The following is a 60,948-nucleotide window of genomic DNA, read 5'->3' as shown; positions in this document are numbered from 1 at the left end:
TGGAGGGGGCTCAGAAACGATCACTTAAAGGCAAGGGGAGCTATATGGAAATTGTAAAAATGCTCCCATTCTGGAGAGAGGTGTTATTCCCATTTTATAGACAGGGTATCTGAGGCAGAAAGTCCCTCTTGGCAACGTTAAGCTTTGCTCCCGGCACTCAGTCGCGGAGCCATTCGGGCTGCTCTGCATTCAGTGAGTCAGTAATCCCAATGGGAGGTTTAATCTATCAACATGGAGAAGTATTTCTACAGCCAGGCAAGGGACCAGCGTTTACTAACAGCCAAAGGTTTCTGCAAGGAATTTGTTACCAAATCTCTGGTACGCTAAATTTCTCTGAATATCTGCAGCTGGCCTTCCATCACGATGGCTCCTCCTTGGCCTGACACAGGATGGGGCAATGCATTAAATCTGTATAAATGCACCAGAATTCAGGCAAAGATCATCAAAAGTGTTTTAATGATTAAACAATGTCAAACATTAACAATGTAGGTATATTCAGATGAGCCAAGGGTTTATTTCTAGCACATTTAGACAGCCTATTTTGAACATTATAGCTGCTGTATTGAGCTATGTAAAGACTCTGCAAACCAGTACCCAGAAATGAAGACACACGCGCAAGTTTTGATAATGTAAACATAATAGACACTGTCTCCTTCAAAACAAGGAATGAAAACCCACAAGGCTAGTAGGAGAACTGACTAATTCCCTAAGAGATGTGCAAAAATTTTTAAAAAGATTTAATTTTTTAAAAAAATTAAACATGTTAAACCTGGCATTTATATAAATATCAAAAAACAAATAGTTAAATTTGAGCAATGACCAGCAGAATGTCTTGCACAATTCAATTTTTCATAGTTTAATGAATAAAATATTCATAAGCCAAACTCCACTATGGCAGATACCAGAATACCAGCAATAGATATTGGCTTTGCAACTGACTCCTCATATGTGCAAGGCAAGATTTTACAAGAAGGAGTAACTTTAACAAGCACTCAAACCAAATCCTCAGATAACAAGCCAAAATATTACTGGTGATATACACAACTCACGTTACAGAAACAGACTCTCCAGCACATTTCAGTAACATTTAAAAAACATTAGGTATGACTTAGACTGTTTAATCTTGCTTGTTTGGGAAAAACACCTTTGTGTTAGGCACATTTTAAAAATGAACATATGCTACATGGCGAAGATACCAACTTAAATACAGACAATTCCATCAGAAAAGCATCCTTCTGTCTTCATTTTTAAATAGGCTTTCAGATATGCCAAAGACTTAAACAGTAGCTCCTAAGATGTGGATATGGCTATGGTAACAACACTTGAAATTCTGCCAGTTTCCATATTAAAAACCACTCTTCATTTAGCATTTAAGAATTCTCAGAAATAAGAAAAAAAAAGAAAAAAAAGAGAAAAGAAAAGATGGGTCCACCCTGTATATACTCTAAACCTTAGAGACAATATTTAAGTCTTACTGGACTGTGTAAGCGCCAATTAATTTTACATTAGTGACATACTTCAAATAAAAAAATAATATCTATTAAAAAGGTAAAATAACTTTTCCATCTGGTTTGTGACTGTTTAGTCAGTTAAAGCCAAATATACAAAACTAAATGTGCCATTTCCAATTTCACTGTATCGCGTAAGAGATACGTAACATCATATATCACATACAGAACAGTAAAATGATCAATGGATTCTTCTAATTGACTTTTTAATAAAAAGTCAATCAACTGAAAAGTTGAAACATACCCTATTTTTTAAACCAGTAATAAGCTTTGGGCCCTGCTTTTTAATTTAAGGCATGTGTGTTTATCTACTGAAACCAGCATCATACAAATTACCTCTACAATCACATGCATGATCTACAGTAAAAAAAATGGAGGTTTAGATTACAGTGTTTTCAAATTGTGAATCGTAATTCAGCACCTATATTGACTAGTAAGGCAACAGCAGTGTCGGATACTACGATAATACTCCCTTCCACAGTCTATAGCAGGGTCAGTGACAGCCCAGAATTATTTTTAAACTTTAACCTACTTTTATGTTCTGTATACGGTTTCTAGGGTGTTTGCACTGGTTAAGTCCTACATAAATCACACTATTCTAGGCAGGAATAGTTACAGTAGCCATTAGAGTATTAGTGCACAACTCTTATTGTGCTTACAATCAGATGATTTTGTTGTTGGGGTTATCAAAATGGTTTTTCAGTTTGGTCTTCAATCCTTCCTTTGTTTCCTTTGTTTCACATTGTTCTCAAGGGAAGAAAAGCTGTTTGTGTACCCGTTCACAGTGGCCGTAGAGCCATTCTGATACTCTTTCCTTCTCGAGGATGCCTTCTTGTTGTAAGTCTAGAATATATGGAAGGACACATGGTTTTGCTTAAATAGATGTAAAGAACTGCTTCCTCACAGTAACTAAAGAAACACAAAAGTAAACTTGCATCCATCATTTCTAAAGACTTTGTGCCGGTGGCAGAGTCTAACAAGCTCTACCATTTTTACTGTATTAGGCTATACTATGCCTTCCATTCATGACAGCAAGAGAATTAGTTCACTGGAAAAGAAAAAGGCTTGGTAGTATGATGGTAGCATTGGTAGTGTTATGTTAACAGTAAATTAGAAACAAGGGAAGAGATTTTACGAGCAGACTATGGCAGAAGAATATACTCAAAATGACAAGTGAGGAAGGAAGTCTGATGCACTGCAGGTGACTACCTCAAACAAAGCCTGAAGAAATGGGTAAACAAGAACAACGAGGAAAGTTCCGAGACAGAAATGTGAAAGGAATTTGCACTGGCCAACATGGGAAGCAAAAGCTAGTAGGATCAGAGAGGCTCAAGACACCAAAAAAAAATTATAGACAGTGAAAAAGTATACATGAATTAGTCTTTGTCAAAGGGGCTCAGTTGCCTTACAAGAGCGTGTTTCCCAAAATATGTGTGTGTGAAAGAAAGTTAAATGGTTAAATTGATGAGGAAAGTCAAGTAGTATCTGTGATATAATATCACGTTTAATTAACATGTTCATAGGTGTCAAGTGATATGAACCAGGGGATTGATTTTAAGAAGTACTGGAAGCTCAGATAGGGAAGCCTGCTATGTTTCCCCCCATGAATCACTCTCACCAGACCCAAAATGCTCAAATCTTTCAAGAGACGTTTAAATTCTGGAACAGAGTTTGTTGTTTGGGGGCAGTAGGCTGTGTTGGTTTGATTTTCTGAAGATGGGTAAATCTTTGCACAGAGCCCGATTAGGAACTACTCGGAACAACACATACCAAGTCGGGATGTGTTCAGACATGAGATCAATTTTGTAGAAACACAATTCAAAATGTTAATTTTCCATATGGAACTACAAACAAATGTCTGTAAAAGTGAGCCAAAACCACATTTCTGTATGTTGGGAGTTTGGGCAGTTTCCCTGGATAAAAACCAAGCATTTCCCCTTGGTAAGAGCCATAGTGAACAATTCCTTCGGGTGCTTCACAGCTTCACAGGCTGCTGTTCTGTTTCAGACTGGAAAGCTGTTTCTTACATAAAATCTCTTCCTCTCCCTTATCTGCAGTTAAAATTGCATTAGTAAAATGCCTTTTTGTGCCACTCTGCTTACTGAAATTACTAATCATTCTGAATTAGGATACAAAATGTCAAAAGCTTCCAAATTTGAGGGCAGATCAACAAGTACAGTACTTTAAGAGCCTATGCATGTTACTGGAAGATAGCAAAAGGCTATTTCAAGCATATCTTTCCAATGAGATACAGCCAGCAGAATGCTACAAAGAGTCGATGAGTATTACTTTTACCTGAATGTAGAAATTTGTGAAGAGGATAATCAAAGAAATCATATAAGAAATCTGGAAATACAGCCACCCCTGAGGAAATGCACATGGCCAAACAACACCACAGCTGGTCTGGAAGATTGTCAGGACAAACTGAGTCTGGGGAAAGAGAAAAAAAGAGAAAAGGAGCACATTAATGCAAGGAGGCAAAAAGCCATTAGTGACCAAAATCTCATTAGTTATTTCTAAAACAAGTCAAAAATATGTAATACTGTGTGTTTGACAAGTTTATCTTCTCTGTCTTACTAGCAGTGTAAACCTGAATTAGCAGACATTCAGATTGTGGTATTCTGTTGTTTGTTTTTATTTGATTAATATTGTTCCATTTTAGAGCATTAGTTTAACTTACATAGAATCAATTTATAAATATACTAAGGAACAAAGATCACCCTCTCCCTAGTGAAAGCTCATTAGGGTTTGACTCTACCAGCCTAACAGAGTAGATCTGTATCTCACCGCTTCAGCTGCAAAAGATTTGGGGTAATTGGGTCTACAGGCAGATCCTGCAATCCTCTCTCCCAGACAGGGACTTCCAGACATATGGCTCCAGCGTAAGAATTTTTGGGGTAAAGGCTGCAGGGAAGCTGGGGAGGCAGGGAGGAGGACTGGAGTTTAATTATCTTCAATTATCTCTTTTGGAAAAACACAGTTTGGGCTTAAGTGCTGCAGAGGGCCTTAGGCAAAATTCATCTTTACATGAAGGCTACCAGATTAGGGAATGTTTATTTGAAAAGGGAAAGACCATTCTGTTATTTTGCTGCCCTAACAGCTATGCAGGCTGAGCCGGCAGGGAAGTGAAAGCAGCTATGACAATAGCCAGGGGAGCAACCGAAGCACTAAGACACTTGCACTCTGTAGCACTCAAACAGCCAGGATGAAGAATAGGGACTAAATCTGGAAGAAAAAAAAACCCAAAAAACACACGAAACAAAACAACCCCACCAAAAAACAATGAACCTCACTGCTACAATACTTAGTCATCCTTCAGGAAGGAATAGTCCTAAGAAAAAAAGATTTTGAGAATCAACACTCTGAATTACTGGTCATCACCAGCAAATGTTATTAAACCTATTCACAGCTCTGAGGGGTTGCTAAGTGGGGAGAGGGGTGGAAAAGAGAGAAAAAAAAAGATAACGAAAAAGTCTATCTCTAGGCTTCAGTTTCCCCATCTACTAAATGGGGAAGACAAAACATGCATGCATGTTTCCTTGTGGTGTTCTGACACGTTATACACATTGAAACCTGGTTCTCGCGCAGTATCACTACAGCATGTGCCATATTGCTTAATTTTGTTGCTCTTTTCACCTCCAGTACACAGCATTTGGGCTTCATCACTGTATACACAGGAAACAATACAAATGGATGCAAGGAGTCCAACACAGAATTACAAGAGAAAAAAATCTGCCCATTTAAAGTGCAGAAGGAGACCAGAAATATTGAACAGTTTTTAATAAACCATTTGCAACTGCATGCAAAAGTGAGACAGAAAAGCCATTGTCCTGCAGGACTAGAATGAAGGGCCTTGTTAGCTCTGGACTGCGTTGCACTTGGTTTCTGGTCTGTCATCTCAACATCAGCCTGAGCAACCAAGCACAGAGAAGGCGGCGTTAGCTCAAGCAGGCTTGGGAAAAAAGCTTCTCCCTCCTCTCTGGCTAGTGAGTCCCAGAAAACCCAGCGCTACAACTCCCAAATACATCTAGCCACACAACATGAGGAGGTGGAGGAAGATCCCACTGATCTCAGTGCCGATTCGTGTACAACGTCAGTCCCCAGCTCCCCATTCGTCCTGAAAACAGAGCAAACGGAGGTGCAGAAGCTGGATTTCTAAGGTGAGAGCCTTCATTCTCCCTTCTTCTACCCCTCGCCAAAATTTTCTAACTCAGTAAAGGTAAGAGGGCCCCATCACAAATACAAGAGCCTGCTAAAGCACTAAAGAGCTAATCACTCACCAGCTGCCCCTGAGTGATATACTTCTTCCACCACAGATAAGGACGCATTGCTGGAACAGCAGACAATCCGTAGTAGGAGTACATGAGGACGTGGATAAAGCTGTTCAGTGTGGCACCGAAGTAAGCTAAAAAAAGGGCAAAGGAAAAAAGAAAGTACGCTGCGTTACCAGGAACACACTGTTTCATGGATCCTACAAAAATAACAAGTTCAAAATGTTACTATTTAAAATATGATTTTTCTCAGAGGACAGGCAAGAGTCCACTCCCCTGATTTTTTTTCTGTTCACCCAAAAGAGTGGCTGAGGTGCTTTGCAGCTGTGCACTTTATACCAGCCTTCTCATTTTATTTCCTCAATTTATTCTTTTTCACACCTACATTCCAGCTTCTCAAGGGAACTGAGGAAGCTGATAAAAAGGAGGCATGTAAACATGCCTGACACTCAATAGCTTCACCCATCTAATCTTAGGCTTATTTCACTTTCTTCCAGGCAGAAGCCTGTTTTTGTCAGTTATAACCAAACGCAACAGATATCTTCAGAAACTGCAAGTCAGCCATTTTATTTGCCCTTGTTTACAGCATCTTTAGTCATTAAAGAAACTTTTAGCTTAACACCAAACTGCATAGTACTGTGATGACCAAGCAGAACATAAAGCTTGGAAAGGAAGAAGAAAAACACATCACTAGAAATAGCACAAAAGTATTTTCAAGACCACACAAACACAGGATAGACTGCAAGTATCTGCCCTTTTGACTGTTGTATAAACAGGGATTGACTTCCCTGGAGAAGAATGTGGTTCCAGATCACACTTTTTCTAAGTTCAGCATTACTCACTGTTGTGCTGACAACATGAAACAAATACGAGTTTCTATGTTGTTTGGCTTAGAAAGCAGACCAGCCTTCCTGAGCAACCCAGCCTCTCGGTCTGCACTGCCTATAGTTCACATCCATTGGATTTGACAAAGTTTCTCTTGGATGAGTGTTCAGCAAAATCAGTATCTATAAGCTGCACATCTGAACCACAACTAAGCCATGCTAATGCAGTTAGGAAACTAGATGCCAGCCAAAAGCAATGAAATTAAAGAATCAAAGCCAGATAGCCAGAGGTTAGCAGGATTTAGACAAGAGAGACATGGAAATCTTCCACTTAAGATGTGTTCAGTCAAGTTCATTAGTGCTCAAGGGACAAGATTTTAATTGAAATCATTTGTTATGGCTACTGGTATAATGAGATTAAATTAAGAAAGTAACATCTCAGGTAAACTTGACAGATACAAGGACAAGAGTCACTACTGGCCATCTTGCAGCTGAAACAAGCTTCTAGTCCTGACTTGAAAAAGAGCATTGTTTCATTAGAGGGTCTGCAATCACCACAAAAAAGAGAAAACAAGGTTGACAGGTATCAGACCTGGACTACTGCAGCTGATAAATGTCACACTGCCGCACAAATTCTGCAAACTACATTGGCGTGCCTTTTCTAAAGGCTCTGCAGGCAGCTTAATACCTGCAACCATCTGCAATAGTTGCAATTCAGCACAGCAGCTTAATATGGGACAGAACAAATCCTGCAGCTGAAGGTACCAGAGATGCTTGGTTTGACCAAAAGGAAACCAAAACAAGGCCCTTGTTGCAAGCATTCCCCACCATAACCCAGTACTTACAGTGACCACAAGGCACCCAGTTCATAACAAACCACCAAATGTTCAGCATCGTTGCATGGTGGTAGACATGCAGAACAGTGATCTGATGATTATTTTTCCGCAAAATGAAAAAGAAGGTATCCATGAACTCAATGAGTTTGGAGAAATAGTACCACCAGAGGACACGTATGATCTAGAAAGGAGGAAACAAGTTTTAGAAGCATTGCACATAGTGGGGACTTTCACAGAATCACTAAGGTTGGAAAAGACCTGTAAGATCATCAAGTCCAACCATCAACCAACACCACCATGCCCACTAAACCATGTCCCGCAGTGCCACGTCCACACGTTCCTTGAACACCTCCAGTGATGGTGACTCCACCACTTCCCTGGGCAGCTTATTCCAGCGTGTCACCACTCTCTCAGTAAAGAAATTTTTCCTCACTTTCAGTCAGTTTCAACCCTTTTGCTGTCTAAGTAATTAAAATCCAGACTCTGTCCTGCACTACTTGGATTGAAGACACTGCTGAGATCTTCTGTAATGCTTCAGCCTCAGGTCTTTCTGCAGGAAATCTAGGTACAAACCCATAGCTACAGCTGAAAACAGGATGACAAAGACTGTTTTATGAGGCTATTTGCTGTGCACCGGGGGTGTCCTGAGAGAAACAAGAATATATTTAACCAGAGTTGGTCCTGCAGTGCTCTCTGTAAAAGAGAGGTCTGAACAATGACCAGAAGAAATCATCACCACATCTCAGAAAGAGGAGTCACAACACACAGAGATTGGATACAGCCTGAAGACCAAGTCCTTGGTTTTTGACCTGTGAACACTTGAAAATTTACAGGTAATTACTCACCAAAATACCAACCATTAATATATTGCAGATTAACTATTACGTTTGACAATGCATTGTCCATTGTATTGTAAAAGGAGGAAAAAAGCAAACCAAAATCCACATAACCAATACTGTTCTGCTCTCCACTTACATGCAAACAGACAATTTGAAACATTATTAGCTGTAAGTCTCAGTTACATTACCTTCATATCAGCTTCTCCTCCACTGTGCGTATCCTGACAGAAGAAATTGTATCCTCCTTCCCATACTCCTGTCACCAGCTGAGAAGATCAAAGAATAAAGTGTCATTTGGGGAGAAGGCTGCACCCCACAGCACATGCAAACCTCGACAGCAGCTCTGCTGAGACATCTGGTGTCAAGGGATTCATGGGCATCCGAGTGTGGCATTAGGTTGAATTCAAGCTCCAAACAGCGATCAAATCAGAAATCCTTCCAATTGGGGTATACCAGAATAAAAATAGGAGGTAGCATCTTATCCCCACTTATCCCACATAGCGTGTGTGTTTTGCACAGACATATTCTAGACAGATCCTTAAGAAATATCTTTCCTTCTTAGCTGATGATCTAATTGTTGAAGAAAGTGAACAACCAAAGAAAAGTAAATATATTTTTTTCTGATTATTTTTGGAAAGAAAAAAAGTTATATTTTTAGGAAATTTTATACACCGAGATCTGACTACAGTTTTTTCAACTGTGTAAAAGAGCAAATCTTCAGCTTTGCTATCCTTAACAGCTAGCAACTGATGTTTTACCATATTTTGATTCTTCAAGATCTTTTTAAATAATTCACTCATACCGAGTACGTTACATCCTTCCCAGCACAAGTGACTTCCTCTGCAGGATACGCTGCTGCCTGCCTGACTTCCTTCCATAACAAGTAACACCTCAAACATGACAAAATTACTTTTAAGAGTAAGGATCAGCTATTAGCCATGAGAGGATGACAGGGAGCCTGCTGCCAAAGGGCTTGCTGAAACTTCTGGATAAGAAAGAGGCAAGCTGGATGTCCACGTCCCACCCTTTCACATGTGGGAGATGGAGGCGCAGATTGAGGGTGGGACAGGAGGAGGGAGTGGGTGCAAGGACAGGAGTGAGCCCCCCCTTTAATACTGCAACAGAAGAGATTACTGGATGTTGTTTATAAAGTTTTTCCTCTTGGGAATAGCATGAACAGAGGAGTAACAAATTTAGACGATTCCCAAGTGAAAAAATAATTGTTACGTATCCCAAAAAACATTTTAAAGGCAGAGACAGATATCCTGCACAAGCAAATTGTCTGGTTTTGGCTTTATCTACACTCATGCAGGATAAAAAAAAGCTGTGGAAAGCCACGGTGAAAAACTCTTTGTACCATAAGTTATTTAAAATGATCACTTGATTAAAAGACTACAATAGCTGGTACAATTAAGTGCTGCTCAGAACGGTGAATGGGAAGCTAATTCTAAAAGGTGCAATAAAGATTATCACTTAAATGATCTACCTTTTCCTAATGCTATTTCTTTCATGGCTCATTTTCCCCCTAAATTAGCTTTTAAAATACCCAGTCAGCCTAGGTCATTATTTTTGACCTTCCGAGATAGAATTATTGCCACTATTTAGAAAAAGGAAAAAAAAAAAAAAAAAAAAAAAAAAAAAAAAGAGAGACCTCTAGTTATATCATAACATATAGACCTGGAATTATCTCATGTACTACAGATAAATCAATACCCCCCTGCCACAGTGAGGGTAGGGCAGCCGTGCACATTGACAACAGACCCAAGCAATTTCTCTATCCAAGCAGCAAAGGGAATACAGCCACGGGAGGACTCCTCTCCCGCTGTAAGGAAGACACTGATGTGCAAAGCACACCAGTTTAAAAGCAGTATCCTGCTAAAGTACCAGCTACATCCCGGAGCAAGCCTTGCACCAAACCGCTCTTAGGGCTGCGTGGCTTCGCGAGCGCCCGCCAGTCCCTCAGACAGAAGACCACATTGTGCTGTGATCGAGTTGTTAAGAGCTTACAGATGTTTTCATACAGTTCTCATAGTTCAAGGAAGTGTTAGGAATAGAGGGATAATCACAATGTTTATATTGTCATTAATCCAAATAGCATCCATCACTAATCCTGCCGTCCATAAACTTCTCCCAAGGAAAGGCATAGTGAAACCCAAAGAAGTTTCCCTGCAAGCGATACAGGTTCACTACGTAAAGCATAATGCAGCCAAAGGTGTCTGGATGGATCCCACCTCTCTGAAGGGCAAAGGCATCAGTGTGGCTATAGGTAGCTTCAGCTAAACCCGAGTATTCCCTCATTTCCAGAAGAGTGTATAACAATATGCTAGGAGTTCTAAAACTCTCACAGCCACAGGGGTTTAAATGATAGAAGCAAAGCAACATTTGTAGGAAATGGTAACATCTTTTATCATATAAATAGTTAGTATAGTTATAAAAATAATTTAACCCCTCCCTTTCCAGAAGGAACTAAATGGTGAAAAGCTGCTACTGCTGCTCACAAACTGCTGCTGGTGCCCGCACACCTTGCTTAGTGCAACATACACACAGATAATCCTTTTTCTGAGTTAGCCAGCTGTTCCTTTGCCTGACACCACTATTTCTTGCACCCACAATACTTTCAGCACATGTTGGAAGGCTTCAGGAAATGAAACCAACAGGCCACCCTGCCACCTGACCACGCACGGTTCCCAAATGGCTCTGTTACGCACGGGGCTGGGCGTACAGCACCGGGGAGCTGCTTACATGGCACCTAGAAAGCAATAAACAGAGGTGTCATAAATTGCCAGCTAGTGTATTTAAGCCGGTGCTCATGCTTGTTGTGGTCTGCTTCCAGGATGGCCAGAGTTCCTTCCTTACAGCTACTCTACAGCTGGTCTGAACTCCCCTGGCACTCCTTATCCTCCCAGCGACAGGCTGGTGGCTCCTCAGCCACCCCAGGCTTGAGAGAACCTTCCCCTGCCCGCCGCCCCAAGGATGTCCTTCATCTTCAGGCTGGTCGGAGCCCAGGCTTGCTAATGGCATTGCTGCTGCGCAACCACAGGCATATCTTCTCTCCAGAAATGAACCTGTCTCGAAAAGGCTGACTGTAATCATTTTCACCAGAGTATGCGATTTTTGAATGACACAAAAAGAGACGGCTCCTTCACAATCCGTTTAAAATGGTACTCAATGTTAAGTTCTTTGGCTCGGGGGAAAACCCTGCGGCTTGAAGTTGCTTTTGTGCTCAAGCAACTCGTACTTCCTTCCCCTGCACTGAAAACATCTTTTTTATATTGCTTTCATTTTGTAATTCTGTTGCTAAATTCTTTAAAATGCTGTGGCATGTGCTTTTTTATTAACTCTGCTACGAAAATAAACAAGCACACTAACACCAGTCTGACCAGGCTGCAGGAGAGGTGCTACCAGGGAGGACTTTGTTTTCTGATGATAAAACCAAAGTCTGAGACTCGCTGGAGAGGGCCAGATAAGGGACCCGGCACTGCATCACGCTGTCGAGGCATGATGGGTTCACAGCTTCAAAACAGAGCCAGATTAGAGTGAAGAGAAGCAGAAGTTCCCATGTCTGATCAAAGAAAGCAAATGCCTGCAGAGGTACGGAATTTTATGTTTACATGAACACAGTCACCTCAGGACAGAGATAAGGGCTTCGGGACCCGTAGAGAAAGAAAGGGGAGAGGAAAGAGCAGCCTGGCAGCAAGCTGCCAGCCGCAGCTCACGTACCACAACACCTCTTCACCGAGTCCCCTCCTTCCTAAAACAGCATGCTGCTCTTAGGATGCTTTTCCTACAGCATATGCAACACCTTCCTCATCAGGAAAATCTGAGACTCAATCACAGAATCACCAAGGCTGGAAAAGACCTGTAAGATCATCAAGTCCAACCATCCACAAAAACAAACAAACAAAACCCCAAACCAAAACAAAAAAACCCACCCACACACCATGATGCCCATTAAACCATGTCCCACAATGCCACGTCCACACGTTCCTTGAACACCTCCAGGGATGGTGACTCCACCACTTCCCTGGGCAGCCTGTTCCAGTGTTTCACCACTCTCTCAGTAAAGAAATTTTTCCTAATACCCGGTCTAAACCTCCCGTGGCACAACTTGAGGCCATTTGCTCTTGTCCTGTCACCAGTCACTTGGGAGAAGAGACCAACACCCACCTCTCTGCAACCCCCTTTCAGGTAGTTGTAGAGAGCGATGAGGTCTCCCCTCAGCCTCCTCTTCTGCAGACTGAACAACCCCAGTTCCCTCAGCTGCTCCTCATAAGACTTGTGCTCCAGACCCCTCACCAGCTTCGTCGCCCTTCTCTGGACACGCTCCAGCACCTCAATGTCCTTCTTGTAGTGAGGGGCCCAAAACTGAACACAGGATTCGAGGTGGGGCTAATTCAGTAGGGAGTTAATTTTTCAGATGAAGAAAGAAGACAGTAGAGATCACTTTTAAGAAAGTGAGCCTTCATCACTGACCAGTTGTCGTGGTTTAATCCAGCTGAAACTCAAAGCGACAACAAGGAAGAGAACAGGGAGTTACATCTGGTTTTCGAATGCTGCTCTTCATCATTTTATCTTAAAAGTGAGTACGTGTCCTATGAAGTGCTGCTGATGTATGGCTAATCCTTCAAAGCCAAATTTCCATGACTGATGTGATCTGAGCGAGGGTATCGCCTGTTTTGCACTAACACAGGTAACTGCGGAGGCACTACAGCTAGAGAATGTACCTGGAGGTGCAGGCAGCTGATTTCTTTCCCTATCACCTGGCCCTTCGTCTCTCTCCCTGCGAACACCAAGCAGCACGGTGGTAAGTCAGCACGGCTCTCTACTTGGCAGCATTTTTGTGGGATCAGTTCCTTGTTGCAGAGCATCGCTTGCCCTCATGTGTAGCTTATAGGTGCTGTCAAACGCATTTCGTTGAAACTATCATGAGTTTAACAGTCTTCATAACACTGTAGCTTTGTGTATTCCCATGTATAAAGGGAAAGTATATTTACAATACCAATGAACACTTCCATATAGATAATGTTACATTAAAAGCAATATTCACTTTGATGTAAAGTGTTTCACTAGATAGGAAGGAGGAGCCTTAATATTCACTGTATTTTAGTTGTCTCATTCCTTCACAATATAAAAGCTATTCAGTTGGTTACAAGTATGAGGACTTCTTCAGCATGCAATAAACAGTCCTTTCTTGGTAACCAGTTCATTGTTAGCAAGAAAAAGGCATTTGTAAGATCAACAGTTCAGATCTTTTCTATTGTTTAAATTTATCAGCAGGTTTTGTAACATGGCAGAATGTTTCATTTGGAAACTATGAGTATTATTCCAAGTATTTAAGGAAAAAAGATTGGCTATCTGAGAGTTTTACCCATACTTAGTACAACTGAAGAAAAGTCTGCACTTGTAAATCCCCAAAAACGTAACTGGAGGTTATATTATACTTATATTATAAATAATACCTGCACAAAATAATGCAGATGTTGCACATGAAGTCAACAGCAACACCACTTTTAGACAAATTAAACAGATTAACACACAGTTTTTACTAGATTATAATATACTGACAGGGAGGTTAGAAATGTAAGCACACCAAGAATACAAATTGTTCCAAGTACCTACTGAATCCAAAACTGCTCCCCTCAAAGAATTAAGTATCAAAGTTCTTAATAGCACAACTCAGTAATTTTTGTCTAGACAATTCACTACACAAGAGAAAGAACTTTAAATTTAAATCACTTCCTATCTAAACACTTACTTTTTAAAACACTACAGAATTAACTACAAACTTAAAGGAGAATTACAGCTTGCATATACTTCTAAGCAAATGCCAGAAAAAAAAAAAAAAAGAGAAAAAAGATTAGTAATTTTAGCTCTAGCTTGTAATCGCATGTTGAAAATGAAATCTCTCCTTACAGAAAGGAGAAACGCTTTTGGTTAAAAGCAAGCCAGAGCATTCTGTACAATAAAGCCACACACACTATCATTTTCTGACCACAGTCTTATTTACACTGCCATAGTTCTTCATTTTCACTTTAATAAAAAACATACAATTCTGAGTAAAAGCAGCTAAAGTGCTCTCTGGGAAGTGGAAAACTTTATACTGCCTAAATCTTTGTTTTGTTAGGAAAGAGAGTAAGTCCACAGAAAGTCCAATTCAGTTTGAAATACACTTGTATGTTCGGATTTTAACTTCTAGGAAACAGATGAAACACGACGCCGTTAAGGCAACTGCTTCAGCAAAACTAAGAGGACACAAAAGAAGCTATTGCAAGCTTACAGAAATAGATGCAAAGAGTGTGTGCATGAGTAAACACATTTAAATAAAACACGTTTTGCACTCCAAATCAAGCTGTAGTTTTGCTACGAAGTACTTTGTACAAGCCACCAGCACAATGACGTTGAGCACGACTTCTAGGCAAGGAGGAGTTACTGAAGGAGTAGCCAGGGTCACGCTGGAAGCTCAGGCCTTCGCTTGCACTGAGTGAGAGAAGTGCATCTGAAACATAGCTAACCACGGTCAGCATAGATGTTTAAGGCAAGGTTTGTTTCATACCCTTAGAGGTAACATTACAACTACAGTTTTCTCCCCTGAGAAGTGACATTGAAGAACGGTTGCAACATTTCTGCAGATGTTTCCCCAGGTTTAGAAGGGCTGTCCTCAGAGATCATTTTCAACATAAGCCAATATAATTAAAACAGATACTGCAAAATAACCCCGACCCAACCCCTTTTCCTCCTACCTCATAAAACATATACAGGGAAAGCAGTGTAAGTCCAAGGTTGTAGACCACTAGAATACCCCTGCACGAGAACGGTTGCTTATTCCGCATGTACTTTGGTCCTAGCCATACGATTAGTAAGTACAAGACTGAGAAGATAAAGGTAGGTGTATAGTTCTCCAGAAGAAGCCATCCTTTTACTCTGGGGTCTGAAACAAAAAAATCAAAAACATACAGACACTTAGATTTTGTAAAGGAAAGAGTTCAATGCATCCAGAAAAAGCTGTACCTAAAATGCTTCTAGCACCGGAATACCAGAGAAAGATGAAGGAAGAGCGGCAAGCCCTGTCCTTAAGGGCCACATTGCTAATTACAACCACCCTTTGCGAACAAGAAGATTTTAGTTATACAGTTGTTAAAGAAAGCAGAAATAATTCTATTCCTAAGGCAAAAATATTCTTAAATTATTACTGCTATTATTTTTAAATACTCATTACCATTCAGAATCATCATCCATCTGGAATACCACAGATAAGCTTAAATTATAAAGAAAAGCTTCAACAACCCTCTCCCCCTTATTCTCTCAAACCAACCTTTCCTGATAATACACATCTTATTTCCTCACAGAGCCAGCAAAGCTAAGAGTGAAGCAGATACCTTTGTGGTTATCAGCAGATGATCCTGATAAATATTTTCTAATCAATACTAACCCAATTAGACTTACGTATGTGCTACTCAGGAGGATTAAATTTTGGGGTCCTTGTATGAGCAATGATACACAGAGCAGTCAGTCCAGTCTGACTAACCAGTCCAGTTGGCAACATGTCGACTGCTCAGGAAAAGCACATAAACCACCCTGAATGAGAGGATTTCAGGGAAACGCTTGGGACAAGTGCTTGATCCTTTTGAAGCACATCTGTGCTGTCCACACCCAGCAAGAGCACAGTGTTTCACTCCTCTCACTGAAGTTGACCCAAAGGATTGAAACCAAGTTTACCAAACCATAAATGAATAATTCAAGTATTGCTGGCATTCACAGCCCTGACTTAATTTTAAAGGAGTCAAATGTGGATCCTGAATGTAAGAAATGAGGCCTTAAAATGTAGGTTGGGAAGTAGTTAAGAAAGTCAGGGAATTATTTGGATTTGCCACCTTTACGGTTCATTGTTTTTAAGACACAGCAAATTTAGACCATATGCCAGCACAGGCAGTAAGTTAAATTAGTCTGGATGTTCTGATATAAAGGGGCTTAGTACAAAGAAGGGAGGAATGAGGGCACTGAGAAGCTAAAAGCAAACAGAAAACACACTTTGAAGGATCAGGAGCTTGCTCCACCTCCTGTGGACTTTGTCCTGTGAGGAAGCGGCACCACCATGGGCGTTTCTGTTGGACAAAGAGGTAGGAAAGACGCTACTGAAGCAATCAGGAAAAAAGCAGAAGCCACGGAGTGGCGTTGCTACAAACCCTCTGTACAGGACGCTGACGTTTAATCCCCCTGGTCAGGACCAGGTGGAACAGGGCCATCCCTACCCTAGCTGGAAGCCCGCACCAGAAAGCCATCGCCTGTCCTGGTCCCCCTGCCTCTCCCTTCCTCGTGCTGACCAGGATTGCTGTTCCCCACCTGTAAACCTTTTCCCAGTGAAAAACCTACCAAAACCGTTGTTTCTTTAAAAAGAATGGTTTCAAAGTAGTAATGCTTTCCAAAAAATTACAGACTTTTTCAGTGAAAAATCCCTGAGCAGCTCTAGTTATGAGAGCAAGAGTATTTATATTTCATCAAATGCAAATTTAAAAAAAAAAATTTTAAAATAAATGCTATCATTAAATTAAAAAAAAAAAAGCCAGCAAAGATCTGAGTGAGGTAAGCAGTTCACTAAGACTAACAACACCAGAGCTTAACTGATACTAAGAATAGCACCTATGATTGTCATAGCTGAAAAACTGGCAGCTCTTCAGGTCAAAAGATCAGAGCATTGAATAGACTTTTTCATTTATTATATAATCACACATTTCAACACTCTGCAGATACTAAAGAAAGTAGTCACCTGTCAAAGTCAGGATGTTAGAGGGAAGCTGTTTCTTATGCTCTAGTATCTGCACTTTAACATCAGTTTTATTTATGTATTTATTTTTTGATAAATCTTACCTCTGGGTCCAAGCCAAACATCAAGGTAGCTATTGATTGTTTTATCCAGAAGTTCCATTCTACAACCTACTGAAAAGGAAAGGGGAGGAGAAAGTTAGTTCTTCAGCTCACAAAAATAGTTTAATCACCCGAACACCATCTGTTAGGGTTAACAAAGACAATACTAATATGCAAAAATTGCAGCAGACATACTGGACATTACCAGCATATATAAAGTACATAACTCTTATTCTAGTCTCAGACAGCCACTGGTATAAGAACAGTATTTCCCACTGAAGTATTCAATCATGCATCTAGATACACAGAAGCTTAAAATAATGAGTTCAGATTAACCTGAAGTTCTTTTTAATTCTGTATTTTGTAAGTGCAAATACAGGATGACATCTTGCAAGATCCCTCTGCAAGGAGGAGGAGGAGGAGGAGGACTGGACCTTGAGAAAGCCAGCAACATCGAAATATAAATACTCAAATAAATACTATGAAGCTCTTTTAACAAAGAGCCTTGAATAGCTGGCAATGCTAGCTGAGGAGGAGGAGGGAAGGAAAAAAGTGAAAACTGGCTCTGCTATCACTTTTCAGATAGGTGACCGATTAGACCTCTGATTAACAGCCCATAAAACCAACAAGTGAACAGTCACCGAATGACAGAGAGGGCTGCAGAGGCAAGGGAGGAAACACTGCAGTTCGTGGCACGAGCATCTCCAGTTCCAGAAACTGCTTACTAGTAAGACATTGCCAGATAAAACTCATCCAGCATCAGTAGAGAAGAGTGATTCAAATGTCATCTGTCAGCTCCTCACCCGGGCAGTGTTTATTGGTAGCACCTGGTATATACTGCAGTACACAAGTCGCTGTACCTCCATAAGGTTAAAGCAGGAAAGAAGTAGCAGCACTTTCCATGAGCAGCGACAATTGTACACAAAACTGTTCTCAAGAGAAGAGGAAGTCATTTTCTTCTTGATTAAGAAAAAAACAACCAAAACGAACCCTTCCAATTTCCTCTTTTCTATCCAGAACAGTACTGAACTTTCACTAAAATAATTTTATCAATTTTTAATAGGATAGTTTTCACTTCTTGGTGATTCTCCCCCCCGCAAAGTACTAATATTAACAGCAATTTTTAGCTACAGGGAAATAATGCAGGCAACACATAAGCTGTCAACATACCCACAGCACAAACCGAAACAATTACCTGAGTTTGCATGTAGTTGCTAACAACAAAGAAGTTCATCTCTATTTTTTTCAGTTCTAGCTAAAGAAACATCTCTCTTCCACCTGTGAAAACCCTGCCTCTAGGGATTTCTGATTTACACAAGTAAAATGAATAGTAGGTCCTCTGGTTTTAGTCAGCTGGGACTGACACCTCCATTTCTTTCAAGTCCAGCAAGAAAAGCCAAACAGGATGCAAGCGACGTCCCCTCCCTGGTCCAAAGCAGGACTGGGAGCTGCCCGGCCCCTGCAGGGGCTTCTACGTCCCATGGGATCAAGAAAATACACCGGGCTTGGACACGTGCATTTACATCATTTCTGGCTGCACCCCCAACCCATCGTTTCCCGCGGGGCTCTCGGGGACACGCACAGAAGAGGACGTCCCCCCCCGCGTGCATCAAGTCTTTGTACCGCTTTGGACTACGCAAAGGCACAGAAACTTCTCTGGAATCTAGTCACCAGGCACAAACAAAAGACCTCGATTAAAATAACCAGGGGTGTTAAAAGTCTTTCGCAGTCCTGATTCATACCGGGGATTTTTTCCTGACTGAAGAAGCTCAGCCCAAATAAGCACATACTTCACAAGAAGGTGCATTTTTGGGATTATGTCACCTCACCAGCTACGAGACACAAACTGTGAGCACCTCCATGAACGGCCACAGCACTGGCACACTGGTGTCCTAGGAATAAGGAAATTTAACCAAGAAGCCTATGCTGTGCTACCAGATGCATGAACATCAGGAAGACTGTGAGAAATGAGTATGTCATTTCCTAGGAGAAGAAAGTGAGTTATCCAGAGCAAGGTCGTCTTTTTTTTTTTCCACCTCTTTTTTTTCCTAATTTGTCGTTATTAAGTATCGCCAGGAAAAGCACTCCCCAGTGGATGATTAATTTTGTTGCTTGAAATCCCCACTTACTCAATTTGTCTGTCGCTCCTTTGATCCAGTACCGATTGATTTAGTTACGCAGCACTGCATCATCCAATAACCCAGCATCTGTGCCTGACTTCAACTCCCCTTTTTGCAGAGGCAGACTTCAGATGGGAGAGTTTGTTTCAAAAACAAAGGTTTGTTATACAAAAATATACAGAAAAGCTCAATTCAGAACTGACTTGCTATATACTGTTGTTTGCTGGACACTGAAAATGCAGACATGTAAATGAAACAACTAAGAAAGCGGAAACAAACTCTGCCTAGCTATAGCAAAGGCAGCAAGAAATGAAACTCCATGTTCAACCCTTCCATAAAATTGGAAGAAAAACTCATTCCCCAAGAGGAGGAGGTTTTGTGCAGAGGTCTCAGCTTTTTTGCGCTGCTACCCCAAACCAGCTTTTTCTGTCAGCGTTGTCGGACAGCGGACTGTAAAAGGCACAGTGAAGGAAGAACTACTCCTGGTGTCAATTTCCAGAATTTGCAGAAAAAGAAATTGTTTCAAAAGGAACTCATTTGTGTAACAGAAAAACAGAGGGAAACAATCTGCTTTTGTTCCAGAGGGGGTCATGTGAAAATGCATCAAGTCTCCTGCCAACAGCCACACAACATTAAACACTGCTTCAACAGCAGCAACTACAAGGGTTCTTTTTTAATTAGAATAGTTTCCCAATTCAGAGGAACATCAACTCCCAGAAAAATTAAACCAGTGGCCATTTGAAACACTGTAATCGGCATGTTTCCTAATGCTGGAAGTAAGCAAGTTCTGCAGCTGACCACATGCACGAGCAGATGGCTAGCAACGCTCCTTTACCTAGAAGTCATCCCACAGCAGGGCACACCATTCACAGAATCATACAACAGTTTAGGTTGGAAGGGACCTTTAAAGGTCATCTAGTCTGACCCCCCTGCAATCAGCAGGGACATCTTCAACCAGATCAGGTTGCTCAGAGCCCCATCCAACCTGACCTTGGATGTTTCCAGGGATGGGGCATCTACCACCTCTCTGGGCAACCTGTTCCCATGTTTGACCACCCTCATCATCAAAAATTTCTTCCTTATGTCTAGTTTAATCTACCATCTTTTAGTTTAAATCCATTACCCCTTGTCCTATTGTAACAGGCCCTGCTAAAAAGGTCTGTCCCCGTCTTTCTTATAGGCCCCAATAGTATTGAAAGACCGCTATAAGGTCTCCCTGGAGCCTTCTCTTCTCCAGGCTGAACAAACCCAACTCTCAGCCTTTCCTCATAGGAGAGGTGCTCCACCCCTCTGATCATTTTGTGGCCCTCCTCTGGACCCGCTCCAACAGGTCCATGTCTTTCCTGTGCCGAGGACCCCAGAGCTGGATGCAGTACTGCAGGTGGGGTCTCACCAGAGTGGAGGGGCAGAATCACCTCCATTGACCTGCTGGCCATGCTTCTTCTGATGCAGCCCAGGATACGGTTGGCTTTCTGGGCTGCAAGCACCCATTGCCAGCTCACGTCCAGCTTTTCATCCACCAGTACCCCCAAGCCCTTCTCTGCAGGGCTGCTCGCAATCCCTTCATCCCCCAGCCTGTATTGATACCAGGGGTTGCCCTGACTCAGGTGCAGGACCTTGCACTTGGCCTTGTTGAACCTCATGAGGTTCACATGGGCCCACTTCTTGAGCTTGTCCGGGTCCCTCTGGATGGCATCCCATCTCTCAGGTGTGTCAGCCGCACCACTCAGCTTGGTGTCATCTGCAAACTTGCTGAGGGTGCACTCGATCCCACAGTCTATGTCATTGATAAAGATACTAAACAGTACTGGTCCCAGTACAGAGCCTTGAGGGACACCACTCGTCAATGACCTCCATCTGGACATTGAGCCATTGACCACTACCCTCTGGATGTGACCATCCAACCAATTCCTCATCCACCAAACAGTCTGCTCATCAAATCTGTATCTCTCCAATTTAGAGAGAAGGATGTTGTACGGTACTGTGTCAAAGGCCTTACAGAAGTCCAGCTAGGCAACATCCATAGCCTTATTCGGTACCTATGGTCAGAAGAAAAAAAGACCCAATTATGCCATACGCTGCTTTTTAAAACAGATACCTCTAGTTATTTTTTCCTAACCTGCCTTTCTACAATGGACAGGAAAGAAATCATCCTCTCTGCTACCAAATTTTACCAGTGCACAAAGGCCCCTGAACACCAGGACAAGCCGGATCAAAGTCTTACAACCTGAAAGATGCTTTACTCCTTCAAGTCCAAATAGTTAATCCAGGAAAACACATATCTGACATTTTAAACAAAACAAAATTACTGGACTTCCAATTCTGCAACACAAACATAATGAAGGCTAAAGTTGCACCTTGTCCCGATAAGATCGAGCCCCATCACTAAAATATGACTTTTTCTAAAATCCTCTGGATTTAGACAGGCAGGGGTTTTTTTGGACATCCATAGAACGTTTTGCATCATTAGTCCACTTCTGGCGCTATGAGCTGGGACAGGCACCACGCTCCAGAGGCCACCCGTGTGTTTGGGCAGAAGATGCGAGCTCTGCCCTGCCGCTCAGCCCGAGCATGGATGGCCCTGGTGCTCCATGGTGTGGCCACCGAAAATACAGGCCAAAGGCTACATAGAAATGTGGTTTTCTTGCAGTTTTAAGATTTATTTATAAAAGTTTTTCATACAGGCTACCAGCAGCGATAAGCTGCTTTTATAACACACATCACTACTCTCTGAGGAAAGGGATTCTAAATACCGAAGTATTTTACTACCTCCTGCGTTTCAAAGGAAATTCTCTCCTACGCTTTCCACAGAAAACACATTCTCAGGGGCTTATGCCAAAAAGTGATTTAAAAGTTCTTGGTCACATTATAATGATGTTTCTTGAATTCCTTTTTGGAGTAACTTCAGTTTCCGGGTGCAAAGATAAGGCACGAAAATAAAAAGGTTTGTCCCCTGTCCCATGCCACGCTTTTTAAGCAAAGCAAACAGCAGCAACCAAACATTTTGGGCTGAAAGCTCAAAGCATTGGGAGCCTGCTCCCTTTCTGCAGGATCCTCCAGCTCTCACCCTGCTGCTCGAGAACTCCCCGAAACAACAGATCCCAGTTTTCACATCTAAGTGCCTGAACTTGAGTTCCAAAAGAATCCCAAAAATAGGCATCTAAATAATTATGCTGGCTTCTGAGAGCAATGCGCCATCAGGCCTGGCTGCTCAGCCTTCTTGGAAAACAGCCACTTTCTCCGTTCTTAAATTAGGACTTTGAAGCCTAATTTTAGGCACTTGATTTTGGAAATCTTGAATTGTGTTTTCTCATTAAAGTGATATTTCCCATTCCCTGCCACTGCAGAGGTGACTCCTCTTTTCCCTCCTCCAAAAGCACAAACTATCCCTCCTCCAAAAACACAACGATCGTGCTGCTGTTTGCTTTTGTAAATGTACTGGAATTGAAAATGCTCAGATGTTGAGAACTGGAAGACAGCACCGAAAACCAAGGCTGTCAACCATTTTCTGTCCATTTTCCAAAGCTGCCCAGTTTCTCCTTTCTATTCCCAAAGCCTTAACTGCCCCTTGCATGTATTCCCTTTGCCTTTCAACTTGCTGCCAGTCCCAGATTCCCTTTTTTCCACCCTTTTTGAATACCCTCTTAGGTCCCAAGGATGCTTAACATTAGCAATAAAAAGGAGTTTAGAATCAATCATAGTCCATATTGATCTGAAAGTGCAAGTATATTTATTTTATGGGAAACCAGGTGAAACATGAGTGCTGCGGATTTTGTGCTTTAGTTTTGTTAAAACGCAAGAAACTATTTTTAAACTTTATTTTGCAACCGTACCTCCAGCAAAGCAGTGCAGATTTTTGGCCCACCTTGCACCAGCGGCAAATCCTCCAGCCTGCTGCTGACTCATTGGGACCCACAGTGCTGAGCCTTCACCCTCACCGGCAGCACCAGCATAAGGAAGTTTAGAAATGAATGATTTGTATAAAACTCAGGGAAGCGTAAAAAATGCAGGACAAAGGAGAGAAGCTAGTCGCAAACAGTTTAACCTCAATGGTATTTCAAAACTATCAAAAATGCAGGGGGTAAAGGAAGACTTTGGCCAGTTAACTAGGGGGATGATTTCATGCCGTTACTTTTCCTGTCATTCCACCCCCCCAAACCCTTCAGTAACGATTACCTTCGTACATAAACACAGTTGTGGTAATTAAAGTATTTTACCGAACAGAAACGAATACAAGAAAGGATACTGCAAAATAGAATAACTAATTATGCTCAATACCCAATACCTCATTAAACCAGAATCTAATAATCTTCAGCTAGGTGACTTCAGACACATCATAGGTCCCTGCAGTTTTATTCACATTTTCAGCAGATCTAAACCAGCTCAAATTAGGACCTGAGCGTCCTAGGATCAGGACATGCACATGCATTTCATCCCCTCACAGTCAACAGCTCTGGCTGTGCCACGGGATAACTTCATCCAGAGGGAAAACACCGAGGGCGACAGCCGAGCAGGAAGAGCAAGTTGGAAGCAACCACGCAAACCTACCCATGGAAGTACTAAGAATCGGAGGAAAACGGTACACCACCGCCTCTCCATCCCAGAAGGATGCATCCAGCATCTCTTGTGCTGCAAAGCCGCCCTCAGCAGCAGATCCGGCATCCCTCAGTGCTCCGGGAAAATGCTTTTTGCAACAGCATGCATTTTCCTGGAATAAAACGTTCGAGGGGGTACCCTGTGCCCGACCTCTGCACCCATGCCCCAGCACCACGATACTGGAAACTTCTTTGCTGCTGCCAGCTTATAGCCCGGTGCTGTTAGAGTAATGCAGTGCAGGCTGCAAAAGTATTTACAGAAATAAAACGGGGAGGAAGAAAAGGCAAAGCACACAGGTTTATTCAGCTGCTGTGTTTGTAATAGCACGCAACTGTAAAATATGCAAGGACACTGCACAGACAACTCCCGGATGGGGGTTAAAGAACTGGTTTTTTTGGTTGAGTTTTTAAGTGGGAAAGAAACAGAAGAGAGGATCTGTAGCAAACTAGGTTAGATGGAAACAGGGAGAACACGTACACAAGAGCTACAAGCTGACTTTTTTGGAAGCAAAGCCAAAGCATGGCATTTGCTATACAGCTTTGCTCCAAAGCCCTCCTCCCCAAGCAGTACGTGTGTGTTTATTAACAGCTACTGTTTTAATCAGAAGTTCCCTCTTTTTTCAAAAGCTGTGCTGGTATTGCAATTGGGAAAACGTTCCTAGCTGTAGCTCACAATGGCAAATTAGCCAGAGGAAGCCTGGGAAGCTAAAGAGAGAGAGCTGAGAAGAATAAGGAGTCAAAAGCTAAGTTCAGAGGGCCATAAGGACTTCAGCTTTCATTTCAGGTCTCCTTTCCCTTACTCAAGTGCCACCTGCAAGAAGGTCTGAAAAACTCCTCCTCTTCTCTTTAATAAAAGGGACTCCTCTAATCTCCATTTATGCACTTTACTGAAACCAACTTTTTACTTCCACAAGAGAAAAATAAAGGTACGGTCCCCAAAGCCTATTTTAATGAGCCTTCTTGGTCAAAAGGCTGCATTTTCTAACAGAGCCGATGAGACCACAGCCAACATGTCCAGAGGATGGAGAAGCCCAGTCTTCTGTGACCATTACTAGCAGCAGAGTTCAAGAGTATTGTGTAGCTTCAAGACAGTAAGCTTCAATTTACTTTTTTTATTTTTAAATGCCCACATCTCATAATTGCATATTAAAATTCAAAAAGCAAGAAGTAGGGGGAAAAAAAAAAAAGAGTTACAACTGGGGCTGTCCTCCCACGTGAACCCCCATTTCCTCCAACACCCCGCAACAGCGGCACTCAGTCTGAGCACCGCAAGAGCATCTGCCACCAGCCCACCCCTTCCCCCTGCCAAAACACTGCTGCACCGAGGTCTGAACCCAGGGGACATCTCAAGAATAGGACAGATCTATAATTCTTGGTTATCTTCTTAGCATTTATTAGCTTGACATGAAAGCTTGCTATCCGACCCATAAAAGCACCTGCAATTCCCCTGCACATGTGAAACACCGTACAAAGCAAGAAACGGGTGTGTGCAGTTACACAGTAAACTCGGTTTATCTATGAAAAGGTTATCCGGGGTTCACATGCTGACTAGATACACCATTCCAATAAAAAGCTGAGAAATGAGAGGAAGACTATGAAAGCTGAGGGTGACAGTCACAAAGGTAGTGCTACACCATGCAAATCAGACTAGTACAGGGATAATGGCGCACACAAAACCTGGATTGAAATGCCCTGCTAAGATGTGTAGCTACAACCCCTGTGTTCAGATGGATAAATGATACCTTTTTGAGGACCACTTGTGTTTGGGAAAACAGATCACACCGAAAAAGCACGCACACAAGTCACCCTTAGGCAAGTTACAATATGTTATGTATTTATTTGTGTGCTTACTTTTATTTCCAATGAGCTTGGGATAGTACCTGGCGTGCTACGGGAGAAGCGAAATTCCCTGGTGAGCCCCAACGCACAAAAAATACATGTAGTATGTTGAATTAGTCACATTCCTCAACAGAAGTGAAATGAATTTCTACACTTTTACCTAAAGGAAGAAAAGACCTATACTGACACTGTAAATGCCCACCACAGCTTGCTGCCAGTTCTTCATACAGCCAGCCACTCTACAAGAAGTCAATCTTAAAACTTTTCTATTTTCCTGCTGCACTCGTGTGAGACATGAGTTAATCCTGTATGGCTGCAGCTGCACCAATACTTGGTGCCCTCATTTTAAGATGCTAAACATCATGCCAGACAGTACTGTTCACTGTGTACAGCTGTACTATCAAAAAAGGCAAGTACAAATGACTGCTAGCTTTAAATAGAAGAAAGTACCAAAAATGTTACGTTTCCCACCATTCAGAGAACTAAGAGAAGAGAAGAAATAAAAATGACTCCAGGTACAACTGTTATGCCATGGCATCATGCTGCTCAGGACAAAACCCTGCCGGCTAGGCGCCCTGTTAAACCCCCTGCCTTCAAAACAGTACAAAAACAATAGGCTCATTCAGAAAAGCAACCGCCTTTGAAGATCTAATCTCCTTTCTAAAGGATAAAGGAGTTAACGCTGTGTAAAACCAGATTTTTACCTCGTTTTCTTCCTGCCCAAGACCGACAAGCAGTACTGAGAGTGAAGACTGCATGTCCTCATAACAGGGCAGAAGATGATGAGACAGGAGATTTTTTACTGGTGCATCAGGCGGATCATTCCCACCCCTTTCCCTTCTTGTACAACACTTCGCACATCTGTAAACGAAGTGTTGCCAAAACCACGCAGCCAGCTGATGGCATTTCTGTTACAGAAGCTCAGAGCTGAAAAGCCTGGTGAGTCCTGAGGAGCTGAACCTCCTTACCTGCACCAGACCTGTGCCAAACCAACCGCTGCCAAGGATGAGCAAGTTTCACGGTACCAAATCATCGCTGTTACAAGGGCCACTGAAAAAGATAACTGACTCCTGGAGTAGTTAGAAAAGAAAGCATTTCTACCTGTACATTTCCCTGGTTTGATGTTGGCAGGACTTTCCTAAATATTCCTTCATCAGAAGATCCTGCTCCAGGACACAAGCACTGCAGTTTCTTGTATTTTATTCTTTGTTTTAAGGGGAGAAAGACCAATCAATCAACTAAAAGGAAGTACTGTAGTAGTAAAGCTTGGTATGATCTTATCACTGACTCCTCCTATGAACCTTAAATAGACTACTGGAGGAAAAAAAAAATAAATCAACACACTGTCCACACATCTGGCAACTGCTTGTTTTCTACAAGCTCATAATATAAAAAATTCAGGCACCTGCAGAAGTCCTGTACAGAATTCCAGCAAAATAAGTCTGTTTCCTCCAGAATTTAGCCACTCTTTTCTTTCAATAAGAGGCAACAAATTTCTGGTAGAGTGGAAACCCCACAGCCATTAAAATCTGTCCCAATGAAGAACCCAGATAGACTGAACCCCCAGCTCTGGCACCAAGGTGCAGAAGGTTTTACAACGTTCGCTTCATACTTTCGAAAGCATCGGAGCAAAGGCAGGGGCAGTACTGTATTTCGGTATATCTGTTTCAAATATAGGGACAAACCAATACCCAGAGGAGCAGCAGGCAGCAAGTTTCCTCCCCGACCCCGGAGCTATCTCGTCCTCCGCAGGGCAGCAGTCCCCTGGAGAAGGGGGCACCAGATATGCCTCCTCTGCCTCGCCGCTTGTGCAAAGTCTCACGTGAACAATGCCTTCAGCAACTTACTCGTTCCTAAAGATGAGAAGCTCCCCTCCATACAGGCATTTTTCCTGCTCACGCCTGTTACGGCGCTGGCTCGTGCCCAGCGCTAACCCTCAGGCTGACAGCCACCGCATCGCCCTACGCTTACTCCAACTTCTCCATTCAGCCAGGTCCATAGCTGTAAAACCATACCCAGGGCACGTGGGGTGGGTGACGAGGAGCAACCAAGAACAGATTTGATGCTGCTGCAAGGGGTGCTTTCATTCCTTCCCTACCCCGGTGGAGGGAAGCAGGGCGAAATTGAGGTAGTCCCAAAAAACCAACCAAGCAAGAAGATGAGCTTTCAGCGGGGTCCATCCCACCACCTGATTTACTGCAGAAGAAGCACCAGCACGAGGCAGGCATGTGGGTGACAAAGAGGTCTTACCTGACTGAAGCTGAGCAAAGCCATCGCAGTGCACCCGGCCAGAAACCAAGAACGTAGCAAAAAGAAGGGTAAGTAAAACAGACAGAAGAAAAGATGTAGAATTGTTAAAGCAGAATTCTAAAATGCTCTTAAGAGAAGGCCAAAGTAAAATGCATTGCACACGCATCATTTTACATACAGGAATGGTTCTAGTGAAAAGTGCAAGAATTGCAGAAAAAAGAAAATGTGAAATAACAAAAGATCACACAGGATATGTTAATATCATGCAGAGCTAACTTACAGAGATTTCTTAAATACAATCCTAACAGGAACTGACAGATTATTGCACTGTAAAAAGCAAACAAACACCCCCTGCCCCTGCCCAAATGTTCAAAATACACAAGGAGACAAAAAAACTGCAGGACTAAGGATGGTCTCAAGGCAGGGCGGACTCAAGGAGAAGAGGGAGAACGTTAACCATCGAGAGACCCAAGAGACAGAGACCAAGGACAGATTTCTTCCAAAAACAGGCAACTTGAATGTTTTATTCAATCTAAACACAGCAAAAGTATTTCAAAAGAAACAGAACTTATGAAAAGAAATACAGAGAAAAAGACGGAAATGAAAAGCTAAACAGATGGTGAATATCACCAAAAACTCTTACTACAGACTGTTCAGCCTGCAGCTGAGGACCTTGAAGGCAGGGGGGAAGTATTCCCTTTAATTCTCAGCCTGAAAGCATGTTATACTGTAAGAAACGATAATCAACAACCTTACTAGTCATCTGAGACACAACTTCAGTGCAGTAGCCTAAGACTAAATTTCAATGGGAAGCTTGATTTTCCGATGATACCAAACATTGTTCACTTTATGCCCGAAGCTTATAATTAAATTCATTATATGAGAAAAACACATTGCTAGATAATTAGAAGGTGATTTACACATGGAAAATGAAACTTTCTCCTTTACTATGCTGCTTGCAGAAAAGTGAAAACCTAACTTACAGTGTATTTTATAAGCGCTCATATTTTGCCAGGAGTGAAAGATAGGAAAGAATTAAGTTGCATTTCATCAGCCACACTTGTAAAGCAACTCTTTAAACTTTGGGCAAAAGACAAGCTCTTTAGCCTCTATAGTAAAACTCTGTGCACATCTATTATAGGGATGGCAATATATTAAAAGTTGCTCAGCAGGTAAACTCAAACCTTAACATTCTGAGTGCACCTATTTCATATATGTTTTGTACAGACTGTATAGGATACAGAATGATGCTTCAGGCAATGAAATTGCTTATTCATGTTGGCAGCTCTCTGAAAGTTTCCCTCTCCGGAATGTTGCCACCACCATGGCTCTATTTTTACTGCATGCTAAAAGCAAAACATGCTTTTGTGCAAACAACTCTTTCATGAACCAATTTTTCAAATATCAAAAGACAATTCCAGTGGTTGGAGGCTATTTTTCCACAATATTTTTATCTCCCAGGAACACAAGTCCTCCACGCAGATGTGTCATCTCTAAAATAAACAGCAGCAAAGGGACTCTTAATTTAAATAGACCTGTTATTCTGGACCAGGGAAGCTAAATGCTCAAGTTCACGGCCTCACACAGGAACTGGTACGTGGTGGAGGAACAGAGGAAGGAAAAAAAAATAAATAAACCAGACTTGATTAATATTCTGCTCTCACGTTAATGACCTAGGTGGGAATCTGGTAGGGGTCTCGGCAGGGCAATGCTCTGTAAGGAGGGACGTGTCAGAGCTGCAGACGGCCAATTAGGGCTTCTTCATCAGTTTAGCCCAAAACCCAGCCCTGCTCCTCTGTTTTGTAAAACAATCTCCCAGGGTGTGGGGTGAACAAGCTTTTAAAAAGCAAAGCCTGAAAAATAGATACAGAGAGAAATATGAAAGTGAGAAAAGGAGAAGCAAGGAAAAACAAAGGGGGGAGAGGGCTGGAGAAGCCCTTAACTTCATTGCCAAGTCCCTTCACATGTGCAACTGGCAACTCACTTACAGTCCCCGTCACTATAGGTTCAAAGACGGTCATCTCCTCCCAAGGCCATACATCTCTCCTTCGAAGACAACACAGCACTAAAGGATGTAAAGCACTCGCTCCGAGACGATCATTTTTCACACACTGTAAGCGGTGGTTAAAACCTGGCAACATCCCTGTGTTCTCACCAAGTGTGACCTTCAGGACTCAAACCTGTATTTTACAAGCTTCTTAAGTATATATTTTAAGACACAAAGTCAATCTCCACAAACGCTTAGAAAACTGACCTGTGCTACATGCAACTGATACCCGTGTTGGTGCATCGTTTGAGCCTGACGTGCCTTGTGAAACCAAGAAGTATTCCGTCTGCACAACTGGAAATTCACGATAGCTCTGCAATTGCTCAACTAGAGTTTAGCTTTGAAAACCTTACCTAAACGAGCTCTGCACTGAATTTAGGAATGAGCCAATTAGATGGACTTCAAAAAATGAGAGAAAAACCTTTGAAAGCAACATTAGCGGTCCCTTCCTGTACCTTAATGCAACCACTTAGCAGCAGTGATAGAACAAGAAATCAATATAAAGAAGTACCAAAGGACGTTATTTTTGTTCTGCAAGGCATGGTCAGACTGGCAGCCTGCTCTGGCTTCCTTCAAAGGCAGATGACGATGGTTTTGAAAGGGCAGAAGAAGGGGTAGGGAAGTTAAAGGTTTCAGGAACCTGTCAAGGAAAAGTGGAGGACTGAGAACGGCCTTAAAGACCTCTGGAAGTTTTAGAATTACTTGGGAGCCTGATGAAGGCTGCAAAAACAGAGGACACAGTTACAGTCATTTAAACTCTCATGACAAGTGGTCCAACACCACCACTGACTCTAAAAATGCCTTATGCCCATGCGCAATTTTTACCTGTAAGCAACTGGAGGCAGCAGCAGCAGCTCATGCATTACCAGGGCAATGATCTACACTGAAACACGGTGGCCCTTCTGTGACTACTGTATTATTTTTTCTCTCCGTTTTTAACAGAACAGACAAGGCTTCCTAAATGCAGTACTCCTTACTGACTTGCTTAGTGTCCTGTCTCTCCATCCCTATGTAATGGGTCTGCCACCTGATATAGCGATGGTGTTCCCTCGCACTTGCATTTTCTTCTAGCCCTTACGCTATGTTTTAACCTCCTGCAGAAGGTGATGGGGACACCATTCCAAAATATCCGAGCCTGCGGTTGAGTCCGGCGGCCGGGGCCAGGCAAACGCAGCCACCCCTGCTGTAGCCGGAGCAAACAAGAGGCTGCAGAGATGACCATGGCGTAAGCTGCATATTCTGTGGGGTGCGGAAGTCAAAATTCAATAAAATATGAAAAAAACTGCTCAAATCTTTTGCAAGAGACTTTTCTGCTTATGCCTGGTAAGGAAGCGGAGAAAAATCCCTAAGTAACCAGGCCTGCTGGACTAGCTTATTTTCCATCACTATATCAGATATATTTTAATAAAAAAAGAAAATTCTGAACCGCGTTACAAGCGCAGGTATTTTCCCCATTAATGAGGCTTCGTGCATACAGTAAGTCACGCTCACAAGACTAATGTAAAGCTTAACAACACGCCAAAAGGCCACTGTACACGAGTGAACTGAGGGACAAATATATGATGCAAGGGATAAATGCATGACCCTAATTTAGGACAAACAGCTGAGAGCTCGCACCAGTTCACAAGGTCTGTGATCAGCTACGAGCGACCCCTCCACGCCAGTACCGCAAAAGCGAAATGAATCCCCAAACCGGAATCAGACTTCCACCATAAGCATCTGCTACCCTGCAATCCACATAAGCATATAAATAAAAATGCAAGCACAACTAACTACCATTGTGTCCTTCAAAGCCAAATCCAGATTCCTGTGCCTCTACCAACATTGTCCTGCAGCTATCACGTGAGGTCTTGCTCAAAAGCATGCGAGCAGCCACATGAATGAACCGAACACATACATGCTTTTCGGTAAGCACACGTGCCATGCACTCAAACTAGCATGCCATTTGAACTTCAGCACACAAAAAGGTTTCTCGAGTTTCTTTTTCTAAAGGGCAGGGCAATGTTAAACATTGGAGAATTGTCATCCTCCTAACCGGTTAAAGGTTTAATTATTGTTATTTAAGTCAAAGGTTCTCCCTACTGTTTGGCTAGGAGATGATTCTCAAAATGATGATTCAAAACATCAGCATTTTTAAAAGCCACCCGGGAGCAGCAGATAATCCTTCAGGAAAAGGTTAACAGAAGCTTTCTGGTTAAATTATGTGCAAAGAAATAGCACATCTAAGGGGATGCCTGTAAAGACTAAGGTATAAAGGTCTATAGTTTCCCAAGTCTTTATCATCTTGAGTGAAACCAGACGACACAGGACCAGCTCAAGAACTTGACCCCTGTGTTTAGACCCCTATGTTGACAACTGATAAAGTAGTGGCAAATGTACAAGTAGATTTATTTTGCTCATTTCTAAGAGCTTCAAGACCTGATTTGATCTCCAAGACCTCTATCTGAATACAGATGCCATGGTTTTAACTTGGCAGAGGAGCTCCTCCACCAAGCTGCGATCTGCTCCAAACCTGCAACCATATGGCATCTAAGGGAAGAAGGCACTTTCCCGTACCTAGCACTTGCTAGCAGCTCCTTAGCCCACAAGGGCACAGCAGAAACACTGCCTTAATCCAAAATGCTTCCCAGCAAGTTTCTAACAGCATGAAGTAAGGGAAGGAAAAAGAAAAGAAAAATAGCAAAACAGATACAAATGCAAACTTGCATGCTTATGAATTAATTAGCTAAACATGGCCTAAAACCGTAAGATACTTCAAGGTGCATTTGGTTTAATAAGCTAAATCACATTATTCTGCAAATTAATACTTGTTAGTTTTTGTCTGACACTGGTAACATCCTTAAGAACCATGACACCAACAGAAATGTCCATCAGCACGCATATGCCTTAAAAGCTGGAGTGTTACTTGAAATCAAGACTACATCCTTTTTGAAATCAAGTCTACATTTTACAGCAGAGAGCCTGAACTTGCACATAGGAAGAAAGCAATTACCCTCCAGTCACAGCAAAGACAGCCAGCAAGAAGAGAAATGGTTTTCCCAACGTCACAGAGGGAGAGGAGCACTTCCGAGCCATAACAGAAGAGGAATAGTCACTTTGTTCAAATCACTGACCCAGTGCCTCAAAGGGTAGGGTTATGTAGGGATCAAAGAGCAGGGTAGAATTTGAAAATGCAGGAAAAAAAGGTTTATTCCACATTTATTGTACCTTTGCACAAGCAACTTTTGTCTCCTATAACGGTCAGTGCAATTCAGTGCGTTTAGTCATCACCCAAAGCATCTCACTTGGCAGGCAAGTGTTTGGGACAAAGCTTTGACACAGAGGTCAATTAAATCCAGACAACTTTAGCAAAAATACAGGTTTATGGAAGATTATTATATTTCTACCTCCTCAGTATGCTGCTGGTCATCCACAAAGCTATCATTAATGAAGCACAATCTCTACAGCTAATAATACTTTAATAAGGGCACGCAAAATACCCAGATGCAATGGGATGCCGAGACCAACTCTTAATTTGCAGCACTGAGTTCAGCCTAAGTAGCGTGATTCATTTGTTCTTGGAGAAGTGACAATTACACTTAGCAGAATGCATCTGTAAAACCTCTACACCTGGTAAGGGAATTTATTAGACTGCCATTGTGCTTTTTAAATGCTTGACGCTTTGTGTTTCATGTGAGTCAACCATTTCATCGAGGAAATTAAGTAATTCTCCAATGCATCAAACACAGCAGGAAAGCATTTACCGACCACATACTTTGGACAAGTTTGCTCTTGTGCTCTTATTTACCCTGTAAGATAATGTGTCCTAAATGCCAAAACACAAATAGAGAAACCAAGGCAATAAATTTTAATTTCATTAAACAGATGAGGGAGAGCCACTGCGTACACAGTCCACAGCAACTCTACGAGTTATGTCCATAATAAGATCGTAGCCAGCATTTATTTGATCTGTCAAATCAAAAAATCAATCCAGGTCACTGGTTGCAATACCTTTATCAAACAGAGATATAACTGCTGTTCTGTTGCACACAGGGAACAGGCTTCAGTGCCCTCAGGAACCCAGATATAAACCACTTTCACCAACCAGTACTTAGGAACTCCAGGGATGTCAGCCTAAGCAATGCCCCCTTAACCGTATTGCTGCAACACCGAATTTAAACAGCCTTAGGAAAGGCCATAGCAAAGCAATTTGAACTGGAAATAAGCTTTTAAACAGACTAACTTCTATGTAATTCATTGATTACCCTTTTCATTTGTGTTTGTGTGTGATCTTCCATCTAAGGGAGAAAGTGTTTCCTATGTTAGCATGCATAAACCGTTTGGATTGCAGGAATCTTCTGCATTTTTAACACATTTGAGAATCACAAAACAAATTAGCCATTATATTACATATGCCAAAACAGCTAGAGATGACGAGGATTATTGTCAGTTTTGTGAAGTGTTCGGATGCACACAGAGAAGTGTGCTCTGACTGGCATGCAGCAAGCATCAATTTCTTAAGTCTGTTATATAGTCAAACAGCTTTCAAAAGTGTATTTTGCATCCTGGAAGAACATAATTTTGTACATTGTAAAAACAGGAAAACAAAAGCATTACCACAAAGGGCTGAGGCCAACAGCCCCAAAAGTATTCCTATGTTTAAACAGTTCTATGGATCTCACCCCTATATGGCTAATTTCAGACACAGCAATGAAAGAAGGTAAGAAAAGAGGATTGAGAGTAAGATGGCAAAATGAGCAAGTTGTTCAGGTATGCAGGGGAGGTTATAGCAAACAGCACCATCACCTAGACATGCCTTCAGGACCTGTATGAAGAGCTGCCAAATCTAAGTGGAACTTTAGAAGCTTTGAACAGGCAACAGAGTTTGCTTGTGACCCATCTCAAGACAGCATGACACTCATGGGAGTAAAAAAACCACCAAGAAATAACAGGTAGATGTATTTGTGGCTTTGCTCCTCAGCAGTGAAAGAGCATCCCTGCCGCTGTCAGTTCAAAGTCAGAGAACAAACCCTGAACGTCTGGAATAAAAAAACCCCATGCCACCAAGAGCCCATTTGCTCCAAAAGGCTTTCCCAGTCCAAAGGAGCCTCTCCGGCACGACCCGTCCCAGGAGACGACTCTGCGCACGGCATGGGAGCTCTGGCTTCTTGCCCCCACAGCAGGAAGCCCTGGCCAGGCAGCAAGCAGAGCGCTGCCTAAGCATCTCCCGTGCTGGCGGCAAGGTGACACCCAAAATGCCGTCAACCCCACCCTCCCACCCGATCGCTGCCCCGCACCACCACACTGCTCCTGCCCTGCCTATTGAGCGGAGGCAGGCCGGAGCAAGGATGAACGCTCATCGGTGACATCTCTTCAGCGCTAGCTCCAAGAGGGACAGAGGGGACAACACGACACAGAGGCATGACGCTGTTTTAACATGGGACCATATGCAATTGCTGTTTCTCTTCCCCAAGATTTGTCCCCGGTGGGACGCAGACGACGTTAATTGGGAGACTCGCTTTGTCCGCCACAGAGCGAGGACTGCGGAGACCACTGAAAGACAGGCAGAAGACGAGTATTTTAGCCTTGTAAGCACCACCACCTTGCTCTGTAGGGTGGGTTTTTTTCTAAGCTCAGCAGAAACAGAAGTTTTTGATGTTGCAATGTTTGCTGCCCAAAAAATGAGGAAGGTAAAGGAATGAGGTCAGCTCAGTACTTGAGATAGTTTAACCAATTACCAACTGAATGCCACTTACAAGGAATATGCTTCCCAAGGGGCAGCTCTGGATGGCTCTCAGCACCAGGCTTTCCACCTGCAGCTGCCGGACTTGAGCATCAGGTCAGCCTGAAATCCTAAAATATTGTCAGTTCCACCATCATTCCAAAAATCTGCTCCTAGCAAGCCGCAAAAGAACAAGCAATTAAAGATGCTGCCCAGAGGCCTGATGGATTTATGGTGTTGTTTCCAATTCACATTTTTTTTGTTCCGTTAATCATATCTTCTCTAAGTTAATTCCTCTTGTAAAAAACACAAAATGAAGGTCAGCAGGGAAAGAAGAGATTAGACCAGAGAATTCAAAATATTTTATTTCAACTCTGGCTGTACTAAAGGCAAGGAATGCAGCAAGAAGAATTCTTGCTGAGAAATATAAAGACAACATCAACTTACTAAAAATACTGTAGTAAGTATACCCAGAGACTGGTCAGACAGCACATAAACTAAGTATCCTGAATGATGCTATATTTATGTACCAAACACGCACAAGTTTTAGTCAAAGATACTTCATTTGATCAGCTACTGGCATGTAAAAGACACTAAACCACACAAAGTGCAATTGCTTTTTAAAAAAGCACAGTGAGGCAAAGCGACCAACAGCCAGCCTCTTCCCCAGCTTGCGAGGCAAAGCTTCATGACACACTCATTTCACTGCTGCTCTCTCTGGTTGCATCTGAACGCTAAAATACAGGAGACTTAAGTTAGATCACTTACGATAAATTCACTTAGCTACTTACGGATAAAAACCACAAAGAAGTCCCTAAGGGCTTCCAGCACACATTACATACGTAAGGTTTTGTAGATGCCTTGTAAGAAATTCAGTAAAATCCAGCAAAATTCTGGCATATCTTTTAGCGTCCTTGACCCACGTCAGCTGGCAACAGCGTCTTTGAGGGCAAACCCACTCTTCACTTCAGCAAACTCAGCACAGTGGTGCCTTTCATCTACTCCTCGATTCATGTGAAGCTGGAAAGGGGTCTCCACCCAGCTGACCCCAGCCACCTCCAGGCACCACAAGTTTTCAAGGGAAACCCTCACTCTCTGCGTGCAAGTACAGTTCCCCCCAGGCAGAGTACATGCCTTGGCTACTCACTACTCTGAAAACAGATTATGTCTAGTGCACCCCAAATACAGGAATACTTTTATAAGAAACTCCAGCTTTTGTTGCCAAACAGCATCAGATGATCACGCGTGCCACAGGCTTACTCTCACGCGCTTTCAACTTCTGTTAGCAGCAGTGAGGGTACACCAGTATTTATCCCTAGCTACGGAGTTTTCTAACAGCAGAGAAAAATCTCAGGCTGTGACTGCACGGAAGGAATGGGGAGGGCTTAGAGTGAAATATCAGAGTTGTATCGCAAAACCCTTCAGTGTTATTCACAAGTTCATATTAAAAAAAAATAAATCCCCTCCCACTACACTAGCAGCTTAATACTGATGCAGCAACACTGTTAGCCTGCATCTACAAAAACTTTACAGCTGCAAAATCCTCCATCCAGCTGGGGCCACCGGCGATAATTTAAGCCGACTGCTTATGGCAGGCCCGCAGCTGCCAGGTCCCGGCACAGAGCTGCTCTTGCAGAGATAACCTCACCCTGGAAGCAACCTGGCCCAAAACTCCGGTGAAAGGCTGTGCTGCCGCCCGAGATGCCTGCATGCTTGCCCTCCTCTGGTTTCAGCTGCAGGGCGTGTTTCCATTTACAACAGAGCAGTTTTGGAGACTTCCTGATCGGAAGCATCCTAACTGCAGCAGTGCCCCTGCCTTGTTTTCCCTCGCCATCGCTGGCAGCTGGCTGAGCCCTTTGCTCCTGTTTTGCGACGCGGTCCCGAGTCCTCTGCCGCGGTCCCGAATCTCACAGCACCAGAGATCACCCAAAGCTCTGGGAATACAAATTAGCCATACAGGGCACTGCCGCTGAGCCCTGGCTGGGACACCGAGCAGGCAGTACACCCCGCTGCCGGAGGGAGAAAGGGAGAAACGCCTCTTGTCATCGGCCAGGAGCCCTTCTGGCTGAGCAAGCCAAGGTGTTACTATTCCTGCCCCGGTCTGCAAAACTGGCCTTTTGTCTGCAGATTCAGAGCGCAGATCGGTGCCGGAAAGCTCTCCGGAGTCAGATCCTCAGCTGCTGCGTCCCTGGGAAGCGGGGAGGGGCGGGGGATGAGGGCAGAAAAGCAGCCAGCGCAGGCAGGGAAGGAGAAAACACTTAAATAGCCCAAGACGATACTCCGCATAAGCCCAAGCGTTGCCAACTTCTAATGCTGCTGATGCCCGAGGCTTTCCAGGAGATGGAAGAGATAAAAGCAAAGTCAGAAAGTTTTTAAGAAAGTCCCTGCATACACATCTGACACACTGACACATTTCTACCGCTTGCCCTTCCTTTGCTACTTATTTCCTAATGCTTGTCCTCTTTAAACATGTAGATTTTAAAACGGGTAGGCACCGTCTGGAAGCACGGCACATCTCCATGGCGCTAGTTTAATGTGGCGTCTGCCCTGTCCCGCAGACAAACCCGGGAACTACCGCACCAGCGGCTCCATTTCTAACCCAGTAACGCGGTCAGGGGCGGCGAGCAAGACTGTGGGCCCAGGGAAGAAGAAGAAGTCTTCCCTCCCGAGCCCGACAGGACCCCCGCTGACACCCAGCCCCTCTCTCCGGCAGCCCCGCTGGCCCGGCCCAGCGCCTCCGCCAGCCCCGCCGGGCGCGCAGCGCGCTCGTCGAACGGGCCGGGGTTTTTTGTTCGGAGCCGTAGCAGCGCTCAGCCCTCCCCGAGCTCCCGGGGGAGGCAGCGTACGGCCGAGGACCGTTTCCTCGCCGTTAAACGCGGCGGGGGGGGTTCCCCCCTTCCTGCCCGTATTATTTCTCCCGACTCTGTGCCCCGCCACGGCGGAAGGAGCCGCCGCCGCCCGGAGATGCAGTAGCCATGGCAATGCCAGATTGCATCATGCTCTTGACTAACTGCACCGGGGAAAGACGCTCCCGGCGAAAACCCCGGCCCTTCCACCGCCCCGTCCCCTCCCTCCCTCCCTGCCCCGGCCCGCCCGCCGCTGCCGGCCGCGGCCCCGCCGCTCGCCGCCGGGCGCTGCACCCGCCGCCCGCCTTCCGCCCCGCCGCCCCACTTGTTGCGCGCCCCGCCGAGCGGCGCCCCCCGCCCGCCGCGGCCCCCACCCGGCGCCCGCCCCCCTCCTCCCGCTCCTCCGGGCCCGGGCGGCCGCGCCGCATCCCGCCGCCGGGCGGGGAGCCCCGGCGCTGCCCTCCCGCCCGGAGGACGCGGCCGTACCTGGCGGCGGCGGCGGCGCTGGGGGCGGCGGGCGAGCGGCGGGAGGGCACCGGCCGGCTCTGTCACGCTGCGGCGCCGCGGGGGCGGGGCCGGGGGCGGGCGCGGGGCGGGGGGCCCCGCCCCGCAGCCGGCCGTGGGCTGACTGTGACGTCAGAGTGGTGCGGGGGGCTGACGGGCGGCGGAGGAGGGGGGCGCTATGACGTCACTGCCGCGGGGGCCAATCCGGCGGGCGCGGAAAGTTCGGGAGCGGGGTGGGGGAGCTGCTCTGGCTCCGCCGGGGGTCCCGCCCGTCTGCGCGCCGCCGGCGACCCCCGCGCCGGCACGTCAGGCTGCCGGCCGCGGCGGGAGGGCCTGAGCCGCGTCCCGCAGGACGAGCCCCCGCGTCCACCCGTGAGGACTAAAGGAGGTGTCGAGCGGCCCTTCGTTAGGTGCGGGTGTCCAGCCCGGGCGGGGAAGCCAGAGGCCCCCGTGAAAAACAATACGGGATCATGTAACTAGAGACGATCGTCATGAGATGAGCCACAGGCCTCAACTGGTGGTCCCAGGCCCGCGTAGTCGATCTGTTTCCTCTGTGTGGTGTAATGGGCTTTGCGGCATTGTAACGGTTTTGAATATAAGTTCTGGGGGTGATAAATACGCAGGATTTTAACTCGGCCATACAATAAACCCCCGGTTTCGTTGTGTAAGGTAGGTGCATATACTGAGCCCGGCCTCACAGCATCGGATGTCCAAGGAAGGAATCTCAAAGCATCCTCTGGCTCCTCTCCAGCGGCAGGGACACTCAACAGAGGAAGTCCCCCGTGCTGGCTCCAGACGCTTCGTCACCTCCCTGGGATCTGATGGGGCAACAGCAAGGGAGCCTTGGCGTTAGTACGGCCAACGGGAAGAAAGGAGTTTGTTTCTTTCCCTCTCTCGTGTACTCCCCCGTGCTGGAAGATGACCTTTTAATTTTTATTTGTTTTCCCTAAGAGTTTGTTCTGTCTCTTTGCTAATTAGATGAAAATGTTACATAAATAAAAGAGCAGGTTTGCTTTGCAAAGGAGAGGAGTCGAGCAGCAATTTGCATGGGTTTTATTCAAGATCAAGTATCTGCATTCAGTGGGAAGCAGTTAGCAATTTTGGAAAGCTGGAGGAAAAAGGGTTTCCCGGAGCTGCCTCTGCAGCTGTAGAAGGCAGCCGTACAGGTGGAGCCATCAAGGCTAACCATGCCAACCCAACCTCCAGTCGCTTCTCCTGGGTAGTAACACACTGGTCCCATGTCCGTGGTCATTCAGCTGAGGCAGTGTGTTGCACCCTCACCTAGCCTGGTTGAAGCTCAGGGTGCAAACGGTCCCCAGAGGTGATGGTGGGCTGTAAACAGGCAACGCGGTAACAAGGCATGTTTGCCCAGTGGGATCAGAAATTAGCTTCCTTAAGCTCTTACTGGGACAAGAAAGAAATCTCTCTCCAAAGCACAGATCGAGGCTATGCCACAGGTTTTTGTTTAATTTTATTTATCATCATAAGATGTTAATAGGAATGTCTTTTGGTTTGGGTTGGGGCTTTTTTTTTCTTTTTGTATTAAAGCCCAAGACTCCATTTCCCTTTCTCTTTGAAGGAGCAAACCCCAGTAGGATTTTTGTGTGTGTGTGATTTGAGGCTTTGTAGCAGTTTTCAGTAAGGTATGAGCACTCACAACTGTCCTTGTCTATGTGTTTTATCACTTTGGGGAAAAAAAAAAGAAAGCCAGCACAACTCTCGAGCCAGTACACCGTTCTGAAGGCCCTTTGCCCAAGTTTGTGTTTTGGATGTTTCCGAGGCATCCCTTCTCGTCTGAGGGGAGTCGAGCAATCTTGATACTAACAAAATTAATGGAATAAGACACAAGTCCTGTTTTTTCTCACTTGAGAAAAAACATCATGAGTTCATTGAAACGTGACCAGCACTACGTCTTTTCACATCTGTAAATCTGAACTTGACTTTTAAATGTGCTTTAAATAAAGTTGCTTCCCAACGGGTGTACGCATTTGTTTCCATGGTTTATTGATGAGAGATGATTGCACCACGTGTTCCCTTCACAGCCAAAACAGCTTTCTAAATCTGGAAGGTGCTTAAATAATTAAGATTCAATCTGGTGGTTTAAAAGTAAAAAATTAAGTCCCATTTGCAACTTTAGATGCAAAAAGGGATGGAGCGGAGCGGAGCGAGCATAGGCAGAGAGGCTGGTGGTAGCTGGGAAGCGAGCGGCACGCTGTGCGGGAGAGGGACGTGCTGCTGCCTGGTAGCCGCGCCGTGTCCCGCCCTGCCTGCGCAGTGCCAGCAGGCAGGGGAGCGTGCCCCAAGCCGGCTGGCATGCACCCGCTTCGGCTCCCTCCGCCGCAGAGCTTGCTCTTCTTGCTCGGCAGTGGGGTTTTAATGAGGCTCTGTACGCTGGGGGTGTCGAGTAGCTGGCACTGGAGAGGGGGGACACAGCAGCTGATGGGGGAAAGGATGAAGCTGGGGGGGACTTTGGCTTTGGCAGCCCGGCACTAGCGTGAGACTCCCTGCCTGCCCAGGGAGCTACCGGTTCTTCCCTCTCGTGGCCTTTCCAAAGTGCTCATGCTGTTATCAGTCAGAGAACAAGGGCAAGGTCACAATGTGGGAAATGTCATTTCAGAATTACCTATTCGGGAGAACTAAGCAAACAATGCCAAAAGTTTTTGCACTAAATGTTCGGCATTTAACGAGGGGTAGAGGCTGGCCAGTGTCATTCTAGGTTGCAGATGTACTGAGTCTCAGCATGGTATCTGGCCTCTTGGAGCATCTGCAAGTTTGGCAGGAGCGAAGACATCGCCACTGACCTCTCCGCCGAGCGCTGATGAAATTGCTGCTGGTATGTTTGCTCAGGAAGGGCTTCAGAGACCTTGTTATCGGAGCGGGATCAATGAGTCTGGGGTTCAGAGAAGGGCCAATTAAATATTATTAGGGATTTAGACAGATTGCTAGGACAGGTTTAAAATAAGCTATACCTTGCATTTAGTTTTTACCTGTGTCTCATGACTTTTGTAATCATACTTTTTGAGAGAGAAGAGGCAGAATCTGAGCACTGCAGAAAGCCGAGTCCTAAGTGACCCAGCCTAGGTAGCAGCAGCAGAGGTGACAAGAGGCCTCAGCAGATATGGTTATCCTCACTACGTCAATGGTAAGCAAAGGGAAGAGGTTAAGTAGATGCTAGCGTTTGAGAGTGTGGGTAGGAGGAGAACAGAGGGAAAAATTGAAAGTAGAGTGAAGAGTCAGCGAGAGCTACAGCACTGGGGAGGTAAAAGAGCTTGGAGTGGAAGGTCCATCAATGTGGTGTTTGAAATTAGCCTGGATAAAGCACGGAAGTGTGCGTTGCAGGGAAGTGAGCCTGAATGGTCTTCTTTTGGGAGGGGTGAGCTACCAAATGTTTTCTGTCTTCTTTTTTAAAAATCTATTAGAAATCCTAGCTATACCTATTTAGTAGTGGTTCATCATACACACTAACGAATAGGACCTTGTGTTGATTAGAAACAAATTAATCCATTTTTTCCAGAAGTAAATTAACAAATTGATTAGAATAAATAACCATCGTTTGCCACTCAGTCATCTTAACGGGAATTTTCAGTTCTGCCTGGGTTTGCCTTGGCTTCCCTCCAGGCTGACTGCGGCAGTTCCATATTCTTTATCAGCGAGATAAGTGGGATGCGATTACTGTTCTCTTTAAATCAAACACTGGACTAAAATATCAGGCATGAAATTTCAGCATCTATCTCTTCTGAATATGACGTTTTCTTCCGTTGTGCAAACCACAAATGCTTCACGCTGTTTATACAGCTTTGTCTAACTTTGAAGTACTTGATCTTCATAGAAAAAGCTTCCAACAGAGGTTTTCTTCACAGTTTTGTACTTGGCAGGTCTCATAAGCAAGTAGCTGGATGAAGCTGCTATTTTGAGATTCCAACACAAAACTGGTGTGAACACACTAACTCTCTGTTCTGAGGTGTGATCACCTTACAAAATGTCTTTAACTTTTGAGGGTGCTTTTTGCTCTCTGCCATCGAGGGCAAAATTCTCACAAGCTAGAGTGGAGGCAGGTTTTTGGCCCTAACTATGTTTCTAATCCAATTTCATGCATTTTACATTAGCAGCAGTTACTTTTCTGCATTTCCTCTTCCTCTTCTTACATCTCCCTGCAGTGTGCAGTGTTGTAGGCAAATGATTACTTTCTAAGACTGAAGACCTGCACCGACTCACCAAACTTGCAGTGTTTTTTAAGAGCCAGGTTTACCCCAGAGGCAGAGCAGATGGTGTCTCATGATAGCAAAATATTTCATTTCTTGCCAAATAGAATCCAGGTCAAATAATTAGGACATTTTCTCTGCCATTGGTGTTAATATGTTTTTCTCTCTCACCGCGCTGCTCGTCGTCCCGGAGAGAAAATTTAATTAAAGTCCACCCTTGTCAATGATGCTTACCTTAGTTACTTGGGATATGTGCCTTTTTATTTGGTGTCGTCAAAGCTACTAAAGCTTTGATTGCCCCAAGCTGAGAAAATAACAAGCCCCGGGAATCTTGCCATTACGTACTAGCTGGTTTGCCCCTGTGGCACTGCTAGACAGCTGTCACTGGCAGCTGGTGGGGCTGCTAATAGGAGAGACACATGGAGAATTAGAAGGTGTTTCTGATGTGCAAATAGTAAGGAAGCAGATAGTTTCAAAATGGGCATGAAGAAAGTGGTCACTTCACCCAGGGGCACAGGTACTCAGCTAACCCAGGTGGGTAGTGCCCGTGTGTCTGTCTCCTCTTTGTCAGTGTCTACATGAGAAGTGGCAATCAGGAGCATCTCCTTTACAACCCTGTACTCAAACCGCACCTCTCTCTCTGGGGCAAACCCAGTCTCTGGTAAGGCACGACCCACCTTAGCCCATACGGGGTTTTTGCTGGTGGTTGCAGGGTGCAAGGGAGGGAGCAGGATGTCAGGATTGTCTCGGCCCAGAGGCAGGGACCTCGGCTGGATCTCAGCCTGGTCCTCCGCTGTCCCGCTGGCTCTGCTGCGACCCCAGGGAGCCCCGGGAGCCTGGCCCCGCTCTTTCTTTCTGCCTGCTTTTGGGTATTCCCGTCATGATTTGGGCACATCTGCAGTTAAGATTAGAAGCTCTTCAAGTGGGAAAGTGTATTGTCACTTCATCTAGCAAGCAGCTTCTGCTGCTGTAGAGTGATTTTGTAAGAGCTAATGGTAATCACTGTAGAGTGAATAAAGTAAAAACTGCATTATTTTGCATTAGTAATTGGATGCCTGCTCCTTGCCTGTTCCTTTTATGGTGCCTTTTTGTTGACTTACTGTACAGACTGCAACATCTAATCCTTTAAAACAACATCCAGTCTTCCAAAACAACATCATAACCCCATCATTGTCCACTGCAGCCTGTCATAAATTTTCTGCTTTATCTCAAAACTAGTGGGACCGGGATTCGGACCTGTCACGTTGCTCACTGTAATGGAGCTGGTAGGAGTAAAACACTGTATTTCCATTAAGAGTATTAGATGTTATGGTTTGGAGGAGCAGTTAAGGGCAGCATTTGTGATCCCTCTTCGTGTGCCATGCTCCCTATCCCTTTCTCTTTAATCATAGCCAGCGTAAACTGTTTGAGATAATCCTGTTGTTGAGAGAAAACATTGTCTCACTGCTTAGAGCAAACAGTAAATCGTGCTGTCTTAATGCAAAAGGAAGAGATGAGGGAAAGTATTTTTGTAAATGCACTGATTTATCTGAAAACATGTACGTGAATCTGAATGGTTGTCATTCCTTCTTGGAATTTTTCAAGTACTAAATCCATTCAGATTGCCTTGTTGCTGAACTTTGTGGCACCAACACTTACCTCAACAGTCAGTATGGTTATTAAGTCATTACTACAGTCATGTTTTTGAGGAGGATGTTTCCCTACAGAGCACTCAGATCCTGCTGTAGCTCCTTTCCTCTTGCAGTCTTAAGTGTTCACAGAAGATCTTCTCTGTGTTTTGAGAAAACCATTATACCTGGACATCTGTCCTGAGTTAAAACTATTGCATGCCATTTTAATAGTCTGTTTTATTGCGGGATCACTGTCTGTGGAGACCAGCCTGAAGCCTCCCTTCCTGACTGCGGGATACTAAAGCCTCAGTACACAACTCTGAGCCCTCCCCTGCCTATCTTCTTCCCAAGAGATCAGTTCACTGCAAAACCAATGTGCTGTCTCTGTTGCTTGCTCAGCCCACATCCTAAGGTGGGAGTAACCTTTTTGCCTCATATAAAGTGTTCAGATATCCTTTCCCACTTCTAAGGATTGTTTCACCTCTCACCTGGGAAGGCAGGACCTGCCTTTGCCCTGTGGTCTCTGCAGCCTTCTTGGGACCTCCTCTCATACAGCCTGGGAAGAAGGAAGGCTGGGAATGTATTTTACAGGCACTTGGGAAAAAATGCCAAGTTAAAGATTAAACATTCAAAATAACCGGTGGTTTAGGGTTTTTCACTTTCTCACTGACCATCTTCGGAGGGCCCTCTGAAGATGTGCAGCTGAAAAGTGAGCCACCCAAACCAGTGGCTGCTGTTGATGTTTCCAGCCCTGCTGCTGTCCTCAGGAGAACTGCGAGGGGACCCTGGGTGGGTTCCCCGGCTGTGAGGTACCAGCAGCATACTGCCAGCTACTGGGAATAATCTCTGGTGAGGGATACAGCCACCAATCCAGGTCAGGTTTTGTGTAGGGGATATTTTAGCATAAGCTTGCTTCTTGTTAGATGAAAAATAGTTTAGTTTTCCCTGGGAAGGAAGTGTGGTTTGGCTTTTATTCTCCTAGGAATGCATTTTTTTCCCAGCTGTGAACAATACTGGATATAGGTAGACACCGAGATAAATAATGGTGGATATTCATTTCTTCCTCCCTCACTCTGCGCCTGTTTACACTTACACTGTAAACTCCTCAGGGCAGGGACTCTTTCCTACTATGTGCATGCAGAGTGGACCCCAAATATTTAGGAGATAGGAGAAGGGTATAGAAATGTTGCACCCCACTGTAGACATTTTGATAATGACCCAAGGAGCTCTAAGGGAAGACTGGGTACAGTCCTGGTAGCTCTCCAGAGAGGCATCACGGGCTCATCATGAGGTCGTAAGTAAACAAAGGTCTTAAAGATGATTGAATCCTTTCCTTCACCCTTAGGCACAGTGAGATTTTCCTGAGCATAGCCAAAAATACTAAACTATTCCTGCTGCGCAAGGTTAGCAGCCAAAATGAACATCCCCAGCCACACGGATCACCGTGTCCCAAGTGTATAGGTGGAGATTGTGACTGCCAACCAAGGCCTTGTGTTAAAGTCCACAGGAGGTTGTGGTGGGGTCCTGGGAAAGAAGAAGAGCTCTCGCTTCGAGCGGACGCTGCTGTCTCTGGGGGCACAGTGCTGCTGTTGTCCAAAGAAACAAGCCTGATGTACTCCAGTTTTGAAAATAAATTATATTAAAAACAATGCCCTGGTCAGTCTCATTAATTTCTTCTTGAACCCATTACCTCCTTCAGAAGTCTTTTGACCAAAGAAATACCAATAATAACAACAATTAAAAATAACAAGTGACTACTTATGACTTCAGCATGAAAGCAATATTTTAATACACTGGTTTTGCTTCCAAAAGTATTTTTTTTTCATGCTGCTGAGGTGACATTTCTCCAAAGGCTCTTTTTTTATGAACAAATGCATTTGAGTTTACAGTCCTGTCTTTTAGTTTTGTGGTTTTTCATTAAGCCTTACACCTGTTTTGATGACACCTAACATTTCTCTTGTGCCTCTGTTACAGAATTTGGTCTATAATCTTAATTCCAACTTCCCGCTTACATAGGTTTTTGCATTTATAACATTTCCAAGCTGCCAAAACCTGTTCATTTGCCTGACGCAATCTTTGTTTCCAGTCCTTTGGCAAAAATTTTCACTTTAGTACTTGAGCAGTCTCACTAACAATTATTAGGGCTTCTTGCATTTATTGGTTTATTTAAAAGGCTGTAGGATGATGGCATGATTGCACTATGATCAGAAACAATGTACTAGCGTCTCACATCAATATCCATCCTACTTAGCTGCAGTGTGCTGATGACGTGATGTGGGTTGTGTTGACTGCTTCACTGAGTAGAATGCTAGTACATCTACACCCATGAGTAGCACTTTTATGAAAATATTGGAATTATGAGCCCCAGTTCTTGGGTTTTTGTCTGTCATTATTTCTCTTGCCTAACTCCATTTTAATTGAGGCAAGTTCCTCTTTTTGAGTCCTGTTACAGTTTTGTCTCTTGCATTAAAGGTTAATCTTTTCAGTGTTTTCTGTGATAAAAGAGTCTGTTTCTGAACTTGATCTCATTTTCTGGTTTGGCTGTATCAATGTCTAATAGCTGTATCATTATTTTTTGACAACTTTAAATACCAAGTTTTTATCTAATCAAATTTAGAGGAATTCTGTATTCTCATAATTGTCTTTTTCTCATTTAAAAGGAAGAGATTTAGCATGGTTGGACTAGTAGCTGTTTTTATTTTATTGTTGGAGTAATTTTATGCACTGAATTTTTCCAAAATTGAAAGCAGTAGCAACATATATGCAACCTCAGATTTTTCTTGTGTTTTCAAACAGAAACCAGAAGTGGGTTTTTGTTCTCTGAAAAATTGGCTGAAGAACCCCAAATATATAAAAATTGGCAATTTATTTGAATTCTGCAGTAGTGTGAGGCAAATAGCTTGTATTTAGTGTCATTATCTCCTGCAATGTGACAAAGGTGAAGACTCACAGGAGTTTCTTTGTCTCTCATTTCAGGTTGTCTATTAAATGAAGAAGGATATTAAGTATCTTAAGGTCTACTTCACTTCAGCTGGGAGATCCCAGACTTTCTGAACCTTCAGCTCATGTCAACCTTGTAAAGTTCCTGTCTTAAGGCCCCCTTGGCATCACATATTTCATTAAAACACTCTAAGGACCAAAAAATTCTAAGCAGTTGCTGTGGCTCGTTCACTGCTGCCTCCAGCCTCCACATGGGAACAGCTGCTGTGGGATGTCCCCGAACCCTTTCATCTCTGGGATGGCTTCTCTGTGTGAGGACAAAACAGCTGGAACTCAGAAATGCTAAGTTACTGCTGTTTGATGAGTTACCACATCACTTCAGCCACAGAAATAAGTTGTTTGTGCTCTTACTTCCTGTTGGAAATGAAAAATGAAGTACACCAGGCTAAATCTTTGCAGATCGAAGCTAGCACACTTTGCTTTTGCTGGGGACTGAGAGCTTTTAGCTGCTGCTCCTGCGCAGGGACTTGTTCAGCTGCAGAGACCACTTAGGTGTCTGAGCCCTTACATATATTTTAACAAGAGCTAAATTAGCTCGGTGTATACCGGGGACACTTATCGTTGCTAACAGCTCTCCTTGGCACCAGAAGGTCTTCTAGGCATATATATGAGAGTGCCTCTATTCTCATAATTATAGTATCGCTACCAACATGCTATAATTAGACAAGTTAAAAATTGCCTGAGCTCCTACTTCTTGCCGAAATACGCTAAATTCCGGATGCAGTTGTCACTGAGAAAAAACGCTTTGAAGCTTTAGCTCCAGCATAGGCGGTATCCTCACACCCTCCTCACCTTTCACTTCATCGGAGCTTTTTGTGTGGACTTAACATGCATGGATGGTCTTTGTAAACAGTTCTTCTTGTCTTTTTATTATATACCAGGAGAAGCATTAGAGGCTCAATGGAGTGTATTCTTTAAAATAATTCCTTTATGCCACCTGCCAGCCTTAAGTGTCAGGGTTCTGTTATTTTATTACAGCAGTTTCTCACTGAATATGTTTATTTTCTGTGTTGGGGGCTGCATAGAGCATCCTCTGAAACTTGGGAAGAATAATCAGTTCGCTCTTTTGTTCCATGGGAGGCATCTGTGCTCCTCGTCCCTTACCTCTTGCAGATAGTGGGTGCGAGCTCTGCACAGCATGGACAGAGGTTCTAGCTTTGAACTGCTGACAAATTCAATAAACTGTCATCTTCGATGTATCTTGGTTTCTTCAACCTACTTTTGTGAGGGGAAAAAAAAGCATTGCCCAGGCCTATTTGCTTTTTGCTAGAACCGCTCCTCCTTATACCATTTTGACAAGGTAGTTGCCTTGTTACATCCCTTGTATGGATCATTGATTGTATCGCTTTTTATAACCATCACATTTTTGCTCCAACCCTGCAGTGAGAGCGCTGACAGCAGAGGAAAGGCAGCTCAGAGCTGAGACTTCTGGCCCCGTTCTCATGAGCATAGTAGCAGGGGATTCATCATCAGAGGCTCTCACCAGAAATCCCCATTCTTCACATAGTTTCTTATTTGTCTCCTAGCTCTTGGCAGGCTTTATGCTTCCACCCACATGGTAAAGGCTTGTCTAATAAAGGCAACAGCATGAAGCCCATTAAGATCAGAATTGCAGACTAACTGAATCTAACCCCCCTTTTGATAGTGGAGAGTTGTTGTCTTTAAAGGAAAGCAGGAAAGCGGGTTTCAGTTGATAATAGCTGGCTGGTTTCTGACATTGAAGCAGTAACGTGTGTTGGCCCTGCAAGTGCCTGTACGCTACGGCGGGTTGACACGGCGTATCTCTTCCTCAGCCGTGTTTGCACCGTGCCTGCTGCAGTGAGGTCCTGCCCCACTGGCGAAGAGCTCCCGTGGGCCGTGACCTGAGCAAGATTATTAACCACCCCTCCTGCTTCCAGCAGATAGCTTTGTTACACTTGGAGCCTTCGTTTCATTTCAAGATACGCTGCTTGCCTTTCCCCTGCCCTTTCCTCAACCCTAGCCTCTGCCAGACCGACTCAAAAGCCGCAGTCATCTAATTTCATCTGGAGCATCGCTCTGACAAGGAAGCTTTGCGTTCCCAGTGGCCAGGCTTTAAAGGATGTCTCTCCCCAGGGGTGGCAGAACGGGCCACACAGGCACTGAAAGGCATTGAACACTCCTCTGTGTGTGTTAGCACCACGGACTAGTTCCTGTGTTTAACACGTACATTAATCAGTGTTTCTTACTGCACCGTTATACTCTACAATACCTAGTGTGTATTTTGTCATGCATCAGCAGGGGAAGCTTACGCTCCCCAAATGAATTATGTGCATAATGTTAGCTTTATAGAATATGCATCCCTAGTTCATGATTGCAGTACAGCATCCTGCACCTAATAGCACGCATGCAGAACTGTGCCAGCAACCTGCCCAGGTAGGGCGCAGTAAAGATGTTCATCTGTTGTCCAGATCCTGTTTTAGCTTAAACAGGGGGCAAAGTCTTCTAAGAAAATGAATCCTGGCTGTTTAAACTCAGTTTTTGCCTGGTGGACTGTATGTGCACAGTTTTCATTCCTGGTAAACCCCAGAATGCATCAAGCAGAGCACAGGTCAGTAAGATGGGTTCTTCCTCTTGAAAACTAGCAAATTGCATAGACATCCTGGTAACTGAAAGACTAAGGAAGGGCTGGAATAAGCGACTGTAGGCTTATAGCTGTGGAGTAGCTCCCTGCAATACCTTGGCCTATCCGATCTCTCCGTGTTTCTCTTTCACTTCCCAATGGGCCCTTCCTCCCCAAGAAGATGGGGTTTTCTTTGGAGAGTCTTGCAGATGACACCCGTTCCCCTCAACAGTGCCTGTGACATCTTTTTTCAGGCTATAGTGCCACGGTCAGCTTAGTCTGGCTGCTGTCAAAGACCTGGTCCACTTCTTAACCCATCACTTTCTGCAACCGCTTGTTCCAGGTCTCCCTCGTTGCCGTTTGCCTGATCTTGGGGTTGAACCCTGGCTGCAATCTAACCCAGCACAAGCAAGGAAGATTTGCAGAAAGTCTGCACAGCATGAGGGAACTAAACTTGTCCCAGGCTGTTCTCTGGCACTGAGGATGCCTGTGCCCATGCTGTCAGACTCACTGTTGAGTGATCACCCACAGCAGGGTGACTACCCGCAGCAGGGTGTCCACCCGCGGCCTCTTGGTTGAGAGTGGTGCTTCCTTGTGCTAACCTCCAAGTCACAACCAAGAACTTGCCTGGGAGATGGCCAGAAGGCGTTGCTCCTCTTATTTCAGCATGGATGCCTGAGCTCCAGTGGCTGGCCACATTTCCTGGCACGGCTTCGTTAAACAAATAGGCATGGTCCATACGGCTGTGTGACCGATCAGCAAACCCCTACTGTGGAAGAAGGCTCAGAGGCGGTAGGTAAGGAGAAGGCTTCACGAGGTGTGCTCATGAAGCTCAGGAAAGAATGTAGGAAGTGACCACAGCCATGGTAAAGAAAGCTGAACTTACCTAACAACGGAGGGGACCACAGGGGGGCCTTTGTTGTAGATAGACCACTGTATCAGTTGAGTGGGTCAGCTGGTTGAGTAAATGGCCTTCCCTAAAATAGTCAGTAGTAAGTATTATCTTTCTGAGCCAGCCAGACCAGCATGGGGGAAGCATATATATGGCTCAGCCCAACATGGACTATAAAAATCAAACAACCAGCAAAATTAACGGTGAAGAGAACAATTGCCTTGAGCTGGCTTCAACCCACCTATTCCTTCCCAGCGACTGGAGATGCCCAGCATTGTGACAGTGAGCTTATAGAGACCGGTAATGGGAATTGTGTTTGTATTGTGATTCAGCTGTGTATTGCAATTGCTGTATTATGCTTGTGTTGTGATTTCATTATGTTGCTGTATCGGTCTGCTAAATCAAAATCCTGTGTAACATCAAATATCATCAAATAAGTAATTTAGTATTAAAACATTAAACCCTGCTCATATGGAATATCAGAAAGAACCTGTTCAGAGAGTATTAGGCGGACTGTGCGAACTTTGGTGTAGCTGCAAGGCAGAGGATGGCAGCAGGGGAAAGACAGGACCAACCCTTCCTGCTTGAGCAAGGGCATGTGCTGGATTAAGGGATCATTGAACTACAGTGTCAGTCATCACTGCAGACACAGGTGTGGGTGCTATCTGCTTACTGCAGTTTGCTCCTGCTGATGGTCTTCTTTTCTAGAAGGTACCTAGGATTAGACCTCTCATTTCCACCTCTAGTTTCAAGCAGACTTTTGAAAATATTGACTTCTTTTTCTGCTTTAATTTCTTGCAGTCTCTCAAAAATGGGTACTTAATACCTTTTCTGATTTTATTCTTTTGTGGTTTTTTTTCCCCCCAAAGGTTTATTTTCCTGCATTAGCTCCTCTTTCTTTGGCTGAACTTGCAAGGAGGAAGAAAACCATGCTGTCAGGTCTCATACAATTAAAACTGAAAGAAAGCAGCTCTACAATAGCATGTATTGACGAGACCCCTCTGACTTCAATCATTTTTTCTATTTGTCAGCGAAGCCTTAGAGCGAATTAGTGCCATGACTGGCCCCTGCAAATTGCAGCATGTCCACAGGTGGTGGGAGTGATGGCTCTGCTTCCCAGGGTCTCAGGAATGTCCCTGAAGCTTGTTAGGATGCGCAGGGTGAGACCCCACAAAGTCACACAGTTACAAAAACTCATCACCTACAGTAAAGCTGTCCAGTCCTATGTACTTTGGGAAATTCCCATACAGTTGCCGAAATGCCACAGGTCCAGCTCTATGGGTAATAGGATATAAAGGGAACATCTGAGTCAAAAGAGTGAAATATTTTTTGAAACCTCTTTAGAAACATATATTTAGAAGAGAGTGAAACTTAATATGGTGTAGGTTTGCTGGGTTTCTTTTTTAAAAAAAGAGTGGGGCCAAGAGGGAAAGATCTGCTTTACATTTTCACAGAATCAGGGCCCAGCTTCTTCTTAAACTTAAATTGCCATTGATTTTAACAGCAGAAGAAATGAGCCTCGCATTGATTTAGACCACAACTAAAAATTGGATTTCATGTGGCAAACTGTTCTTGGATCATGACTAATTACATGACTTCAGGTAAAAGCTATTAAAACCCCTGTATTTATCATGTTCCCCTTTTAAATGTCATTTTATCTGAAAAACATCTCTTGTGAAGGGGAAAAAACCCCAAATTCTGTATTCAGTTCAGTTTTATCTACCGGACAACACTTCTGCATTCTGTAAAAACCCGAAGCAGCGGAGTGAAATTGCAGACACCAGAAATGACGCTGGAGAGCCCGGCTTTGCAGGTCAGCGCTCCCCAGCAGAACTGCGGCGCAGGGAGCGGCGTTCCCCTCGCCGTGTCCGCTCGGAGGGCGGCCGCCGTGTCTCAGGTGTGGGCGTTCGGCCCAGCCCTTGCCGGGAAGCTGGTGGTTTGTTTTCCACGGCCTTAGTCAGCGCTGCCTCTTGGCCTCTTGCCTCAGGATGTGCCGTTGTGGGCCACTCCCTGAGGTACTTCAAGGCATGTTTTTTGCCAGCCAGGCCAAGAGGTTCTGGTTAAACCCAGGGAGAAGCTGGGCTTGGCTTGCTTCAAGCTCCCTCTTCTCCTGGGAGCGCCTGGGGAGGTGCCTGGGGTCAGCTTGAGATAACGCCCCAGGTGGAGGTGACAGCAGATCTGTAGGGACTAATTCTTTGTGTCATGCCCTCTTTACAGGTGCGAATGTGGCCTGCCCCGGCTCAGGGCAAGCAGTACCAGGTACCAGACATCCCTCTGGGGTGCGCAGCGGAGGCAGGACATGGGAAGGAAGCGCTGGCTTCCCAGAACGAACAGGAGGGGTGAGGTCCTGGCCACGGCTTTTGCAAAGGAAAATAAGGACTGGAAAGGAGGTATCTTATGAGGCTTCTGCTGCAAACCATGGACCTTAACGAAGGAAATCCATTGGCATTATTCAGAGCCCCCCCTCCACTGAGCACCGTATTTGTACAGTAGGTATCATTAGCAGAAGCTTTGCTTAGTGAGAGAGCCACAAGTCTCTTCTTGTGATTAAACGGTCCAGAGTTTTATTAAAAATTGAATTATTTTAATTCTAGCAGCCAGTGCTAGACGTGGCTGTCCTGATGCCACACCTGGCACAACATCACAGCCTGCATCATTACCGAGACTTGCTCTTACCTGTCGGGAAAGGTAGTGGGCTGGGGCTGAATGGACATGAGCTAAACAGAAATATGGGACCCAAAATGCCTCCATCCTTGTCTAATATCTAATCCACTGGTCTCATCCGTTTGCAGGGCAGTTTTGTTTTAGTTACATGAACCTCCACTTGGGATTTTCTACCCCCACTGACTCTCCCACTGACTAACGTCTCTTCCAGGTTGTCAGTCTGTGCTCTTCTAACCACGGCTGTTGAGTGCAGCCTTACAGCCCAGCACGGGGGTGTTTGGGTCTTGCTCACCGGAGGAACACAGAAGTCTCTTTCTTCACACTATATTTGTGTGGTGATGTTGTCATCTTAAATTAAGAGCAGACTGATCCCTGTGGTCAGGACCAAAGTTCCTCCATCAGGCCAGGATTCATCCCTCAGATAAATCCAGGTCATAAAAACATTCACCCATTGCATATGCATTTTTTTCAACACCATTACCACCATTGCTGGCCTCTCTCTGCAGGTACTTTCAGAACATCCTCTTTTTCTTCTAAAAATAAGTACTTCCTTCCTGTCCCTCCCTCCTTTTTACATTATATAGTATCACTGAAATCACAAAATTTATGGTGTTAGCTGTTCATTTTAGTTAGCTGAGAAAAAGAATCAAAAAAGAAGCCCTTAAAGTAAAACTGAAAGCTCGTGGAAATGATGGAGAACACTGGAAAGAAAACAAAGGGAAGTTATCTTAAGGACAAACCTGAGGAACAGAAAGAAATCAGATAAGGTTTGAAGAGATGGTAACAAGGAAATGCTGCCTGGAAAAGAAGTTGACATTTTGAACAGGCTAACTAAACTGTAAAACTGTAAAGAATATAGCCGTTCATATCAAATCTATTTTAACATTCTCTTTCTGAAATACCTGTGGCAAAACCCAGAACCATAAATATCTTATTTTAAAACAGCAACAGAAGCTGTAAGCTTAGCTTTCTTGGAAACATTTGCTAGTACCAGCAGTCCAGCCAGCCAGGCAAACGGTCTCTCCAGCTTCACCAAGCACCTGAATCCTCCTCTTCCCAAAGAAAGGTAGAAGACCGGAAGGAAAAGATGTTGGGGACTGTCACTGCTTCTGCTCAGTGCTCCGGCTGGTCGTGGTGCAAAGGGCAAATGGTGGGAGAGCCGCTAAGCGTGGCAGGAAATGCAGCACGCTGCACTTGGAGCCCAGCGGCAGGTAATCAAATAGCCCTAATCGTTACTGATCCCCGGTGACTTTTTTGTAGGGTGCTAATCAGCGACCTGGCTATTTTCCAGCCCACGTGATTGCATGCTGCCTGCTGAAATTACCTTCAGCAGTTTGAACCACATTTGGTATCTTTCTGCATGTCCTAGGTGCTAGGAGTGCTAGGGAAACATGTTCGTGTCATGTTGCGACTGCAGCTCCCCCCTGATGATGCCCTGGTGATGCCCTCCTCCCTCTGCCTCTGTCATTTCTTTCATGTCTTAGAGCAAGACGGTTAATAATTTTGCAATGGTTTCTGGTCACACAACTGGAAATTGCTCTCAAGGTCCAAAATACGGCCCCAGCTTTATTAGGGGCTGCGTGCTTCCAGTCAGAAGAGACCCCTGCATCTAAGTGCCACCTAGTATTTAAGGAAGCATATGCATAGGCAATGGGACGTAAGTGCCTTGACAGCTTCCCAGGTGACAGTTGGCCTCCATTACCTGACTGTTTGCCATCAGCCCGTGGGATGACTGCGTAAAACCTGTTAGCTGCAGGCATTTCAATAACGAGTCTTCTCTCACAGCTGCCCCAGGCTGAGAAGACAAGGCAGCACTCGCCAATGCTACAAGCAGGGCGAGCAGCTGCCCGCAGGAGCAAGCCGGGGAAGACGTGGGCTGCCTGCTTCATCTGCACTCGCTCCCAAAACCCTCACCCCTCCCCACCCTGGTCCCCCTTCACTCTTCCACCTCTTCCTAGGACCATAAGCAGAGCAGCTACACACTTGAATTTTGCTTACGCCGCTGAGAAACCTGGAGCTGGCTGTCACATGCCCAGTTACTGCACTTCAGTTGACAAACAGTAACTCATTAATCACGGTAATTTACCCTCAGCATACCACTGCAAGAAAACAGATCAAATTCTTCTCCCAGCTCTGTTTGGGCAGTTGCATGACTTCTAGGAGCTTAAGTGAGGGGAGGATCTGGCCCCTAATCTCCCAGGAGAGTCACAGTTGCTGCTCAGAGCTCCTCCTCCCAAATCCTCTGAGCTCTCCAGCAGTTTTCCTGTTGCAAATTGTCCTGAAAGTATAAAAAAAAAAAAAAAAAAAAAAAGATCTGTTGAGGCAAGCTTGGCTGAATGTTGCATTGTTCCTTTGTTTCTAAACACGTGGAAGCTGATTTACTTCTGCTGCCATCCAGTTAGAGGGGAACAACTGCTTTTAAAAAAACCCCACCTCTGGAAACACAAGGGAAAACAATTGGGGTTTGAACATGAATGGCCATAAGCCCAAAGGCGACGATGTCTGACAAAGAAGAAAAAATAAACAGATTTATTCCTCTGTATATATAAAGCAAACTGTATGTTTTTAAACCCATAAGAACAAATACCCTTTGTTTTCAATGCATGTTCGAAAATGGTGGCATCAATAGCAGCGAGAAACAGTTTTAATGCCTTTCTGGGGAAAAATAGCATCAGCACTTCCCGTCTTTGTCAGCGAAATGTTCCCCAACCTTGGCAAACAGCCAGGCCTCTCCACTGTGTGGCCAGAGTGCGCTTGCACTTCTCCCGAAAGCCGTGTATCCCTCTTTCCCCTCCCAGCTGCCCAGTTCAGTGTTTGCTCCGAGGTCGCTGAATAAGCCTGTTAGATAAGCAGAAGGTATTATTAACATTGAAATATTCCTAAGCTGATCTTGTGATTTTTTACAATACTACCACAGGTATGCTAGCGCAATATTTCTTGCCAGGCGGCAACTGCAGAAGCCAAACATATGATGACAGCTACAAATGTATTTTCGTGGTCCACGGAGGGCTTTACTGGAAGTCCGAGGGTGAGCTCTAATGTCTGCACACTCCTTTGCTTGATTGCTTACTCGTTCTGCCAGGATCCGCAAGAAATTTCGCTTGCAGCAAGAGACGATTTTGGTTTTGCTATGAAAACAGCACAAATGAATAGTTTTCACCTTAAAATCTTAAATTGTTCGCTAATCTTAGCTACCAAAAGATGAGAATAATTTAAGAGAAACCACTTAAAGCACTTTGCAACCTAATTATGCTTTCGTGTCCTCTGGCAGCGGGAAAAGGCCTTAAAGTGTGGATGTACTGCAGGCTATTTTACCTTGGCAGAAAGATGTATGTAAGTACATGTGTCAGTAGTGCAATAGCCACTGTCTTCTGTTGCAGTAATTTGAAATTATATGCCATTCTCTTACACCTCCTGCAAAAGGGACAATTAAGGACAAGGTCTAAATGCAGCAAAGTCACCTACCGTACCTTCTGGATTTTGTAAAGAACGAAGCTTTTATAAAAATTAAGCTTTTTGTGACTTTTTTGTTACTTTCCCTGTTCCTGTAAAATGCACAATTCAAATGCAACATTCAAAAGGGGAAAATGCTCCTCAGCTTTCTCTCTCTACCCATTTGATGCCAATATCCACTGTAGTGGAAAGGACTGGGCAGCAGGCAAGCATGCTGTACTCCTGGTCTGCTTTCCTCTTTTAAAAATGTTAAAGAAAATTTTTCCCAAAATAAATTCAGTGTATTTGCAAAGTACTTCAAGGATATTGCCTTTATATTTTTAAACAAACCCTGAGTGCAGGTGTAGGTTATATAACATTAGCAGTGAATGGATAAGCAGATAAGAACAACAAAAGATAATCTGTTTACCCATTCCAATTGCAAAACCCTCTTGCTGGATGACTTTCCGCTGTCACTTATTGTCGGTGTAATGCTGAGGTAACCTCAGTGCTGTAACTCCACATCTATAGGAACACAGGTGAGAGAACCAAAATTTGGCTGCCTACCTCATTTTGATATAAAATGCTCTCGACATCCATTACCATGAGGCAATGGTTTGCATGGCTCTGCACAGTCTTCACAGGTAACACATCTCCGCTTTGAGGTGCGATCTTTTTTGGACAAATGCCACACAACCAGTAGAAGTTGAGGAGTGAACCATGAAGTCAGTAGCATTGGAAACATGCCTTGCACTGGAAATCTGTATGAACGATGAGAACTTGAAGGAAGAGGGGACACGTGTTTGTGCTTAAAAGACCAGGAAAGTTTCTCTGAGCACTGAAAATGGTCTAGGGAAAGGGCACCAAGTTGGAAGTTGAAAGCAAGCATCAGTGGGAGTATTTGGGAGGGAGGATATGAGGGCATCATTCATGACAAGGCGGGCATATTAGCAGATATGCTCTGTTCTGAAACAACTAAACCCAAATTGTTGATGTGACTACCTGTCTGTCATCTGACACAGGTAAAGGCTCTGCAAAACATTTGTGGATACAATCAGGTTTGTTAGTACAAATTTGAAGAAGTATGAGAACTCCTATTAAAAGTCCTTTGTCTTCTGTCCTTTCTCCTCCCCTCCGTGCTCCTTCCTCTCCCTCTGTTCCTTCTTTCCACCGCTCTTTCCATCTCAGGCCTTCAGAGGAAGGAAGATCTGCTTTTCTGCTGCCAGCAGCAGTCTTACCCCTGGCTACAGGTTGGTACCAGAGGTAAAAGGTGTCAACTGCTCGCAGCCCTGCAGCTTTCCAAAGGTGCTGGGTTTCTGTATGGGTCCTGGGTACGCCCAGAAACAGAGGAGCGTGGAGACAGGGAGGAGGGACACCCATGGTATCCACCTTCTGAACATCAGGACATGCTCCTTACATCCTGTCCAAACTTCCCGATGCAATATTTAGGCCCCAACAGAACTTTCTCTTGCAGAAGATCCCTTACCGCTTTGCCTTAAAACATTTTAGTCTGAGATGTTCGGAGCTGTCGTGGTTTAAGCCCAGCTGGCAACTAAGCACCACACAGCCGCTCACTCACTCCCCCCAGGTGGGGTGGGGGAGAGAACCAGAAGAGTAAAAGTGAGAAAACTCGTGGGCTGAGATAAAAACAGTTTAATAGGTAGAGCAAAAAAAAACACCGCGCGGAGAAGCAAAGCGAAAGAAGGAATTAATTCACCACTTCCCGTCGGCAGGCAGGTGTTCAGCTATCTGCAGGGAAGCAGGGCTCTATCATGCGTAGCGGTTGCTCGGGAAGACAAACGCCATTACTCCGAATGTCCCCACCTTCCTTCTTCCTCCCCCGGCTTTATATACTGAGCATGATGTCATATGGTATGGAATATCCCTTTGGTCAGTTGGGGTCAGCTGTCCCGGCTGTGTTCCCTCCCAACTTCCCGTGCACCCCCAGCACACTCACTGGTGGGGTGGGGTGAGGAGCAGAAAAGGCCTTGGTGCTGTGTGAGCCCTGCTCAGCAGTAACTAAAACATTCCTGCTTTATCAACATTGTTTCCAGCCCAAATCCAAAACGCAGCCCCATACAATCCAAAACACAGCCCCATACTAGCTGCTATGAAGAAAGTTAACCCCATCCCAGCCAAAACCAGCACAGGAGCAGACCTGTGATGTTCCATCACACACAGCAGTGTTCTGGCTGCCTAATCTCAAAAAGCAACATCATCCTCTGCACCAACCATGAGACATCATTTTCTGCTCTTTTCCTCTCTCTAGACTAGATTGGACTAGATTGGAAACCCCCACAAAGCTGAAGGATCATTCGTTTTGTACTAGTGGATAGACCAACATGGGTTATGTTGTTGTGGGTATCTGATACAGATCATCGGATTGAGAAGAAACAGTAGATGACATCTTCTTCAGATAACTGGAAGAAGCCTCATGTGATCAAAGTGATTTGGAGTAGTCAACATGGATTTACAAAGGGGAAATTGTGCGTAACCAACCCAATAGCCTTCTATGATGAGATGAGTGGCTTGGTGGATGAGTGGATTTTTTTATCTTGACATTAGCTAGGCTTTCAGCGCTGTCTCCCATAACATCTTCATAGACAAGCAGAGAAGTATGGGCTCGATAAGTAGACAGTGAGGTGGACTGAACACTGGCTGAATTGCAAGGCTCAAAGGGTTGTGATCAGTGGCACAAAGTCCATCTGGAGGCCAGTCACTAGTGGTGTACCGAGATGCTGATGCTAAGGCCAATATTACTTAACATCTTCGTCAGTAATAACTTGGATGATGGGACAGAATGCTCCCTCAGCAAGTTTGCAGATGATAAAAAACTGGGACGACTGGCTGATGCACCGGATGGTCGTGCTGCCATTCAGAGGGACCTGGACAGGCTGGAGAAATGGGCGGAGAGGAATCTCATGAAGCTCAGTAAAGAAAAATACGAAGTCCTGCACCTGGGGAGGAATAACTCCATGTTCCAGTACAGGCTGGCAGCCTACTGGCTGGAAAGCAGCTTTGTAGAAAAAGGCCCTGGGTGTCCTGGTGGACAAGTTGACCATGAATGAGCAATTCTCCCTCACGGCAAAGAAGGCTAATGGTATCCTGGGCTGCATGAGGCAAAGTGTTGCCAGCAGATCGAGGGAAGCGACCCTTCCCGTCTGCTCAGCACTGGTGAGGCCACTCCTGGAGTGCTGTGTGCAGTGCTGGGCTCCCCTGTACAAGAAAGATACGAACTTACTGGAGAGGGTCTCATGAAGTGTCAGAGAGATGATTAAGGGACTGGGGCAACTGTCATATGAGGAGAGGCTGAGAGAGCTGGGATTGTTCAGGCTAGAGAAGAGAAGGTTCAGGGGGGATCTTGTCAGTGTGTATAAATACCTGATGGGAGGGTATGAAGAAGGCAGAGCCTCTTCTCAGTGGTGCCCACTGACAGCACGAAAGGCAATGGGCACAAACTGAAACACAGGAGGTTCCATCTGAAATAAGAAAACACTTTTTTACTGTGAGGGTTGTCAAACACTG

At 44.4% G+C, this 60,948-nt stretch overlaps 1 protein-coding gene across 1 annotated transcript; it reads right to left on the bottom strand.

Moving 5' to 3' along the window:
- Positions 1-437: 437 nt before the first annotated feature.
- Positions 438-39,053, bottom strand: ELOVL5 (ELOVL fatty acid elongase 5). Its single transcript, XM_059831004.1, has 8 exons — positions 39,025-39,053; positions 17,144-17,212; positions 15,019-15,206; positions 8,467-8,544; positions 7,449-7,620; positions 5,789-5,913; positions 3,804-3,938; positions 438-2,351 (listed from the first exon to the last, which is right to left on the bottom strand). Exons 2-8 carry the CDS (start codon positions 17,199-17,201, stop codon positions 2,220-2,222), a joined length of 888 nt encoding a protein of 295 aa, XP_059686987.1. The 5' UTR covers positions 17,202-17,212; positions 39,025-39,053; the 3' UTR covers positions 438-2,219.
- Between the last annotated feature and the right edge of the window lie 21,895 nt (positions 39,054-60,948).

The sequence above is a fragment of the Gavia stellata genome, chromosome 2 (assembly GCF_030936135.1).
Source record: "Gavia stellata isolate bGavSte3 chromosome 2, bGavSte3.hap2, whole genome shotgun sequence".
NCBI classification, from domain to species: Eukaryota; Metazoa; Chordata; class Aves; order Gaviiformes; family Gaviidae; genus Gavia; species Gavia stellata.
The sequence above is the reverse complement of the archived record's forward strand: the minus strand, read 5'-3'. Positions and strand labels throughout refer to the sequence as shown.

Coding starts and splice junctions, on each gene's coding strand:
- ELOVL5 (XM_059831004.1), bottom strand. CDS start 17,201: ATGGAACTTCTGGATAAAACAATCAATAGCTACCTTGATGTTTGGCTT. Junction 15,207..17,143: donor TGTTTGGCTTGGACCCAGAG/GTAAGATTTATC, acceptor TTTTTGTTTCAG/ACCCCAGAGTAAAAGGATGG. Junction 2,352..3,803: donor TCACAAATTTCTACATTCAG/GTAAAAGTAATA, acceptor CATATATTCTAG/ACTTACAACAAGAAGGCATC.